This window comes from Hibiscus syriacus, unplaced genomic scaffold (genome assembly GCF_006381635.1).
Source record: "Hibiscus syriacus cultivar Baekdansim isolate YM2019G1 unplaced genomic scaffold, ASM638163v2 tig00117048_pilon, whole genome shotgun sequence".
NCBI lineage: Eukaryota > Viridiplantae > Streptophyta > Magnoliopsida > Malvales > Malvaceae > Hibiscus > Hibiscus syriacus.
The window spans coordinates 13,771,923-13,844,011 of record NW_024063538.1 but is presented as its reverse complement, the minus strand read 5'-3'; the positions used below and the strand labels follow the sequence as shown (position 1 = coordinate 13,844,011).

Genomic DNA, 72,089 nt, shown 5'->3' with positions numbered 1-72,089 from the left:
TCTGACATCTCTATGTCAATGACAACTCGTTGTCATCAATCAATAACATGTTAGTCTTAAGCGTATTATTACTGTCCATGTGCATAATAATACTTGACTAGAGATCTTTTAATAATAACAATTATTTTATTATATGGACTTTATTATCTTCCAATTTATGTTAAACACATATATATAACTGGAAAAAAAATAATGGCAATGCCTATATTCAATAAAATCGATAAATAAATGTATTATTACAATCATCATATGATTGGTCTTTGGTCGTACTCTAACAACTATGTGATTGCAATGTACTCTCCACGTTCATTTTCCATTAAGCAGAGAAGCTCCCTGTTTGGAGCGATATCCAACGTGAAAAAGGATATAGCTTTGGACAATCCCCTATATTTTGGTGCAATGAAAGGCATTGGCCTCAGAGATATCACGAAATGTTTACCTTACAATTATTCCAAGATCAATTTGGTCAATGCGTTTGAGAGTAGAACTCCACCGTATCAAATTCTAAACATTGTCAAGCTGTGGCTCTTCCAATATCCGGCTCTGAAAGATGCAGAAGAACCGCTTGCTCAGTTGAGCCACTTGACCAATAATCTTGCTTTAGATGGCTATGTAGTCCCAGATGATCATCCAATTGCTAGGCCAAAATCTCGAGTCCTCATTCAGCTTGAGTTGCTTACTTTAGGTCCATTATCTGGATGGTTTAACCCAATTTGTGAAAGGGAAATCTCAGAAAGAAACCTGTCATTACAAAAGATCTCACAAGCTGCCGGTTCTTGAATGTGTCGATGCATCTCTCATTCAAAACTGAGAAAGAATACAAGAAAACAACTTACAAAAATGTCTCAGAATTGTCCCTGGAAGGTCTATATGATCCTATTTTAGGTGAGATGCATTTGATTGCATGTATGAAGGCTTTGGTTGCGAGTATTGGCTTAGAACGAGGACAAGATTGTCTTATATCAGTTAAAATTCAGTACACGCCCAGAAACTTACAACGGTGGCAAAAACCAATTGCCAAGATCACCATCAGCAGCCAACGGAAAGAAGATGATCCCCTGTACTTTAGCTTGATTATCATTCATGCTTGTTTGAATAATTATCCAGATTATTTTGAAGCAATTGCTGGTCGAGCATTCTTGGAGGCGGTTGCAGGCATTGTACTGCTCACAGTGTCGATTGCTTTCATACGGAACCAGTTCTCATACAAGAAGGTAAATGAAGATATTGTTCCTTACATTTCTACTACCATGCTTTCTTTTCAGTTCCTTGGATATAGCCTTCCACTGATATGTGGAACCAAAGTCGTATTGAAAACGATGGAACCCGAAGCTTACAACACGGTGCCTCGCCAACATCATGCGTACGGAATGTTGAAACTTCTTAAAATTTCGAGAAGGCTCTTTTGTTAGCTGTCATACTACTTACTGCAAGACTTTTCCATATGGTAAGGGACTCTAGAAGCAAGACCATCTCTCAGAGGTCCTCTACACAAAGATGCGGCTCAAGAGAGAAAATGATTATGCTGATTACCATGGCTATATACGTTTTCGGATTTCTGATTTGGTGTGTTGCTGGGTATAATCCTGATGTACAAGTACAACAGCTAAATCCCGAAAAGGATAGACATGGACCCAGATGTGGCAAACTCAGATGGGTGTAATGACGGATTTTGTTTACTTTGTTCAAGAATACTTTCTGCTTCCTCAGATTATTAGCAATGGATTGATGGCAATGCCTGGTAAATCCTTGAAGCAAGCCTATTACCTCGGATTGACATCAGTAAGGTTGGTTATGATCTTCTTTGACCATGTAATGGATCCTATTACACGTGCCAAAGTGGACGTTTTTTATGTTGACTCGAGTTCGAACTCGACACATCTAACGCTCACCATAGTTCTTGGTCCTTTAACCATGATTATGTGTGCAATTAGAGTGTACATCCAGCAGAACTGGAAACACCAGAAGCATAGCTAGTCTCCGAATAGTTTACAAGCATTGTAATATTATGTAATGTGGTCTTGTCCTCTAAATTCATATTAGAATCAGTACCTGCAAAACACACGTGTTTTTACTTTTCGGGTTCAATTGGATAATATGATTAACCTTGTCCAAGCTTGTAATGAACTATATTCAGGAGTGGTCCCATATGCTTAGGTATGATAGGCCATTAACCTTTTCTCTTTTCTTTAGTTAAATTTAGGCACGTAAACGAACTCAACCTTCAGCGAACTGTTCGACAGAAAGTTCGTTTATGTTTGTTTACTTATTAAACGAACGAACATGAACAAGATTTTATGTTCGTTTAATTAAATAAACAAACACGGACAGAGGGCTCATTTGTTTATTTACTTTCGTGAACGTTCAATAATATGTTTGTTCGTTTATGTTCGTTTATATTTGTTCGTTTATGTTCGTTTATTTTCGTTCGTTTATGTTCATTTAAGTTTAGCTCGATCTCTCTAGACTCATTTAAAATATTAAGGCCCAATACATTTTAATATGATACCCATTAATATTTTAAAAATCAATTAATTTTAAATACAAATAAAAAAACCCAAAACAATTAAATACATATTAACTATGAAGTTGCAACTTATACTAATGAATTTTATGTGATTATTGTAGTTGTGGTTTATGTTCATTTATGTTTGTTTTGTTTATTTATGTTTGTTTACGTTCGTTTATTGTGTTCGTTAATGTTCATTTACTTCTATTTGTTTATGTTCCTTTATGTTCGTTCATTTGTGTTCGTTTATCATTTAAATGAACGAACACAAACAAGCTATATTCTTTAACGAACGAACACGAAAACAATAAATTTTTAGTTCGTTTATGTTCGTGTTCGTTCATTTGTTCGGTTAAAGTTAAACGAACGAATATAAACATAGCATCATTTGCGTTTGTTCGGTTCGTTTACATGCCTAATTAAATTTGATGTGAATTTGTAGAAATGATTATTAAGTCACTAATTTTTTCATAAAGCAATTGCAAGCATTGTACTGATTCCTTTTTAAAAATTAATTTATTGTAAAATATTATAAAATGTTGTATATTGCCAACTAATAAAATAATGTCATGATTAACTGTGAAACGAGTAGCATGTGAAAATCAAATCATGTAACATATGTAAAAGCAATTGCAATGTTATATATCATTATATGAAAATAAACCCAAGAAAACGAGATAAAAAATAATTCCTCAAAAAAAATGTAGGAGACAATCCTTGCTCCCCACCCACAAATCAAATGCACAGATAGTATTTTTCTTTGTTTATGGGCATTATGCGGTAGATCTAGGTGTTATTTTCCTTGTCTAGTCACATTTTCAATCATTCGAATCACATCTTCCATGGAGGGTCTTTGATCAAGTAGAGTCTGTAGATACTTTTTTTTTCGGGTCTAGAAAATAATATTATTATTATCATTATCATCATCATCATTATTATTATTATTATTATTATTATTATTATTATTATTATTATTATTATTATTATTATTATTATTATTATTATTACATTTTTTGCATAGCCCATTTAAAGCCCAAAATTACAAACCAACCCAAACCCAGATTACATCAGACCCGGGATCCGACCCGATCCAACAGCTTAACAGGATCCGACCCGATCCACCCTGTTGGGTTTCTTTACCCACCATGCCCTGCTCCAGTCCATGTCGTGCCAGCAGCTCCCATCCCGTGCCCATGCCTCCACACCAACCGAGCAAACCACCATACCGAGGTTACCCTGCCATCAACAGGAATCATACCATGCTTACCATACCACCAAACACGTCAATAGAAACCAGTAGAGAGATTGTTTATGTTTTTGATTCTGTAAAGGATATTTAACCCGAGAACGAAAAAATCAGCAATCAAAACAGAACTGAAAATCCTAAGGTATTCTAGTTTTTTAGTTAATTTGTTCAATTCTTGAAATGCAACAAAGAATAGAATTTTAGTTTATAATTTTGTTCTTAGTTTATGTAAATTCCACGGGTTCTAAAAAATTAAATAGAGATAAGGAGTTAGATTACCTTGATGTGATATTTGTCGGGGTAATGAGCTCGTCGGAGAGAGAGTAGCATAGTGGGTGTTGATTTAGGGTCGGAGAGCCATCGTGTATGGTGGTCGATTCGTTGTTTGGTTCTCGATCGAGGGGAGATGGAGTGAGTTGTGATTAGGGGTTGTCTTCGTGGTGTTCACATGACTTGTAGGTCACGGCCGGAGTAGAATGGCCACCCATATAGGGTGGCCGAGGCGACGCGGGCGGTTCATTGGAGATTTGGCCACCATGGGAGTAATAAGCAAAGAGAAAGGGACAAGTTGAATAGAGACTAGAGATTTGGAGAGTTTTGGGTAGAATGCATATTTGGAGAGAATGAGGTATTTTTATTTTGTGATTTTGGGTAAATCACGCTAAGGTCCCCATACCTTAAGCGTGTTTTTACATTTAGATAACCACATCGTGATATAATTACCCCTAGGTCCCCTAACTTTAAGAATATCTTTCTATTATTTTAATTATTTTATGGGTAAATTACTATGTGGTCCTTGTCTTTAATAGATGTAATATTTTGGTCGAATATTCGTGGCAAAATTTCCCTTAGGTCCCTTAGATCTTGTCATGTTTTATAGTTTAGTCCCCAAATCCTTATGTTTTATTTATTTTATGTTTAGCACTTTAGTTTTATTACTTTCAATTTAGTGACTGATATGTTATATTTCTTATTTTATTTATTCTTTTGATTTTGGCACTTGTTTTTCTGTTATTTTATTTTAGTCACTAAGCTAGTAGGTGGTATATTTATTTTTTGTGCCTATAATTTTTAATGTTTATGTTTCATTCTTATTTATTTACCTTCTATCTTGTATGATATTTTTAATCTAAATAGTTAGTTTATAATTCATGCATGTTGGTTCCTTATTTATGTGCACATTTATAGTATTACTTCCACCTTGTTTTTTTTATAAATCATCATTGTCTTTTTAATATATGAAAATGAGAAAACTTCATTGTGAGGGAAATCTACGAAGATATCTCCCAACTATAAAGGAATGTATCTTTTCGAGGATTTTTCGCATAAATGTTTTTATTCAATAGTTTTCTTTACTTTACATTTATTTATTTTTGATTATTTTTCACCTATTTTTATTTTTATTTTGTTTTATTTTAGTTTATTTTATTTTGTAAAAATGTGAAATAATGTCTTTTGTGAGGGGAATCTATGGGAAAATCTCCTAACTACAAAGGAAGTGCATTCCCGAGGATTGTTCACATAAAAGGACATTCTTTATCCGAACATTTCTATAAGTTAATATAATATTATTTTTTAAACTATAAAATTAAAGAAGCATTATTTTGTGAGGGGAATCCATGAAAAAAATCTTCTAACTATAAAGAAAATGCATTTTCAAGGATTGTTCGTACAAAATGATGTATTTTTCTTTTATAGAAATATTTATAATCTTTTTTTTTATTAAATAAATATTTTTATTCTATAAGAATGTATTTTGGGTTCTTTAATCTTTTTGACTCACTGCATTTATTGTTTTATGTGTTTTTAAAATGGACACTTTTCGAATAAATTAAAATTAATAAAAGGATCCTAATTTAAATATGTTTTCGAGTTTGAAATTCTTAATATTTAAACACCGTATAATCGTTTAGGTTCCAAAATTTGGGCGTTGTGGGGGTGCTCACCCTTCCCCACACGTAATCGACTTCTGAACTCTTAAAAATGATTTTTTGGTAAAATACAGACCATTGTTTTTGTCGTTTAAGGTTTTTGACCTACCTAACTTAAAGGTTGGTGGCGACTCTAGAGTTAAATTATCTTCAAAATTATATTTCATTGCTTTCCCTGACTCTAATATTTTAAGTCTAACGGATCCTCGAGGGAGACGTTATGACAGCTTGGCGACTCCGCTGGGGGCTTAGAGAGCCAGACCATAAACAATTATACGTTGTTTTTATTATTGGGAATTAAAAATTTAAATTGTATTTAATTTATGATCCTTTTGTTTATTTTGAGTTTCGACATATCTTGCATTAATCTACTTTTAAATAATCAATTTTTTTCATTTAAGTGGTCTTCGGAGTTAAACAGATTTTGGAATTTGTGAAAGTGTTGTCTTTGGTCATGTTTAAAGGTTTGTAATTTTCTCCTCAAACACAACACGTACATTTGCATACCATAAGCTCACTTACGAGCTTTGTCCTTTCTAAGTTGAGGTGAAAGCTTAGTCTACGTGAGATAATTTGTTTCTCTTTATGGGTTTTAGCATGTAACCTTTGGGGTTCATATACCTTTTGTCTACGTGATATAAATTGTTTCTCCGCGTGAACACAAGGGAATGTATCCTCTCGAATTGTACTTGATCTGCACAAACCTGTAATGGGCCATGATTGAGGGTTTGGCAACCTAATGAGGCACCAATATGGACAATTCGAGTACCTTTTCTTAGAACCTTGTAACATCCTCAATACCGGGATCAAATTATCAAGAAGGAGGAATTGAATGACAAAATGGTCATTGGCAAGGGAAATAATTTAATTTGTTATGGTTATATATATATTTCCACGTGGAATGAGGGGGAAAGAAAATACGCTTCCAGAGTGCTCTTCTCCTCCTTTCTTTCTTCATGTTAGTTAATTTCTTGTTGAATTTAAGGTTGGTTTATGATCATTAGATGATAATTAAGCTTAAGGAAAGCTTAATTTATCATAAAATAACAAGATGAAAGGTATAGGAATGATTAAAGAAATGAAGTAAATAAGTGAAATATTGATAGAAAGATAGTAATTAGATTTTCAGACCAAATTTGACTTGTCATCAACATAATTAAGGGATATGAAGTGTTAGAATTGAATTTAGAACAAGTAAGAAATTTGGTGGGAATCTTGAATTCCATATGGAGGATGAGAATTTAAAGATAAAGATGTATTAAGTGTCTAGGAATTTGTTTATATATGTATACTTGAGTTAAGTGAATGAAAAGGGTTCAAACATGAAGTGTTTGAGTTACAATGAAGTAATTTTCGTGCTTAAAATATGATTCTGGGCAAGAGGGTATTGGTACCCATTCAACAGGTATCGATACCTCAAGAGTAAAATTAAGAAAGAAATTCGAGGGGTACTGATACCTTGAAGAACAGTATCGATACCCAGGGGTACCGATACCTTAAGGAAGGTATCGATACCATCTTTGAACAAAAAAATTTTGAATGCAATATGGGTACCAATACATAGGTATGGTACCAATACCCCTATTAAGGGATGTATCGATACCCTATAGGGCGTATCGATACCTACCTTAGTTAAGAAATGAAATTTACCTTTATTTTAGTTTAATTAATGTAAGATTAGAGTATACCTGTTGGAATACTGATATGTACCAATGTATGATTTATGTATATATAGAACGCAACTCTGTTTCGGAATAATAAAAGAATTAGAAACGGTCGAGCGAGAGAAAGTGCTAGAATCAAGCAAGGCTAAGGTGAGTACATACCCTAGATAGAATTGTATGGAAATAAGACTTGCGATAAGTCTATCTCTTATAGTTGAATTTATGATTGTATATTCATGTACATGCATATATATATATATATATATATATATATATATATATATATATATATTATTGTTATAGTGATTTCATACATAATTCATCCATGCTTTAATATGATATCATATGAATGAATGTCATTATAAGAGAATCAATCCAAGTATGTGAAATAATGGAAGTGATCATATGTGTGCATGTGAAGCAAATTATGTGTTTATGTGAAATATGATAAAAGAGATATGAATGTGAGAAATGTATTCATATTTAAGCCCATGTTATTTAATATGAGAGCTGTAGGTATAATTGGCATGCCAAGAGTTGAGTGATTATCAGTGGTCATTCGAGACATAGTGGTCCTTCGGGACATAGCGGTCCTTCGGGACAAATATTCAGTGCCCTAGTTGGAATTTATTCGAGCTATGGTGACAACATTCATGCACAACCTCAGTGTACTCACGTACCTCCTGTTCTCAATAATGTACATGGGCCTCCAAAGATCAACTGAATGAAAATTGTTAGACAAAGTTAAAGTTCATATGTACATATCGTACTCATATATGTTATAGTTAGTAGATACATGTAAATTGCAATGTCAAGATTAATTGATATTAGTGCATGTTCATGAATTTATCGTTATATGTTCTTTTATGCCTTACTAAGTCTGTGACTTAGCGTGCAAGTGATTTACACGTAGGTACCAAGAAACAAGAAGATCAGAAATAGGAGTGGCAAGGAAAACATAACTACTAGAAGATCATATCAGATGTAATTGGCAAAGTATGTGTTTTTGGTAGTATTTAGTGTGTTGGCATGTAAACAGATTGTTAATTACGAATGCTTTGATTGATTTTATATTGTCCTGGTCAAACTTTTGTAAGTCAACAACTTTTATTGTAATGAAAGTTCAAAATTTCCTTCATTTTCTTTAAGAGTCAAAGTTTGAAAAGTCAATGTGACACATGTGGCTCGTATTCGGGTCGGGTACGAGTAGGGGTATTACATTTAATGGTATCAGAGCTACGGTTTAGTCGATTCTCGACATAAACCAGAGTCTAGAGTGTCTTATAATGTATGCATGCCAATAAAATAATGAGAACTTCTGATCTGATAGAATAGTAAGAATGTTGTTTTTCTAATAGAACGATATGGTTATATTTTTATAGATGTCCAGACATGATAGTTCTAGAAATAAAGCAGGAGACGATAGGCCCACTGAGAGCAATAATTCACCTGCCCTGGCCAGGCAAGGTGAAGAACATGCATCTTCTTGAATGTCTGTAGCTGATGAAGATGTGTTCTTTAGGACGTTGGACGCAGTATTGGCGCGTTTCCAACCTCCTACTACTTCAACTCTGAGAATGGATGTTATGAAGGAGTTGAAGGGTTTAGAAGCTCTAGAGTTCAGAGGTGAAGCCAAAGAATGTCTTGTTGCTGTAGATCTTTGGCTCAACGACATGAAAATCATGCTTGAAGGACTTTATTGTTCCGATGCTGACAAACTAGATGGAGTAGTCTCTTTGCTTCGAGGGCAAGCAAGAATTTGGTGGACTAACGTTACATTGAGAATGTCTAGTGATCAAGTAACTTGGTCTTTGTTCTTAGAGGAATTCAAGAATAAATACATAGGAGATCAGTTCATCCGACAGATGAAGCAATAGTTCATGCATCTGAAGTAATGGAATCGCACCGTATATGAATACGAGTGTGAATTCAACAAGTTGATTCACTTCTCTGCCGAGCTTATTCCTACAGAGAATGATGCTTGTGAGTGGTCCATAGAGGGATTGCATCCTCAGTTGAAGGAAATGTTATTTGTGTTAAATCTGTCTTCGTATTAAGAGGTGGTAAACTATGCCAAAGCTCTGGAAAGGGCTCGAAACGAGAGGTTTTGAGATTCAAGAGCTTAGACATCTAAAAGAATGGGTGCGTCATCGAGTTCTACACCATCGAAAAGGTGCAGAGATGCTGGTTCTCGACCTCAAGCTAGATTGGAGTCAGTGGAATCCTCCACGAGAGGATCAAATCCGATGAGGGGACGACAGACACAGTCAGTGAGATCTAGAGCTGGGAGAGCTAACCAGAGCCAAGTCAGTCAATGTCCACATTACGGAATGAATCACTCGGGGATATGTAGAATGATTTCTGGGGCCTACTTTAAATGTGGGGACACCGGGCATTTTGTTCGAGATTGTCCCATGATAGCTAGTGAGTCTGTACAGCCAGAGAAATTTGCTTCTATGACTCAGAGGGGAAGAGGTAGAAGTAGAGGTAGAGGAAGAAGTCAACCAGAGTCCTCTTCTCAATAGGAGATACGTTCTACAGCTCGAGTATATAATCTCAAAACCAATGAGGATCGAGATGATTCAAAGATAATAGTAGGTATCTTTCAATTGTATTACAATAATGTTTTTGTATTGATTAATTTGGGGTCTACTTATTCTTACATTAGCAGTAAGTCAGTGGGAGAATTGAATATTCAATTAGAAGTTACTAGAAATGAGGTGATAGTAACGAATCTGTTAGGGCACAGTGCTCAGGTAAATATGGTGTGTCGTGGGTGTCCCATACATGATCAGGAAATTGAATTCCCTGCTAATCTAATGGAATTACCCTTCAAGGAATTTAAAGTAATACTGGGAATGGATTGGTTATATCGTTATTACGCTAATGTCGATTGTAGACTGAAAAGAGTAACGTTGAGAAGTCCAGAAGGGGTAGAAGTCGTGGTATTTAGTGAAGGATGGAATCCATTGGCAAATGTAATCTCAGTGATGTCGACAAAGAAGTTACTACTACAGAGATGTCAGGGGTTCATTGCTAATGTGTTGGATGTTAGAGCCAGAGAGAAGGGGATTGAGGAAATTTCCATAGTCAGAGAGTTTCCTAATGTATTTCCTACAGAGTTACCGGGTTTTTCTCCGGATAGAGAAGTGGAATTCCAGATCAAAATAATGTCGGGAACAGCGCCCCTTGCAATGAAACCATATAGAATTGCCCCAAAAGAGTTGCAAGAATTAAGAATTTAATTAAATGAATTGTTAGATAAAGGGTTTATTAAACCAAGTGTGTCACCTTGGGGAGCTTCGATTTTGTTTGTTAAGAAGAAGGATGGTTCAATATGTCTCTGCATTGATTATAGGCAGCTCAATAAAGTGACCATCAAGAACAAGTATCCCCTCCCCCGGATCGATGATTTATTTGATCAGTTAAAGGGAGCTTCAGTGTTCTCAAAAATTGATTTACGTTCCGGTTATCATCAATTGAAGATTCAAGATAAAGATATTCCAAAGATGGCATTTAGAACGAGATATGGTCACTATGAGTTTCTCGTGATGTCATTTGGAGTTATAAATGCACTGGCTACTTTCATGGATCTCACAAACAAAATTTTCCAATCCTACTTTGGTCAATTAGTAGTGGTGTTTATTGACAATATTCTAGTGTATTCGAAGTCAGAAGAGGAACATAGTTCACACTTAAAGGCAGTTTTACAGATTTTGCGAGATAAGAAGTTATATGCTAAATTATCCAAATGTGAATTCTGATTGAACGAAGTGACATTCCTTAGACATATAATTTTTGCAGAAGGAATTCGAGTGGATCCCCAAAAGATTAAAGTTATACTAGAGTGAGAAGTTCCAAAGAATGTATCTGAAGTTAGAAGTTTTCTAGGGTTAGCTGGTTATTATCGAAGATTCGTTAAAAACTTCTCTATGATAGCTTTACCCCTAACTAAGTTATTGAGGAAAGAAGTAAAATTTGTATGGACTCTAGAGTGCCAAAAGAGTTTTAAGATGCTCAAGAAGATTTTAACAGAAGCTCTAGTATTAGTTCAACTCGAGTCTGGCAAGAACTTTGTAGTTTATAGTGATGTGTCCCATAACAGTTTGGGATGCGTATTGATGCAAGAGGGAAAAGTGGTGGCTTATGCGTCGAGATAATTGAAACCACATAAGAAAAACTATCCAACGCACGATCTGGAGATGGTTGCAGTAGTGTTTGCTCTTAAAATTTGGCATCACTACTTGTATGTTGAAAGATGCTATTTGTACACGGATTATAAGAGTTTGAAGTATTTGATGACACATAAGTAGTTGAATTTAAGGCATAGGAGATGCGTATAATTTCTAAAAGATTACGATGTAGTAATTGATTTCCATCCGGGAAAAGCAAATGTTGTAGTGGATGCCTTAAGTCGAAAGACGTTTGCAGCCTTACGAGCTCTAGATGTCAGATTATCACTAAGTGGAGATGGTGCAATATGTACAGAGTTGACTATCAAGCCATCATGGCTAGATCGAATTAAAGAATTGCAAGCAAAAGATGAAAAATGTTTGAAGAAGCTACAACAAGTAAAAAAGATGAGGTAAAAGATAATGAAATCAAGTCTGATGGAAAATTGTATTATCAATGAAGGTTAGTGATTCTAGATGATGATGAGTTAAAGAAGAATTTATAAACGGAATCCCATTGTAGTCCATTGACTATGCATCCTGGAGGAAACAAAATGTATATGGACCTCAAGAGTCGATATTGGTGGCCGGGAAAGAAGAGGAATATTACGGAATTTGTATCTAAGTGTTTGACCTGACAGCAAGTCAAAGCTGAGTATCAGGTTCCATCGGGACTGTTTCAACCAATATCTATTCCTCACTGGAAATGGGAGAACGTAACTATGGATTTTGTAACGGGGTTGCCTTTAACTCCTAACAAAAGAGATTAAATATGGGTGATTGTAGACAGATTGACTAAGTCAGCTCATTTTATTCCAATGTGAGCTAACTTTTTCATGGACAAATATGTCGAATTATATATCAGGGAGATTATACGATTGCATGGTGTACCTGTTTTCATCGTTTTTGATCGAGACCCTCGATTTACTTCGAGATTCTGGAAGATCTTGCATGGAGCGTTAGGCACTCGACTGAATTTCAGCACAACGTTCCATCCTCATACGGATGGACAGTCTAAGCGGACTATCCAAATTCTAGAGGATATGACGAGAGATTGTGTAATATAATTCAAGGGATCGTGGGAAAGGTATTTTCCACTTGCTGAATTTGCGTACAACAATAGTTATCAAGCAAGCATCAAAATGGCTCCCTATGAAGCTCTTTATAGAAGGAGATATCGTACACCCTTGAATTGGTTTGAGCTCAAAGATAGAGAAGTCCTCGGTCCTGAGTTAATTCAAGAAGTGGAAGAAAAGATTCAAGTAATTCAGAATGATCTCAAAGCAGTGGCTGATCGACAGAAGTCATACGTGGATCTAAAGAGGAATGAGATAGAATATCAAATAGGGGACAAAGTGTTTCTAAATGTATCTTCTTGGAAAAAGGTTTTGAGATTTGGACGTAAGGGAAAGTTGAGTCCCAAGTTTATTCGACCATATGAGATCGTGAAGAGAGTGGGACCAGTGGCATATCAACTAGCTTTGCCACCAGAAATGGAAAATATTCATGATGTCTTTCATGACTTAATGCTTCAGAAGTATCGATCTGATCCCTCTCATATTGTGGCACCAAAAGAGATTGAGGTTCAACCGAACTTGACTTATGAGGAAAAACTTGTTCGAATCTTAGCTCATGAGGTTAAGCAACTAAGGAACAAGACTATTCCATTAGTCAAAGTCTTGTGGAGGAATCACAAGGTAGAGAAAGCAATGTGGGAACATGAAGAAGACATGAGGAATTAGTACCCCATCTCTTTACACAATGAAAATTTGAGGACGAATTTTCTTAAGGGGAGATTTGTAACATCCTCTATACTGGGATCAAATTATCAAGAAGGATGAATTGAAGGATAAAATGGTCATTGGCAAGGGAAATAATTTAATTTGTTATGGTTATATATATTTTCATGTGGAATGAGGGGGAAGAAAATAAGCTTCTAGAGTGTTGTTCTCCTCCTTTCTTCCTTCATACATGAGAGGCTAAGCAAAGGTGAAATTTCATGTTAGTTAATTTCTTGTTGAATTTAAGGTTGGTTTATGATCATTAGATGATAATTAAGCTTAATTTATCATAAAACAACAAGATGAAAGGCATAGAAAGGATTAAAGAAAGGAAGTAAATAAGTGAAATCTTGATAAAAAGATAGTAATTAGATTCTTATACCAAATTTGACTTGTCATCAACATAATTAAGGGATATGAAGGGTTATAATTGAATTTTGAACAAGTAGAAAATTTGGTGGGAATCTTGAATTCCATATGGAAAATGAGAATTTGAAGATAAAGATGTATTAAGTGTCTAGGAATTTGCTTATATATGTATACTTGAGTTAAGTGGATGAAAGGGGTTCAAACATGAAGTGTTTGGGTTGGAATGAAGTAATTTTTGTGCTTAAAATATGATTTTGGGCAAGGGGCTATCGGAACCCATTCAACAGGTACAGATACCTCAAGAGTAAAATTAAAGAAGATATTTGGGGGGTAACGATACCTTGAAGAATATTATCGATACCCAGGGGTATTGATACATTAAGGAAGGTATCGATACCATATTTGAACGGAAATTTTCGAATGTAATATGGGTACCGATACCTAGGTATGGTACCGATACCCCTGTTAAGGGATGTATCGATACCGTATAGAGGGTACTGATACCTACCTTAGTTAAGAAATGAAATTTGCCTTTATTTTAGTTTAAGTAATGTAAGATTAGAGTATGCCTATTAGAATACTGATATATATCAATGTATGATTTATGTAGATATAGAATGTAACCCTGTTCTAGAATAATCAAAGAATTAGAAACGGTCGAGAGAGAGAAAGTGCTAGAATCAAGCAAGGCTAAGGTGCGTGCATATACTAGATAGAATTGTATGGAGATAAGACTTGTGATAAGTCTATCTCTTATAGTCGAGGGATTATCAGTGGTCCTTCGGGACATAGTGGTCTTTCGAGACAAATATTCAGTGCCCTAGTGGGAATTTATTCGAGCTGTGGTGACAGCATTCATGCACAACCTCAGCGTACACACGTACCTTCTATTCTCAATAATGTACATGGGCCTCTAAAGGTTAACTGAATAAAAATTGTTACACAAAGTTAAAGTTCATATGTGCATATCATACTCATATATGTTATATGTTATAGTTAGTAGATACATGTAAATTGCAATGTCTAGATTAATTGATATTAGTGCATGTTCATGAATTTATCGTTATATGTTTATTTATGCCTCACTAAGTCTGTGACTTAGCGTGTAAGTGATTTACACGTAGGTACCAAGAAACAAGAAGATCAGAAATAGGAGTGGCAAGGACAGAATCACTACTAGAAGATCAGATCAGAAGTAATTGGCAAAGTATGTGTTTTGGTTGTATTTAGTGTGTTGGCATGTAAATAGTTTGTTAATTACGAATATTTTGATCGATTTTGTATTGTCCTGGTGAAACTTTTGTAAGTCAGCAACATTTATTGCGATGAAAGTTCAAAATTTCCTTGATTTTCTTTAAGAGTCAAAGTTTGAAAAGTTAATGTGACACCTCGGACTCGTATTTGAGTCAGGTACGAGTAGGGGTGTTACATTTAATGGTATCAGAGCTACGGTTTAGTCGATTCTCAATATAAACTGGAGTCTAGATTGTCATATAATGTATACATGCCAACAAAATAGTGAGAACTTCTGATCTGATAGAATAGTAAGTATGTTATTTTGCTAATAGAACGATATGGTTATATTTTTATAGATGTCCGGACATGATAGTTCTAGAAGTGAAGCAAGAGACGATGGGCCTATTGAGAGTAGTAATTCACCTGCCCTGGCCAGGCAAGGTGAAGAACATGCACCTTCTTGAGTGTCTGTAGCTGATCAAGATGTATTCTTTAGGATGTTGGACGCAGTATTGACGCGTTTCCAACCTCCTACTACTTCAAATATGAGAATGGATGTTGCGAAGAAGTTAAAGGGTTTAGGAGCTCCAGAGTTCAGAGGTGAAGCTGAAGAAAGTCCTGTTGTTGTGGATCTTTTCCTTAACAACATGAAATCATGCTTGAAAGACTGAATTGTTCTGATACTGACAAACTAGATGGAGTAGTCTCCTTACTTCGAGGACAAGCGAGAATTTGGTGGACCAATGTTACATTGAGAATGTCTAGTGATCAAGTAACTTGGTCTTTGTTCTTAGAGGAATTCAAGCATAATTACATAGGAGATCAGTTCATCCGACAGATGAAGAAAGAGTTCATGCATCTGAAGCAATGGAATCGCACCGTATATGAATACGAGTGTGAATTCAACAAGTTTAGTCGCTTCACTGCCGAGCTTATTCCTACAGAAAATGATGCTTGTGAGTGGTTCGTAGAGGGATTGCGTCCTTGGTTGAATGAAATGTTCATTGTGTTAAATCTATCTTGTTTTTAAAAGGTGGTAAACCGTATCAAAGCTCTGGAAAGGGCTCAGAATGAGAGGTTTTGAGATTCAAGAGCTTAGACATCTAAAAGAATGGCTGCGTCATCGAGTTCTGTACCATCGAATGGGACAGAGATACTAGTTCTCGGCCTCAAGCTAGATTGGAGTCAGTGGTATCCTCTACAAGAGGATCAAATCCGATGAGGGGACGACAGACACAGTCAGTGCGAACTGGAGCTTAGAGAGCTAACCAAGGCCAAGTCAGACAATTTCCACATTGTGGAATGAATCACTCAGGCATATGTAGAATGATTTCTGGAGCCTTCTTTAAATGTGGGGACACCAGGAATTTTGTTTGAGATTATCCCATGATAGCTGGTGAGATTGTCCTATGATAGCTGCTGAGTCTGTACAGCCTGAGAAATATGCTTCTGTGACTTAGAGGGGAAGAGGTAGAGGTAGAGGAAGAAGTCAGCCAGAGTCCTCTGCTCAACAGGAGATACGTTCTACAGCTCGAGTATATAATCTCAAAACCAATGAGGATCGCGATAACCCAGAGATAATAGGAGGTATCTTTCAATTGTATGACAAGAATGTTTTTGTATTGACTTATTCGGGGTCTACTTATTCTTACATTAGCAGTAAGTTAGTAAGAGAATTGAATATTCAGTTAGAAGTTACTAGCAATAAGGTGATAGTAACGAATCCGTCAGGGCACAGTGCTCAGGTAAATATGGGGTGTCGTGGGTGTCCCATACATGTTCATGGAATTGAATTCCCTGCTAATCTGATGGAATTACCCTTCGACGAATTTGAAGTAATATTGGGAATGGATTGGTTATATTGTTATTACGCTAATATCGATTATAGACTGAAAAGAGTAACGTTGAGAAGTTCATAAGGGGAAGAAGTCGTGGTATTTAGTGAAGGATGTAATCCATTGGCAAATACAATCTCAGTGTTGTCGGCAAAGAAGTTACTCCTACAGGGATGTCAGGGGTTCATTGCTAATGTGCTGGATGTTAGTGCCAGAGAGAAGGGGATTGAGAAAATTCCCATAGTTAGAGAGTTTCCTGATGTATTTCCTGCAGAGTTACCGGGTTTGCCTCCGGATAGAGAAGTGGAGTTCCAGATGTAAATAATGTCGGGAACAACGCCCATTGCAGAAAATAATGCCTGATGTGATTTTGGGTAATGGGGTATCGGTAACTATTCAATAGGTACCGATACCTCAAGAGTAAAATTAAAGAAGAAATTCGGGGGGGTACCGATACCTTGCAGAACAGTATCGATACCTAGGGGTATCGATACCTTAAGGAAGGTATCGATACCATCTTTTATTGGAAAATTTTGAATGCAATATGGGTAGCGATACCTAAGTATGGTACTGATAGCCCTGTTAAGGATGTATCGATACCCTATAGGGGGTATCGATACCGACCTTAGTTAAGAAATGAAATTTGCCTTTATTTTAGTCTAAGTAATGTAAGATTAGAGTATGCCTATTGGAATATTGATATGTATCAATGTATGATTTATGTAGATATAGAACGTAACCCTATTTCAAAACAATCAAATAATTAAAAAAGGTCGAGAGAGAGAAATTACTAGAATCAAGCAAGGCTAAGGTGAGTGCATACCCTAGATAGAATTGTATGGAGATAAGACTTGCAATAAGTCTATCTATTATAGTTGAATTTATGATTGTATATTCATGTACATGCATATATATATATATATATATATATATATATATATATATTACTGTTATAGTGATTTCATGCATAATTCATCCATGATTTAATATGATATTATTTGAATGAATGACATTATAAGAGAATCAATCCAGGTATGTGAAATAATGGAAGTGATCATATGTGTGCATGTGAAGCGAATTATGTGTTTATATGAAAAGTGATAAAAGAGATATGAAAGTGAGAAATGTATTCATATTTAAGCCCATGTTATTTAATATGAGAATTGTAGGTACAATTGGCATGCCAAGAGTCGAGGGATTATCAGTGGTCCTTCGAGACATAGTAGTCCTTCGGAACATAGTGGTCCTTTGGGACTAGTGTCCTTCAGGACATAGTGGTCCTTCGGGACAAATATTCAATTCCTCTAGTGGGAATTTATTCGAGCTGTGGTGATAGCATTAATGCACAACCTCAGTGTACTCACGTACCTCCTGTTCTCAATAATGTATATGGTCCTCCAAAGATCAACTGAATGAAAATTATTACACAAACTTAAAGTTCATATGTGCATATCATACTCATATATGTTATATGTTATAGTTAGTAGATACATGTAAATTGTAATGTCAATATTAATTGATATTAGTGCATGTTCATGAATTTATCGTTATATGTTCATTTATGCCTCACTAAGTTTGTGACTTAGCGTGTAAGTGATTTACACATAGGTACCAAGAAACAAGAAGATCAGAAATAGGAGTATCAAGGAAAGCATCACTACTAGAATATCAGATCAGAAGTAATTGGCAAAGTATGTGTTTTGGTTGTATTTAGTGTGTTGGCATGTAAACAGTTTGCTAATTACGAATGCTCTGATCGATTTTTTATTATCCTAGTCAAACTTTTGTAAGTCAACAACTTTTATTGTAATTAAAGTTCAAAATTTCCTTGATTTTCTTTAAGAGTCAATGTTTGAAAACTCAATGGGACACCTCAGACTCATATTCGGGTCAGGTACGGGTAGGGGTATTACAAACCTAATACCGCATATAATGAGCCCTAGTAACCCACCCTGATAAAATTCATATCGAACCTTTGTCCGTTAGTTGGTACCTAAAATAAGTGTACACAAAGGAGAAAAGACACTAAACCTTTTTTCTTTACCCGCATTATTTTATTTTCCGAATAAAGCATATGAACTAGAAAATCATGTGGTTAGGTTTTATTTTTGAACAAAGCATGGGGGTAGATAGCATGTTTTGGGTAGGATTTAACCTAATAAGGGTAGAAAAGCATGTGGGTAGGTGTTGAAATTACCTTTCAATAATATCTGCTTGATATTTGATTTTTTTATATTGACACATTTTCTATGTTTGATTGTTTATTATTTGGCATTTGGCATGATCATCATAAATAAAAGAAATGTGTTGATTAACCAAGTAATCATCAGAGTATAAGAGAGCTCATTAAGATGGAAAAGAGTTTTCATAACAAGGAATAACTCAATTCGGCTGTTCGAGTTTGGTCTGAAAAAACATAAAGGGAGAAATGAGACAGTTTGCCTGGGGATTATGTATCACAGATGACCACAGATGTTATTGTCAATTTCAAGCTGAATGATATACAAGAGCTGATAGAGATTTGGGAGAGCTGGAGAGTAGCTACCAAAGAGAAGTTCCACAAGATATATGGTGACATGGCCCATCTCCTCTATGTAAAGATAGATGAATCGTTATTGAAATCCCGCATACAACTGCTTCACTTTCAACAGACAAGATTTAACACTAACAATAGAATAGTACTGCTCTATTTAACTTCGAAAGCCTCCAGGTTGATAGAATTCATTTTAGACTTCTAAAAGTCCAATCCTTCAAAAGAAAACTTGTGAAAATTACTGGTAGGGATGGAAATTAGATAGTAGAGCACATCCAACAAAAGGGAGAAAGAGAGTGTTTTCTGTGGCATTGTCACAAGAAGGTGATACTCGAGCACATAGATGAAGATAAGAGATTAGACACATTTTCTCTGGCTAAATATGGTTGGTTGATATTCCCAAAGACTTTGTTCCACGTGGAGGTTGTTGTTGCAGATTTCTATGACAGATTAGAGAGAGGAATAAATCATGCACCGACTGTCTTGGCAGAGACCTTCAAACCCTTAAATAATTATTGTAGTTTGGAGGGAAGTTAATTTAGAGGTTGTGCTCAACTACTCACCATCTGGATTCGAAGTCATTTCTGGAAAGAAGATAAAGTTATTGGGATCATGACTGAGATCATGGAGCTAAATGAAAGGGTCAGACCGCATTTGTAGATTGATCTCTCATGTAAAGATGAAAACTCTTTTGGATGAATGGAACTCTTTCTAAGAATGGTTACTTTTGGAAATCGACACCTTTTGCATTCACATTTTGCACTGCATTTATTTAAACATTTTCACATGCATCATTCATGAAAACATGGAATTATTTCGTAGAGGATTTGATGATAGTGATCCCGTTCATGTGACACTACATTAAGAATATATCAAGATTAGAACAAGTAAAAGAACAAGCAGAAATCAATACAGTGAGAGCATACTTAGCCAGTCGTAGGACTAAGCCTTATAACATGCTCCAAGAAAATAGTCAAATCAATCTAATTCTGGGGCATGGATGTTTGATGAATGATGGGGCATTCTGATCAGGAGTGGGTTATGGCATCCATCAGGGATTTTTATTGTGTTCATCAAAAGCATGTCCATCTTTTTTGAACTTCTTTTTCTTATTACATTTGAATGTTTGTAAGTCACTTTACGTTAGAATGTTTTAAATAAAATGTTTCCTTCTAAGGAAATTAACAATGAGCAAATTTTAAATCTTGGAATTATTTGAATATCATATTAATTAAAAGCTTTTTAATAATTGAGGTTGTAAATCTTTGACAAATGACAAGATTGAACCCTTGCAAAAACAATAACTCTTAATCCTACTCCAGACGATACATAAAAATATATACCCTTTTCTTGCAGGGATTAAGCTAGTCTTCTCCTCGTATGAAGAGTCAATAAATGTTCTTGGCATTCAGGTATGTGTTAGGAGAGGACAAAATGGGGCATCTGGCCCATGCAATTGCAAAGCTAATTGGTTCCTACTTCTATTGATGACGTTCAATGATGATCATGATCACAGATGGACTGGTCGAGTAGTTGAATCTAGTTTAGGTCAGCTGCTTGGAAATTGAACTCTAACGATGAGATTTTCTGATTTTCAACAACACCTGGATTATAACAGGTTTTTCTTGACAAGCTTAAGAAATAGAATCCGTATACCAAGAATGTATATATGTATGCAACAAATTTGAGCTATTTCACTAAAGCAATTGGTTATAGAGGAAACTCGAAAGTCATGGCTTTATGAATATATTACATTCAAACCATGACATTGATCAAATACTTAGAAATTCGGTGTTTTCTCCACTATGGTTGTCAAGTCGAAGACTTTGTAACGACATGAATCCTTCAGCTAGCCGAACAAATGCAATTATAATATATATGCACAATAAAGTTGAATTCAGCTAGCCAAGCAATGGCGAATTAAATCAAATTTACTAAAAAATGAGTTTCAGTGAATATGGACAAAGGGAGTTAAGGAACACCTGTTATAGTCAATTTTACACGAGCACTCAGAAATCTCATTTTTAGACCGATATTTCTTCACTACCTTGGCTAGAGGAGCCTACGAAGCTTGAACAAATGGAATATTTTAGAGAAATGAAATAGAAGTGTTCTAAAATGTCTAGCAATTGATTATGCTAGTTGCGTCATTTTGTCTGCCTCTGATTAAAATGCAAAACAATGAAAGAGGGGCATGTCATAATTTTCACAATGATTAAGGACGAATTAATAAAACAAACCTCAATGTGTAGGCAATTAACCTCAAAACCAACCTTTCAATCTTGATATTTGTCAAAGATTTACAGCTATGAAAGATTAAAAGAGCAGTTGATTCTTTTGGTATTCGATGAAATCTTGTTTTACAATTTGTTTCAATTGTGAAACTTAGAAGGATGCAATATTTTTTTTCAAAATTCTTTTTGATATTTTTCAAAATTTTGAAAATAAAAAGAAGAAGAAAAACATTTTCAAACAAGACAATCTCTCTAGAGTGGATACTGGTAGTTGACACATGGCTCTCAGACACAAAGCTCAGAGTCGGTGCTAAAATAAGAAATGATGAATGTTGGAGCATCTTTGGAGGCTCATATCATCCAGGAGTACAATATCATTTAATTGAGCAAATATCAATGAGTTAGAAAGATATGAAAACTGAAAATAGAAAAACAGAAACAGTGGAGCTTACTATATGACTGTTTTGTCCATTGTCACAACAAATTGTTGCTTTGTTCTGGTGATTTCCCACGCATTAATGCTGGCAAGCCAAAGTGTCCCACTTATATACCTACTGAGTTTTACTCTTTAGTTCCCTTGCAACTCTATACAAAAAGCCCTGAACACCATACAAAAAGATTCCCTGTTGAAAAAATCTAGACAGAAGCCACATGAAAGGATGAATAAGTTTCTGAATGTTTGAGGATATCCAAACTTCCTAGAGCTCCACAATTCCTCCTTTGTGTTTCATCTGATAAGAAAATTATGATCTCTATGAGTCTTGTCGAGTTTGGCATAGTTACACGGTATATGCTCCAACTAGGGTCAATGATCAGTACCTTACAAATTTGCTCCTCAGAATCAATGCAAAGCTTGAAGGACTAAATTCAATGTCAGCAATTGAGAAAACATCTTCAAATCCAGTTGTTTCTAAGGATACAATTATTATACTTGGTATAGATGTGTCCCATGGTTCTCCGGGGCAGTTCGACATTCTGTCAATTACTGTGGTGGTTAACTCTAGACAATGGTCTTTGATTTCCCACTACAGGGAAGTTGTGCATACACAATATCCAAAGCTTGAAATGATATATTCTCTTTTCAAACCATCTGGAAAAGATGATGATGGTATCATGAGGGAAACTCTACTGGATTTCTATACAAGTCTAGACAAAGGAAGAAAATTTATCAGGGGCAAAATTTGTTGGGGCAAGAAGAAATTGCCACAAGTTAAGATTTGCCAAGATGCATGCTGATGTAAACATAGAATGAAGATTTCCCATGCAATCATTCCACCATTGATCAAGAAAGCATACATCAAGACATACATATAGGTTACATGAAATTTGCTTCTTTGCATCAAACATTCATCATCATGTGCAATAAAGACTTTGATTTTCCCTCTCATGAGGATGCTTTTAAAATTTTCACTTGAAATTTTGTCTTTCTTAAAGACATTTTCCCCTCTTACGAGGACAAATTCAAAAAATTCATCAAATCAAATACATGAAACAAACTTTATCTTGACATATAGGAAAACATGCAAGATAAGCATTCATAAATGCATAATTTTTTATATTGATCTTTCAGGAAATAAAAGTTCAGTGATGACTAGATGTCCTCAACATGAAGGAACAATGTCATCCACAGATTCAACATCATGAAGTGAACGATCAGATCTTCTAAAGGCATTTCCTCAATATGCAGGAATAAGTAGATTGTCTATCACCTAGGAGATTGTTTGTCTCGAAACAAATTTTGTCTCACTAAGAGACAGTTTTTCTTAAAAGTAAATTTTATCTCACTTAAGACAACTTTCTAAAAACAAATTTTGTCTCGCTAGATACAATTTTTCTTAAAAAAAAATTATCTCACTTAAGATTGTTTCCTCTAAAAACAACTTTTGTCTCACTAGAGACAATTTCTCTCAAAACAAATTACGTCTCGCTTGAGACATTTTCCCTTTAAGACAAATTTCAAAATTGCACTTGAAACAAAATTTTGTCTTCTTTGAGACAGTTTCTCTTGAAACGCTAAACTTTGACTCTGATTCCCTTAAAACAAGTTTTGTCTCCCTTGAGCAATTTCTCTTGAAACACCAATCTTTGAGTCTATTTCCCTTGAGACAGATTCTCTTGAAATACCAATCTTTGAGTATGTCTCCCTTGAAAAAAATTTAGTCTCTCTTGAAACAAAATTAAAAATCTTTGAGATCGTTTCCCTTGAAACGAATTTTGTCTCTTTTGAGACAGTTTCTCTTGAAACACCCATCTTTGAGATCCTTTCCCTTGAAATGAATTTTGTCTCTCTTGAGACAATTTCCCTTGAAACACCAATCTTTGAGTTTGTTTCCCTTGAAACAAATTGTCTCTCTCGAGACGGTTTCCCTTGAAACCATTATCCCTAAATTTGGCCAGTCGTCCTCATCACGTAGGAACCGTGTCATCCCCCGACCATACCTCCTCATCACGTAGGAGTCGTGTCAACCTCAGATAACCAGTCATCCTCATCACTTAGGAATCGTGTTATCATCCCTAAAGATGGTTTACCATCCTCATCACATAGGAACTATGTCATCCACCAACCAGACCTCCTCATCACGTAAGAGCCGTGTCACCCCTAGATAACCAGCCATCCTCATCGCATAGGAACCGTGTTATCACCCTCCCTAAAGATGGCCAGCCATCCTCATCGCGTAGGAACCTTGTCATCCACCGACCATATCTCCTCATCACGTAGTAGCTGTGTCACTCTTAAATGACCAGAACTCTTCATAACGTATGAGCAGTGTCATCCCCAACAACAAACATATCAAATTTTAAAGGGAAAAAAAGAACCGAAAAAAAATTGGTTCTCTTTTTCATCTTTGCCCTATTCTTGTTAACACAAAAATGGGCAAAGAGGGGCAGTTGTAGACACCCCTTTTTATTCGGGTCTAAAAAATATTATTATTATTATCATTGTCATTGTCATTGTCATTGTCATTGTCATTGTCATTGTCATTGTCATTGTCATTTTCATTGTCATTGTCATTGTCATTGTCATTGTCATTGTCATTATCATTATCATCACTAATTATTATTACACTTTTGCAAGGCCCAATTGAAGCCCAAACCCAAATTACATCAGACCCGGGATCCGACCCGATCCAACAGCTCAACAGGATCCGACCCAGTCCAAACTCGGTTGGGTTTCTTTACCCACCATGCCCTGCTCCAGTTCATGCTGAGCCAGCAACTCCCATCCCATTCCTATGCCTCCACACCAACCGAGCAGACCACCATACCGAGTTTACCCTGCCATCAACAGCAACTATACCTTGCTTACCATACCACCAAACACATTAATGGAAATCACCAGAGATATTGTTTCTGTTTTCAATTTTGTAAAAGGTATATAACCCGAGAATGAAAAACAATGTAAGGACAATTTTTATCAATAATCAGAAAAAAAAATCAGCAATTAAAACAAAACCGAAAATCCTATGGTGTTCTAGTTTTCTTAATTTATTTGTTCAATTCTTGGAATGCAACAAAGAATAGAATTTTAGTTTATAATTTTCTTCTTAGTTTATGTAAATTCCACGGGTTCTAAAGAATTAAATGGAGATAGGGAGTTAGATTACCTTGTTGTGGTGTTCGTCGGGGTAATGATGTCGTCGGAGAGAGGGTGACATAATGGGTGTTTATTTGGGGTCGGAGAGCCACCGCGTATGGTGGTCGATTCGTTGTTTGGTTCTGAATCGAGGGGAGGTGGAGTGAGTTATGATTAGGGGCTATCTTCTTGGTGTTCCCATGCCTTGTAGGTCCCAGTCGGAGTAGAATGGCCACCCATATAGGGTGCCCGAGGCGACGTGGGTGGTTCATCGGATATTCGACCACCGTGGGAGTAGTAAACAAAGAGAAAGGGGTGAGTTGAATGGAGGCTATGGATTTGGAGAGTTTCGGGCAAAATGGAGATTGGGAGAGATTGAAATATTTTTATTTTGTGATTTTGGGTAAATCACGCTAAGGTCCCCAGACCTTTAGCGTGTTTTTACATTTAGGTCACCAAATCATGGTATAATCACCCCTAGGTTCCCTAACTTTAGGAATATCTTTGTATTCTTGTAATTATTTTATGGGTAAATTATTGTGTGGTCCTTGTCTTTAGTAGATGTAATATTTTGGTCGAACGTTCGTGGGGAAATCTCCCTTAGGTCGCTTAGATCTTGTCGTGTTTTACAGTTCAGTCCCTAAATCCTTATTTTTATTTATTTTATGTGTATCACTTTATTTTTATTACTTTCAATTTAGTCAATGATATGTTATATTTCTTGTTTCATTTATTCTTTTGATTTTGGCACTTGGCTTTCTGTTATTTTATTTTAGTCACTGAGGTAGTTGGTGGTATATTTATTTTTTGTGCCTATAATTTTTAATGATTATGTTTCAGTCTTATTTATTTACCCTCTAACTTGTATGATATTTTTAATCTAAATAGTTGGTTTAGAAATCTTGCATGTTGGTTCCTTATTTATGTGCACATATCATTTTCTTTTTAATATATGAAAATGAGAAAATTTCATTGTGAGGGAAATATCTCACAACTACAAAGGAATGTATCTTTTAGAGGATTTTTCGCATAAATGTTTTTTATTCAATGGTTTTCTTTACTTTACGTTTATTTATTTTTTATTATTTTTCACCTATTTTTATTTTGTTTTATTTTAGTTCATTTTATTTTGTAAAAATGTGAAATAATGTCTTTTTGTGATGGGAATCTATGGGAAAATCCCCTAACTACAAAGGAAATGTATTCCCAAAGATTGTTCACACAAAAGGACATTCTTTATCCGAACATTTCTATAAGTTAATATAATATTATTTTTTAAACTATAAAATTAAAGAAGCACTATTTTGTGAGAGGAATCCATGAAAAAATTTCCTAACTATAAAGGAATAGCATTTTCAATGATTATTCGTATAAAATGATGTATTTTTCTTTTATAGAAATATTTATAATTTCTTTTTTTGATTAAATAAATAGTTTTATTCTATAAGAATGTATTTTGGGTTCTTTAATCTTTTTGACTCACTGCATTTATTGTTTTAGGTGTTTTTTAAAATGGATATTTTTCGAATAAAGTCAAATAAATAAAAGAATTGTAATTTAAATATGTTTTCGAGTTTGAAATTCCTAATATTTAAATATCGTATAATCGTTTAGGTATCAAAATTTAGGCATTGTGGGGGTGCTCACCTTTCCCCACACGTAATCGACTCCCAAACTCTTAAAAATGAATTTTTGGTAAAACACAAACTATTTTTTTGTCGTTTAAGGTTTCTGACTTACCTAACTTAAAGGTTGGTGGCGACTCCAAAGTCAAATTATCTTCAAAATTATATTTCATCGCTTTCCCCGAATCTAATTTTTTAAGTCTAACAGATCCCCGAGTGAGACGTTATGACAGCGTCGATACACTACGCATATCAATTTGTAACAGCTGCACCATTTCCTCCTCAATGTTGGGATATCTCATCAACTCCGCGTCGAAAACCTCCGCGGTCCATTCCTCACGAACTGTGGCCTGAACCCAACGAGGAAGATTAATCCCCGCTGCCCCTAGTGATGCGTGGTGAGGTGATTTACCTGTTAATAACTCTAGTAACAACACTCCAAAGCTATAAACATCGGACTTGAACGTAACTCTGCGGAATTCAAGCACTTCAGGTGCTAGGTAGCCTCTAAGACTACTAGGGAGAGCGGGGTCGGCAAAGAGGGATGAGACCGTAGTTTGAGATAGGGTTGTAAATGAGACAAGATAAATCGCGAGCTACTCAAGATCGATTCAGTCAAGGCTTGATAAATACTTAAATCGAATGGACTCGATTCGAGTTCTTAACGAGCCGAAACGAGCTACTTGCTACTCGACTCGAAAAACTCGTGAGTAGCTCGAAAATATAATATATTAAGATTTTTTAAATAAAATAAATTTTTAATAATATTAACATTTATGTTTTGATTTAAAAAATTCAGTAAGGTTTCATGTATTTAAGGTTCAAATTCGAGTTTGAGATTGAGGCTTCAATCGAGTTAAGTTTAAGAACTTTTTTTTTTATTTCGAGTCTTTTTGAGTTTTTACAAGCTTCAATTCATGATTTTGAGTTCGAGTCGAGCTTGAAAATTTTAAACTCTCGAGTTTTAGAGTCGAGCTACATTTTAGAATTTTCAAGTCAAGTTAAATTCAGCAATACTTGGCTCGTTTACACCCTAGTTAGAGGTACAGGCTTCTTGGTCCGGTCCAAAAAGGACATTGGAGGACTTGATGTTGCCGTTGACAAAGCTGGAAACATGGCCGCTATTTTCAACCGATTGTCCCACTCCAAAGGAGTACGTCTGCTACCTGCAATACTAAAATCACAAACTAATAAGTTGTATGCGGTGCAAATTGTTGACAGAATATTGTTTCGTTTCGTTTTGTTGCTGCGCATGATATTAGAATATTTAATTCGAAAATATGCTTTGGAAGGAGCTTAGAGGATGGAACCGTTTGGCATGACAGAATTTGTAAGGGTAGGCCCACTCTTACTTTCATTTTAAACATAACGTGGAATGCTTGTACCTACTTGGTTTTGAATATAATGAATGCAAGTAAACAGAGAAACTAACCGTGAAGACGAGCAGACAAGCTACCACCGGCCATGAAATCGTAAACCAGCAATTTATTTTCCCTCGAGTAATAATACGCCCTCAACGGAACTAATCTTCATGTTTAATAACTCTACCCAAAATTTCCATCTGTATTTCAAACTCTCTTTTCATAACCACCACGTCTTTCAACATTTTAACGACCACCGTTGGCCCTCCCTCCAACATCGCCTTGTACGATGTCCCTACGCTGCCTTTCTCCAACACTTCGACTGAAGCATTCAACAACTCCTCCAATTCGAAACCATAAACTCCACTTTCCAAAAACACCAACTTATGTGAAGACGCGGTCCCCGCCTACGTTTCTGCTGCTTTTCCGGCCTACGTTTCTGTTTGCAGAGGCAAAGAATGAGGCACAGAGCCAACAATAGCCCCACCATTACAGACCCCACCACAATGGCAATAATGTGGCCGGTGGAGAGCCCCCTCGACTTTTTACGGGGAGCTTGCTTGTCTTGAACGCCTTCTGGTTTACTCCACAACAAAGTATCGGAACTGAAACTAAAGTAACAGACACATAATTCAGCACCATTTTCTGGATTTACAGTTGAAAAACATAACACGACTATTTTTGCTGAAATTTGTCGGCGGCACGATTAGGACAGAACCGAAAACGAATGCGGGTGAGAATCCTTAAAGTAAAGGGGAAACTGAAAGTGTCTCGAGGCTAGAGAAACTTGGTTGAAAAAGACGAGGCCGGGAATCGTTTTTTCCTTCTTCCTTTTTCTTTTATGTTGGTAAAATGCGTAGGTATTAAAGCAAGGGGTTGATTACACTTTTAGCCCCTCTTCTATGTAACCAAAGTTTAGTATTTAATCTGTCTACCTTAATCCTTCAACTATGCTAAAATTTAGAAATTATAACATAACTTTGTTACATTCATGATGGCGAAATTTATTTCAATGTTATTCGGTATCCAGATACCTAATCATGGAGATTTAAGAAACAAATCAATTACGTTTTTCCAATAATAAATTTGTAGACTGAATGAATACTAAAGCTTATTTAAAATGAATCTCACAGCACCGTTTTAACATCAATTAACGATGTTTTCAATCTCAACCTACTAATTAGGGAAGAGTAATTCTTTGATATAACATGAAAACAACGAAATCAAACAAACCAATTTAATCATCTCGATATCGAATGTCAGTTTAGTCTGGAGACTCAATTAACCGACTTAACTAATCATCTTTTAAAACATCATGATTTAATCAATTTAAACTATTTAATTTAAGAGAAATTCTTTTATAACCAATTTAAACTATTTAATTTAAGAGAAATTACTTTCTCAACCCTTTTCATCGTCACGTTATTTATAATCCCATCAAGTAATTATTATTCTTATTTGGTTAGTTCAGGCCTTATAAGTTTTTGCCCAAGAAATTAATATTCAGAGATTGACGTTCATAGCCGACGGAGCTCTGGTTGATTTGGTAGCGTTGATGTTTGAGAATCGAGATGAAAAGTGAGATATTCATTAAACAATGAAATTCCTAAATTATGCAGATGGCTACAAATTATACCATAGTATTAGTAGCCAATACAAGAGTTACTCCATTCTTCCACATGGCTGTCAGTTCTTTGAACCTCGAACACCATGTACACGGGAGCAAGCCGGCCGATCAGTCGACAGTTGGCCGACAACGCATGAAAGAGTGGGAGATCAAGGATTAAGGCAAAAACTAATTACAGTGAAGATAACAACCCTCCTTTTATTATTATTTCTCAGGACGAATCAAAGGAATATATATATATATATATATATATATAGATATATATATAGAGAGAGAGAGATCCATAGAACACAAGATTAGATTCTACATTAATCATTGTAACACACAGCAATAGGATTAATGCCCCTCCTCCAGCCGCAGATTGAGAACTTTGTGATTTTTCTATGCGTTTTCTGCTGGAATTTGACCCACACCGCGAAAACTTTTGGCATACTTGGGCCTCCACTGAGTCCTCCCTCTCACAATCTCCGACCCTTCCTCGAGCCGGAGCAAGTGCTGGCACTCTATTTCACCCACTTTCACCAAGTCCCCCGCACTGGAGTCCGACACAGTTGTTAGTGACTGTAGCACGCTGTCCCTCCCGCACTCCCTCCTATACTCCAGTGTCATGGAAGAAAGCTCGTGACTCTCCAACACCGTCAATGGAGCACTCTGCAACCGGTAATATTACATTGCGGTTGAAACCCATGGTATCGAAAAGCAAAAATCGGTGTAATGTTCACTAGATTGAGTCTACCTCGAAGATCCAGCCAATGTACTTCACGTTATTGACGTGCTGGTTGACATCCAAGTCACTCCATCTAGGCTGCAAATCAAAAATAAACTGTGTAAGAATGCAACGAGTGATGAGACATTTATGAGTGCCAACAGAAGGGTATCAAGGACTTACAGTTAAACCTTTGCGCACATATTCAGTCTTGCTCTCATCAAGTTTCACTAATTTCCGGCTATCTTCAGCCACAACAGGATCAGAGTTCATAAAAAAGGGTTCTATTTCTCCTCTGACCTCTTCTGGAATTTTAGATAGCCTTCGAGTCACCTTATTCATCATCACCCACACACTGCATACCACCAAAACCCATAATCAAATCAAAGGGAACCCCAGGTAAGTCTTTCCTGAATGACAAATCGATAATGTGATATGAACAAGTGGCACAGACTATATCACGGAAGAATACAACGGAATGCTCTACCTCGTGGCTCTTGTTAAAATTTCACCAGTTTTACTATCACTGACAAGCCAATCCCTTCGCATGCCATTCTTTCCCGATGCACTGACCCAAGTGTCTACTTGAACAACATCACCCCTTCAAAACAGACACAAGTCCAAGTGAAAAATAAAGCATCATGATGACACCTGTATAAAACCATAACCACATGAGAACAATATAAGTGGTCATATCATGAATTGTTGCTATAAGTGCAAACCATAGGCAAGGAAATATGTCTTACCAAGTAGGATAACGTTTGAACACAACCTGCATCCGAGTGACCACCCATATTAAGTTCTTCTTACACATCTTAGGGGTTGCACCAAAACCTTCTCCAAGCAGCCCAGCAGTTTTACAATGATTAATTGCAGTTTCCTGCAGGTATATTAATTTTTAAAAAAAATCTTATACAACATAACCACAGGAAAAGCAAGTAATTACAAATTCTAGTTCCTAAAATAACTTATTCAAACACTGTATCGAATTAACTGTTGGTGAACCTGCAAATGATTCATTAGAGTCTCTATGGATGCTGTACGATCAGCGCCTATCTCATAAGACCTAATTGCAAAGTTTTGTCGGAAAACAAGGCCATCCTGAACAATCCTCCCAATACCAAAAGGATCAATGAGCATGTCAGGCCGCTTTGGTTTCCAATCAAGCATCATCCACTGTTTCTCAGCAGCCAGGAACATGGTTGTGATAGCAGCAAGAAGCATGCTCCAATCAGGTAACTGATTGATAAATGTACGGGCTGGAGGGGAGCTTGTACCGTCTTCATTCTTGAAACTTTCAACCAGAGAAGTCACCACCGAGGTACCATTTATCTTAGGAGTGGCTTGAGCATTTGCCTTGACTTGCAAACTTCCAGAAGAAGCATATTGATTCGACATGATACCACCAAGGTTAGTAGATCCACTTCCAAGCTTCTTGTTTTTCGAGTCAGAGGAGTCCGGGGAAGAAGTTATGGGAAAAAACGAGGATGTAGCAGCAGTAGCAACCATGATTTTGAAAATCAAAATTAACTATTATCAATTATATTTCCCTCTTTTGGAATCGAGCTTTTTAGAAAGGCAGCTGATGCATGCTCCAACTGTTTCAATAAATGATAATGAATCAGAATATTTCCAACAAACGAGTTAACAAACTCAGATAATCACAAAATCCTCAAATTTTGGCTATGAACGTTACATATCTAATATTTCAACAACAAAAATAGCATGCAGCATACAATTTAGATTTCTCCATAGTTGAACCGAAAACAGAGAAAAAAATTAAAAAGAATCAAAAGAATTCTTCATTTCCGGAAAGCTGTTAGAAAGGAAGGATTTAACAGAGGCTCGAAAGAAACTATGATGTCTCAATCTTCTTTTAGAAAAACACGGTAATTTAACATAGAAAGTCACTATAAATATGACACAACTCCTAATTAGCGACGAAGATATGACGTCAAAAGGAAGCGGAACGAGGGGGAAAACGAAGCAGATCTAAGCTATTAAAGTTTCAAAAATAGAAAAGAATGAGATAGAAAAATAGCAAACAAATAACGAACACGTTTCAGCTTTCCTATGTACAGCTGAACATTCTATCGAAGATCTTTTACATTTCCCAACTCCGTTTCGTGAGAAAATTAAATTTAACAACACATAACACAGAAATGGAAACCAGAAAATCTTAGATCTCTCACGACCGCTGCCATTCCTCAACACCTATACATAAAAACAAGATAGACATCCAAAAAGAGCAGCAACATTTCCACTAAAAAAAGTAGATCAAATACAAAATGAGAAGAAAATGTTAAGAGAGAAAAAAAACCAAAGCTTCCACGTCCGTACCTTCGAGCGAAAAACAAAATGGCGAATCAATGAAGGAAAATTTTCTCGAGAAAACTATTGCGTTATTTAGGATCTGCAAATACTTCTCGGTACTTCTACGGATTGCGCTCTACTACGAATTTTCCCTCCCTCTCTATCCCTCTCTATCCCTCTCCTTGCTTTTTGAAATTTCGTTTGGAATTTCCAAAAATCAAGAGAAATGAAGGGATAATATAAAGAAAAATACTTTCTAATTTTTTTTATTATTTTTAAGTTTCAGGAGAGAAGATAGTATTAAGGGGCTGCCAGCGTTTAGTCACTTTAGTGCGTTTGTAGAAAGTAGCGTCCAGCGAGTCCGTTTATAGTGTACATCTGTCTGTTCCTCCCGCCTCTCTCTCTTTTTCGTTTTCCCGATTTTATAAGCAGTAGTTTACTTATTTACTCTTCTGCCCTTTATAAATTTTATTTTTTCCTTTATTAATTAAATTTATTGCTGACAAAAATGGTTGAGAAATTGAAATATAAGTTGGGTCAAATGTTCATTTACATATTTCTTTTATAAAGTAATAATTTTCATTTGAAATCCTAAGATAAAAATATTTTCAAGATTTCTATATTATGGTTTTGATAATTTCATTATAATATTTAATAATAAAAAATACTAATTACAACACATCTTATAAATATAATTGTTTGATCCTAATATCTCAAATAAAAATAATATTCCCTTTTCAATATTAAACCCCATATTTATACTAAAATAATATATTTTTATGACACTCGTTAAAGATGGATATAATTTGCTAATATGCTTCTGAATTTATGACTCTTTGTATGAAAGTAAATATACGAGTCTTTTTCTGTATATCTGTTTCTATAAAGTAATTTATATAAATAGATTAGTTACCAAAAACAATTGAATAATCCCAATAACCTTTTCATAATTAAATAAATTATCAGCAACAAATTTGATGTGATACTAATTTAATAACCGTGAATCATTATTAATTTAAATTAACCACCCATTAAAATATAAACTATATTTTATTATAAAATTAACTAATTTCACGTTGGATACAAGAATATTAGAAAACCCGATGCACCAAATTATACATAATTCAAAATAAACAAGCTAGTGGAGCATGGAAATCTTTTTCCGCATCTCCATTTGATCATAATCTTTATATATATATCTAAAATTTTGGAGTATTATTTTTTATAAATATTATAAAAATTTATTTTGAGAATAATTGATTATTTTTTTAATTTGTTCATAATATATTATTTAAATTTGACCTTATTTAAAATTTTAATATTTCATTAAATTAATTTAAAACTTTAATCTAAATCTAAATCTAAATCGAAAACATTTATATGTCACCTCAAACGTGAAACGGCTATGAAGCAAGGTTATATATATATAATATAGGGTAAACTACATAAATAACCACATAACTATGGGTCAGGTCGCGAAATAGCCATCATTTTCAAAATTGTGATAAATATACCATTGAACTATTTAAATGGGTTCAAAATGGCCACACAACGTTAGCATTTAACGGATGTGTCTATGTGGCAATTAAAAAATTGGAATAATTAGAGCGCAAATCCTTGTAAAGTTACGTATTTGTGACGCTGGCACCCTATTTTGTTTTTTTATTTTTGAAAGAGGGTACTTTGTATTAAAATTGTCATAAAGTACACCACTCCAATGACCTCATTAAAAAACCTCCCTAAACCTATGTGGAGGAAAAAGAGTATACCTAGAAATGAAAAATAGTAAAAGACTATAGTCCCAATTACATCAGAACAACTACGAACCTAATCCACAAGAACAACACATAACTTACTAACATAATAGCTATAGACTAGCCCTGAAGTGATTACATAAAGAACAACGCACAACCAAACAAAAGAACAAACCATGCTCCAACCATAGAGAAATTTAACCATAGAGCATAATCCTATTTATGAGTACTAGATACAACAGCGCAAGGACAATATACTCACCAATAATCATGCAAAAAATAAGGGAATCTAGGCAGCGCACGAAATCTTGAACATGTGGAACCAATGATGGCCATAAGATATTCGCCCAAACCCCGATCTACAATAAAACCATATTATAAATTTGGTCCACTGTGAATGATAAATCGTTGAATCTGATCTTATTTCTGCACAACCAAATCTGCCAAATTAAACCAAAAAAACCAAGTTGCCATAACTTCCTTGTTTTTCTTCTTACATACTGTGAAGACCATATATCTAATAGATGTTTAACATTCATAGGGAAAATAATCCTAACTTTCCATAAGTTACACCATCATTGCCATACTAGCCAAGCAACTTTACAATGGCATAACACGTGAATAACATCTTCCAAATGCTCTTTACAAAACCAGTATAAAATTTGGACATTGCCGTTAACCCCTCTCCTCACCAATTCGGATGCAACAGGCAGCCTATTATAAACCGCTTTCCATACGAACGCATCCACTTTTGGAGGTACGAATTTGTTCCAGACCTTTTTCCAAATCGGATCCTCTGTCTTGCCATTCAAAGCCAACTTGATGCAGAAATCTCTAGAGTTATATTTGCAATCTGAAGCACCTAACCATCTCAATCTATCTAACCCTAGACATGCACCAACTCCTGTATTCAGAACTAGATTAAAATGATTCCAAATCGCCAACTCCCATTCAAACAAACCACACCTCAATCCAATTTGTCATACCCAAACATCGTTAACCCAACTCCCAAACTCACTTATCATGCCTTGTTTTTTTATAGCAATCCCATAGATTCTAGGGAAAACTAATTTTAAAGAATGCACTTTGGTCCAATGGTTGGACCAGGAATCAATTTTGGAGCCATTTCCCATAACACACCTTACGTCAGAAAAAAAATACATCGTCGCTCAATACATCGGCATCCTATTTTATTTTTTTCCATTTTGGTCACTACTTCTATATGATTTGTTTCCTTGGATTTTCATTTAATCCAATTTGATCCTGATTTTTTTTAATTTGTCTAATGCCTTAATTTGAGCATTAACTTTAAAATCTTTTATTCTAGTCATGTATTAAATTTGCATATTAAATTCCCTAGATTTTAGAATTAATAAATTTGATCACCAAGATTAACTTTAATTCTTAATTTTTAATTAGGTCCTAATTTCAATTTAATATAACAAAATGTTGTTCAACTGTGTACCCACATACCCGGTATCCGATTTATTATATATATATATATATATATATAAATATATAATTTTTATTTTATATTAAATTTTTATTATAATTCTCATATTATTTTACTCTAACATTCTAAATGTCTAATTTCTTAAATTTTACCACCATAACATTATAAATTATTAATTTCTTAAATTATTTCACATTAACAATCTAAATTATATTTTAAAATACGCAACATTTGAAATTTAATTATAATTTTTGTTTTAATTTTTAATAATTTTTTCAATTATGGAATTTGATTCTTTTAAACTTTATTATAGAATTATATATTATAAACCTTTAAATTTTAAATTTTAGATTTTTTCTAAATATTTTTAAAAAATAATATAATTCTAAAAAAATAAAAATTATAAATCGGGTACTCGTGTTTTACGGGTACCCAGATGTAATGGGTCGAGACATGGAACGAAATTTTGATACTCAAAAATTTGTACCTGGTATTTCGGATACTCGAAAACATGGGTACCCGATTTTGAACACCCCTAGTAGGACTTTTAAGGAGTAAAGAGAGTGACTAAAATGTAAAATGTACAAAAGATAAGGAACTAAATGTGAAAAAATTATGTCATTTGTCAAGCGAATAAAGTATGAAGTCAAACATACTTTCACAATCATCTTCTTCCTCATCTATGTGTACTTTGATATACATGAGTTCGCGACTTATGCTGAGGAGTGTTTGTGGTGAAGTAAAATAATTTTTATTAATTATGAAATTATTGTGATGTTAGGGAGATATAATTGACATAATATAGTTAATAAATAATATGATATAATTATTGTTTCATATTATTAAGTTAATTGAGAATATGATAACATTTAAATCATTAAAATAAATCTAATTGTTTATTTATAATTGATTTAAGATTTTAATATTTTTAAACTAAATTTACTGTTTTTCATTTTTTAATGATTATATATATGAAATCATTAAAAAAATTAATATTCAAATTATAATAAATATTATATTATAATTAAAGATAAAAATATATATTATATATTGTAGTTGATATTCAAATTATAATCATAAGATTGTGACATGTATCACAATTTGAATGGAGAAATAAATTTATTAAATTAAAGGGTATACTACGCCAATGGTCACTGATGTTTGGGTAAGTTTTCATTTTCACCACTAATGTTTAAAAAGTTACAAATTGGTTACTAACGTTATCGTTTGTCACAAAATGGTCATTGGTCGTTAACAGTCGTTAAGAGCCGTCACGGAAAACAAAATTGGAACATTAGATGTTTACCTGGAATGCCATGGTGGAAGAGAGCAGTACTCTAACGTTCATTTTCTTTTCCCCCTTTAAATAAAACCCAATCCCTAACCCTAATCTATATTTTTCCTTCATATTCTTCTTTGTTGAATTTTTTCTCAAATCCTTCCCAAGATAAAAGCTAACTAAGGTGAAGATGGAAGACTCCATTGAAGTTCCTCTTTGTAAATGTGGACAACTAGCTAAGGTGGTGACGGCTTGGACGAATGAAAATTGTGGGAGGAGGTTTTTTGGTTGCTGAAACTATGAGAAAAAGATGAGTACAAAATGTCATTTTTTTGTTTGGAGGGATCCTCCCATGGTGCCTCGGGCAAGAATTGTTTGCTTAGGGTTGCTGAAGAAATTAAGAAAAGTCGAAAGGTAAAGGAGAAATGAGAGGATTTTTTTTGCTTGTTATCTTGATTTTATGTGTCTATAAGGTTTGGGTTAACAAATGAAAATGATGTTATTTGAATGGTGGATTAAAAGATTTGTAATGGAAGTTTTTGTAATGGAAGTTTGTATGTGTTTCCAGATTAATTCTTATGGTTATATTATTTTGCAATGGTTTTTCTTCCTTTGTATGTCTATAAACTTTTATTTTTTGCATTGTGCATTTAATTTTTCTTCCTTTTGCATTGAACTGCAAGAATAATTAAAAAATGAATATTACAAAGAAATGTCAAAATATGATGTATTTCATTATCAGTAAACTGATACAAGTCAAAATACAAGTAAGAACAATAATTTGTCAAACCTGCTCTAATTCAATATGACATTAAACCTAAAGCTTAATTCATGTCAAAATTTGGACAGTTCATAAGTAAACTTTACAAAAAGAATGGCTATATATCAAAGCCAATCAAGAAGAAGCAGGTATATGATAAAGTAAGTCAAGTTCCTTGATAAAGTAAGTCAAGTTCCATCAACACTACCCATTTCCTTCTTTTGATGTTGTGTGCAAATCTTGATTGTGAGGGTTAGAAACACAAGATTCTTGACTTCCAGGCATTGCATGGTCTGTTGCAGATGGTGGCATCATCCAACGGACTATTGTAGGTGGATTAAGTGGCCTCATTGTAGGTAATTTTGGCCTTAATACTTGTTGCCTTGTAGGTTGGATGGCTCGAGCTTGTCGTTGCATTGGAGTTGAGTGTTGGGATGGCTGGTCAAGTTCATGTGGTTGGCTGGATCTATATTCATGTTGGTTTAGATTCCTGTTATCGCCAACTTCTCCTCTACATGTCCTCTTATTGTGGCCAGATTTACCACACTTAGAGCAGTTTCCCATCGAACCTTTCTTGCTTAATTTAGGTCCATTCTTATTTCCTTCATCAACTTCCTTTCTCCTTTTTTTGGTTGGCCTTCCAATCGGTTTTCTCAATTCTAGAGGCAGAATAGGCTCCATTTCAATGACAGGAGTCCATTGCTTAACACCTATTAACAAAGAAGAAAGAATTTTAGAAAATTAACATGACATAAATTATTTAGGTATATGTAAATAATTGAGTAGTTCACATTTGACAGGAAAAATAAAATTAGAATATATTGCGAGCTGTGTGGATTTGTGGTAGCATATATGAACATAAGGTTCAGGTCGATCATTGTGCAGTTGCATGACTGCTACTGCATGGATACATGGGATGCCTGTCAAGTCCCATTTTCTACAAGAACAAGAGTGGGAGCCCATGTTCACCACATGTTGGTTTCCTGTACCACATTCAACCTGATATTTCAACCTTCCAGCATGTGTAGCCCAACACCTGCATATATCAATAAAAACAACATAGTTTGACAGAATATTTAAACATTCATAATGGTCTGCACATCTCAAATGGTCTCAACATATTTCAGCATATCTCAATATATTTCAAAAAAATATCTTAACATATTTCATAGCATATGTCAGCATATCTCAACGAAATATTAAATTTGAAAAGAGTTACGTAGTTGCTTGATCAATTATAATGTTCAGCTTCTTCTGAATATTTGGACATAATGGCCCATTAATCTTTTCAGCTGCTTCATATCTGCAAACAATTCTCCTCATAATTTTGGTTCTAATCAGCTCCATCATAGTAAGGATAGGCTTGTATCTAGCTTCCAAAATGATCTGCACAATATATAATTTGTTAGGAGTTTTAGAAAAATAATATATATATAAACAATATTATAATAAGATTACCTTGTTAAAACATTAACAAAGGTTATTAAGAAGCATGTCAGATTTAGTAGTGGTGGAGAAGTGTGCTTTGGACCACTGTTGAGGGTTAAGATGCTTCAGTAACTCAAATGCATCATTAGACAAAGTCTTCAATTCTGTTATGGCATCTTGGAATTCTCTACCATAGGTTGCTCTAGCAGCTCTCTATAGTGCATCTTCCTTTGTGATCTTTTTTGAAGTTGGCATAAATATGCCTTACGCAATTCCTAGCTTCAACATTAAGGAATAGCTCTGCCACAGCTTCAACAAGTCCCTACAAGGATAACTTAATAAATAATGATAATAATAGGCTTACTAATTTATAATAAATGTAAAAGTCAAGAACATAACTTTTGTCTATCAGACATAAAACACCATCCATATGAGTTGTCAATGTCCAAGTCTCTTCCAAGAATTTCTAGAAACCATAACCATGAATACTGATTCTCACTCTCCACAACAGTATACGCTATGGGATAGATTCCACCATTAGCATCGATACCAACTTCTTCTAGTAAGTAACCATCATAATAACCCTTCAAGAAGCATCCATCAAGGCTGATAATCCTTCTACAACCTGCTTTGAACTCCTCTTTGTAAGCTTGAAGACAAACATACATTCTTTGAAATAGTCTATTATCTAGTTTGCAAATAGTTGTAGTTCCAACATTTGTATTCCTTAATTCAAGTAAATATTCATAGATCTTTCCATATTGTTCTTTCAATTTACCTTGAATCATTTCTAAGGCATGCTCTCTAGCCCTTCCACATTTAGTCAAAGAACAAATTGTCCCATAATCAGTCATCACATCTTGTTTAAGGGAAGTCAAAGAATAATTCATATCATACATGAATTTCTGAATCTATTTCATCCCGATGAACCTATAACCGACATTCTTATTTTTCAACAACTTAGCACAAGTGTGTTCGGACTCGTAAGTCTTAATCTGCTAAGTGCTCGAATCAGAATCATGTGAATGCAAGGGGGAAGCCCATAATTTCCATGGACAACATCCCTACAAACTGCTTGTAATCTCTTGTTGTCATTAACCTTAAACAAGACATTTATTCTATTCACCCTCCCATATTGCCTAATTGCCTCCTTTAAAGCCTCTTCACTACAAAACAACATACCCTTTTGAAATTTAGGGTTCTCTATGTCAATATCTTTATTGAACTCAGGGAAGGTATGACGGGCATTTGAATTAGAATCTCTGTCAGTGTTTAATTCCACTAAATTAACAAGATTAGATTCAAACATTTCATCAGATCTATTGTTAAACTCATGCCTACCCATGCTCCTAAAATATTTATCACATCCTTCTCTACCATACTAGGTAAACTCTTCTCATCATCAAAAGAATTTTCACCATCAGTTTCCTGAAAATCAGAATCTGATTCATCAGATCCATTGTTTTCATCTTTTACCACAACTTCTTCAAAATCAGACTTATCTTCTGTCCCTCTAACACCTTCATTACTAGACTTGTCTTTCTCATTATCCCTTTCAACACTACCCATTTCAGCATTATCCATTTCTACACCAACACTTTCAGCATTGTCCCTTTCAACACTACCCATTTCAGCATTGTCCCTTTCTACACTACCCATTTCAGTATTATCCATTTCTACACCAGCACTTTCAGCACTATCCATTTCCACACCACCACTTTCAGCATTGTCCCTTTCAACACTACCCATTTCATCATTGTCCCTTTCTACACTACCCATTTCATCATTGTCCCTTTCTACACTACGCATTTTAGCAGTATCCATTTCTACACCACCACTTTCATAACAACCACTTTCAGTTATACCCTTAACTTATGCATAGATGTGAATATATCTATTCCTAGGTAAACTCTGTACCATTTTCATTACATCAGAATTAGTTCCTAAAGGCATGATGGAAGACTCAGTTTGGCAGTAACCAGAATAATTGTAAAGGAGTAGGGACTAAAATTTGCTCCATCATTTCACAAAAAGTAAGCAAAGAGATTGTGTCACAATCACACAAGTCAAAATAAGCAATCTTGTTACCAGTGAACTTCATTCTAGGTGAATGTACAAAGGATCCACCATACTGACACACAACATAAAATTTTTCATCTTCACGACCTGTAACAAGATTTTTGAATTGATATTCAACATAGTAGGACCCATAACACACATATACACTTTATCATATTAACATATGGTCCAATATTATTACAATATTCAACATGCAAACATGTAGGGCCCGTAACAGTACAATATTCAGAATATTTATAGTTACAAGCATATCCCGCATATACACATAAACAGTCATAAAGTCAGCATAATTTATCAAATCCTTGTGGTCCATAAGAACACAATATTAACCATTATTTTTCAAACATGCAGGGACCACAACATTACAACATTCAGAACATATTATTAAACTGCATGGTCTACAACAATATAAAACATTCAACATACAAACATGTCAAAACCACAAAGTCAGCATATCCCACATATTTCAGAAATGTCAACGTTCAACATATCCCACATGTCAAAACCTTTACAACATAAAGCATATAACAAAAAAATAGCTTGAAAAGTGGATACATGATTTCAAGTGGATATAAAGTGATCATATAAAGTGATCATATCAAGAAAATAGCATATAACATAAAGTACATATACTTTATGTTGGACATAAATCATATAACATAAAACATTGCCAGTAGAGTTGTAAAGTTGTATAACATATCATATAAACATGAAAGGTGGTCATATAAACTGAAAACATTGCAAGTCTAGTTGTAAAGTTGTTAACAGAAAATCAACATTACTTCAAGATAAACCGCTATTATTTTCTGTCAAAAGAAAATAGAAAACATTACAAGTAAAATTGTCAACAGAAAATCAACATTATTTTAACATAAACCACATATATTTTCTGCCAACACAAAATCAATACAGTTGTCAAAAATCAAGAGTAATATAAAACAAAATAATCGACATTATTTCAAAAAAAACCCATTCAATTTTCTGTCAAAATTATAGGTTAATCCCTTTTCTCTCAAACTGAAAATGAAGCTTACCGTAAAGCATGGCGTTATCCCCTTTTTGCTGTAGCCTCCATGTTAGAACCATATTTACTTTGAACCATAAAAATTTCCTTGAACCCAATCACTTCGAACCCCTCTTATATCCTAGTGTTGCTCATTATTTTCTCTTAATCGCTTTCTATGTTTCCTCTCTTTGTTTCCTCACGTTTCCCGTAATATTTCTTAAACACCCTCTGCAACTACTTCATTCATGAAGGAGGAAGTGAATAATAGAATCAAAATAGAATCGGATGGATCCCCTTTATTTTCCCCGCTTATTTTATGTTTAATTATTTTTTGGGTAAATTTTTGGTAAAACACTGGTCAACGGGAGAAGTGAGGTTCTCCACTATGGCAATCAAACCATCTAGGTAAGCATCTAACGTTCCACGTGTGTTTTCCGTGACGGCTGTTAACGGTCAGTGACCATTTTGTGACAAACGATAACGTTAGTAACCAATTTGTAACTTTTTAAACATTAGTGGTGAAAATGAAAACTTACCCAAACATCAGTGACCATTGGCGTATTTTACCCTAAATTAAATTGAAAATATGAACTAATTAAAAATTAAGAATTAAAGTTAATCTTGATAAACAAATTAATTAATTCTAAAATCTAGGGGATTTAATCTACAAATTTAATACATGACTAGAATAAAAAGATTTTAAAGTTAATGCTCAAATTAAGGCATTAGACAAATTTAAAAAAATAAGGATCAAATTGGATTAAATGAAAATCCAAGGAAACAAATCATATAAAAGTAGTGTCCAAAATGGAAGAAAACAAAATAGGGTGCCAACGACACAAATACATAACTTTAAAAGGATTTGTGTCCTAATTATACCAATTTTTTTAACTGTCACGTAAACACCTCCGTTAAATATTAACATTGTGTGGTCAATTTGAACCTATTTACATAGTTCAGTGGTATATTTGTCACAATTTTGAAAATAATGGTCATTTCCCAACCCAACCCATAGTCATGTGGTCATTTATGTAGTTTACCCTAAAATATATTACGTGAACACCTGTATCTTGATATCTTTTAACTTTTTTATTTAACCATTTAATATTTCAGTTGGTATGTTTAAAATCCGTTTAAAACCCTTAGTTGTTTATCTAGCTTAATCTTATATTTTTGGTGTGTTATTCGTTGTTTTCTTTTTATCTTTAGTGATTGGTAACCATATTAATTTTGATGTTGGTTGATTTTTTTATTAATTTTTTATTTTTATATTGCATCTTTATTTTCTCTTGTTTTTTAAATTTTTTAATAAGTTTATTTTCATGACACATTTTCATATGCTTTTATAGCATGTTTTTTTTATCTTTTGACACATTTTCGGTCGTTTGACCGTTGTCTTTCATTTATCTTTTGTAAGGGTTGATTTGATATCGTCAAGACTGATCAAGATAACACTTAGTTGTTATCATGTTGATCACGTTGATCTTCCCTACTTTGGATCATTGGATTGAATTTGGATACTTGATTTGCGTTAATGGATAGTTTTTTCATATTACTCGACTCTGGTTTGCGATTATTTCAGTGATTTTTCAATAGTTTGATCCTCTTTTGTAGTTTGTTTTCGGATGCGATTAGATCTATTTGTATTTATCATTGTTCGAGTTTTTGTTAGATTTTTTAATTTTTTCTTGTATGGTCCTTATATGGTCTTAAGTTGTTAGTTTTGTGTATATAACTTTAAGAAAATGTTCTAATTATGTGCTTAATTTACAATTATGATTATAAATTTTAATTTTTTAATGAAATAAGTGAATTCTATAAAAAAAAATACTCCATTTGATTGATACTTTCATATTTCATTTTTTATTTGATCAAATAATAATATAATTATATATAGCCGGTGGAACATAATCTATTTTTATGTAGAATAAGGAATAAATTGAAATATTTTTTTCTCAATAACTTATATGAAAATTAACCCAACTATATAATGAAGTTAGGTATACCAATCATATCCAAATTTGATTATTTATTTATTTTATTTATTTGCTTCTATAAATAAATAATGTAGCGAAGTTTGACCTGGGAAAAGAGTAGTTGAACAACATGAAACAGAAATTAAGCAATGATCAACACGTCATATTCATATTCACTATAAAAAAATGCTAAATTTATTTTATTTTATATTTTATTACCATAAACAATTTTATTTAAATATATTTTTTAATTATTATCTGATCGTATTTGATAATATTAATTTAATTATACTCAGGTTTGGTGTATACAATAGCATTAACAATATTTCCTTTCATGAATAATATGTTAAAACCTTTCATGAATAACGTGCGTGTATGATTTTCTTTTTCCTTTTTTATAATATCATATATGAATAAAATAAAAATTACAATTAAATGGATGCTATTTTGAAATTTAATTCAGAATAAATGTTATAACAGTAATAAATTAATGTATAGATGATATTTGTGTAGAAGGTTTTGGAAACTAATCTAATTGTCCTAATCCACGTTGGAGGCAACGTGGTCTTTTTAGGATAAATTACGTATTTAGTATTTAAACTATTAGTTTTAGTACGTTTTAGTACTTAAACTTTCAATTTTTTAAAAATTATATCTAACGATTAGTCTTTGTTCCATTTTAGTATCCCGTCGTTAAAAACTTAACGAACGAGTTCTTCGGCTGCCGCGTCTACAGTTGTCAGTCGTCATACATCAACTGATGAAGCCTAAATTTTTCAGCCCACACCTTTTTAACTCTTTAACGTGATTTTGGCCTCCGTTTCACCAGAAAATACCTCAATCTCCCCAAATTGATGATGGACTCTTCAACTTCTTTATCCTGCGATCTCCATCGTCAACTGTCTGATGGGCATGAAACTGGAATATATGGGTCGACTCGTCATTTTCTCAATGTTCATTGTTTGGATTGGCCATTCGTCCACCGGAGCTATGTCACCCGTCCGTTAAGTTTTTAACGAAGAGATACTAAAATGAAACAAAAATTAAATGTTAGGTATGATTTTTAAAAAAAGGAAATTTTAGGTATTAAAACTGATAGTTTAGGTACTAAATACGTAGTTTACCCATTTTTTAAAGGTAATAAAGGATAAGCATAAGATGTTGATTGTGGAGGCTTTTCATTGCGCTGTCAAATTTTTAAAATACGGCTATAAACAAGCTAAGTCGAGATTGAATATTATTGAGCTTGACTCGATTTGAAAACTTTAAAATGAAACTTGATTCAATTTCAAAGTTTATTGTCAAAATTTTCAATTTCGACTCAAACTCAAAATCATGAATTGAAGCTCGAAAAAGCTTGAAATAAAAAAAAATCATGAGTTTAACTTGGATAAAGCTCAAACTAAACTCGAACTTGAATTTAAGTACATAAAAATCTTATGCTATATTTAAAAAAATCATCTCATAAAAAAAATCTTATGCTCGCGAATTTTTCAAGTCGGATATCAAGTTGTAACACCCTAATCCTATATGACCCGAAGATTAAAGGAGTAAAACATTACACATGACTATTGAAGTGGCTAACCCAACAATTTCTTTTAAAACATTAGTAAAAACATCATTTGTAAACCATCCATCAAGTTATAAAATAAAAGCATAATATGTAAGTTTACAAAACATGGGGAGCTCCCAATACAAGTCTCCAAAATACATAAGTTCTTAATAAAGTTTACGAATTGAAAATATACAAGGGTCTATGACAGTACATGCCCTCTAAAAGACTCGGGACATACTCTGAGTTGTTGTTGATCTGGACTGTAACTACACTATAAACTCCTCGTCGATCATTCTACTAACTTGCGCATATAAACAAATTCCGAACGCTGAGCTCCCAAGCTCAGTGACACACTAATAACTATGTTATACTACATGCATTCATTAAATGAACAAGCTATCAAGTGAAACATGGACATGCAATGCACTCAAACAACATGTTGAGGTAGGTTTAGTGGTGCAATCAGAGGAATTTTCTGCATCTCAAGATGATACCCCTAGCCTATCTAGAATACTCTTAGGTATCAGTGTGAGGTCCAAAATTTGTTGCATCAGAAATGTACACCTGGTCAACTTACTCCGTCGAGTCTTAGTGCATCTGCGCCCATTTTGTAACGAAGTTCCTAGCGCACTAGCTGAACTACATCAGGATATTCTATCATAAAAGACAATCATCATGCTACTAAAGTAACTCGGGTGTGCTAGTTGTTTCCCGATTATCACACAATGGTTAGTTTTATGGCATCTTATTTCATGTCATTTCTAGTTGTATTGACGATTATTTATTATTCTCACTTGTAGTTTTATTTTAAGATATCTTGGTGGCGTTGACCCCTTTTACCATTCCTTGATCCTATTGGATTCTTTACACATTTTAACTCGTTGGTACCGATACTAAACCGTTCAGTATCGATACTGACCCTTTTGTATCAGTACTCACTCATAGTGTCGATATTAAAATTGGCTACTAGAGTCCAAAAAGGCTTGCCAATATCGATGCCCCTTCGTGTAACACCCCCAATTTTCAATTTAAAGTTTATTAATTAGATTAATTGATTTTATAGACTAAATTATAAGTTTCTGGAACTTTTTGGGATAGTTTTGAAAATATATAAAGTTCAAGGACATAGTCTTGAATTTTCCCATTTTTTTGTTCAGTGGAAAAAAATTAAAAAAATAGAATAAGTGTGGTTGAGGGGTGTTGGACCCCTGACCTACTACATCGCCGGCCATCCCCCTACCAACCGAGCTAGGCTACTGTTGTTAATAAGAAATAATAAAATTTTACTTTATATCTTATATAATGGGGTTTAACCTATTTTTCCAGATCCCCCGGTGTTCGTGAACCAACCCAAATTCCACCTATATCCTTCACCAACCCAAATTCCACCCATATCCTTCACCAACCCAAATTCCACCCATATCCTTCACCAACCCGAACCACCCATGTTGCTCTTTGTTCAGCCTCTTCCGGTCGGCGGTGAAGTACACCGCCACATCCACCGAGTTCAACAGTAACTGACGGCCCCAACTTGACCTTCAAATCACCCGATCTAGCTACCATTAGTCGCGAAAGCATGAAAACTAGCCCAACTTGCCCTTCTCGATTCGACACCATCGTCCGCTGGTAGGTGTCACCGCCTATCCCAAAAGAAACGCCTTCCCATCCCGATCAACCCCCGGCTAACCGTCATCGCAAAACACCCATCGTTCATCACAGATGAGTCCCTTACTTCGATTTTTTATCTTTTTCAGCTGACCCGGACGTTTTTCCACCACACCATTGCCAACATGAGACTCTCGAACCATTGATCTACGAATCTGGAAAATTTCACGTTGAACCGACGACTGGAGTTGCCGCACGCTCCGCTCCCTACGAGTGGACGTCGTCTGTCGGTCCAAATCTCATGGACCAAGTCGAGCCGCCTGGATTGAGCCGAGCTGAGTTAAGTCAAGCCGCCTAGACTAAGCCGAGCCTGGGTGAGCCATTGACCGTTGACACATTTGTTGGTCATTGACCAGCCGTTGAATTTTTTGGGAACACCTATCCTGGTGTTTTTCCACGTTTTGAGTCCATTTTTAGGTCTGTTTCGCCAAATTTAAACTTGATAAGATATTTTCCACTGATTAACCTTCTGTTTCAATCCATTTTTCACAATTAAGCTTCGTTTATGATGTAATTTATGTTGATATGTATCTGAGATATTATTGGACATTGGATTCAAGTTTGAGAGCGATTGAATCGAGTTTGAATGCTCGACCGGTGTAGCTCAAGAATTGAGGTAATACTTTACTACCCTATGCATGCCTTAAGGTACATGTTGGTATTTATAAGTGCATGGATGTATATGTTTGGTCTCAATTGTATAGTTAATTATTTCTAAACCTGATTTATATGCATCAAAAAGTAAGTAACTCAATCAAAACTATGATGGCTCGTATAAGAAATTAGAAGATATATAAGGAAAAATTCCAAGTTTCGGGATTAACCAGTGAAGCGTTTAACCTCATAACCTTTAAAATTTGATTAATCTCCTTAAAAATTGAAACACCAAAAATACCTAGATGAGAAATTACGAAGTTACCCTTGAGAGGTAAAAATAACTCGGATTGACCCTAGTTGAGAAAGTACCCTGAGAGTTCTTATCTAATCCAATAAATTATTGATTTAACTGTTAAGTTCTTATTTTGTTCGGAAGATTTTTGATAAATAGTTCGTAACCTCTGAGAAGGCACTAGACCCAAATTTTTTGATTTTTTAGCATACACCCGAAGACTAACTTATCGAAAGTACTCTTATTATCATAACTGTTTAAAGTGACTAAAATAAATGATAAATTTAAATTAAATGGAAAGATTGGATGGAAGAAAATGACTGAAATACCCTTAAACTATAAAATAACCAAAATACCCCTAAAGTGTGAAATAACCTAAAATACTCCCAAACCCTAGAATGATTGAATACCTTTAAACTCTGGAATGAATACCTTTAAACTCTGGAATGAATAAATATATATCAAATACTAGAATGATCTAAATACTCTCATGACTTGGATTAAGCAAATGCCTTTAGATAACTTCTGAATATACTGGTAAAGCTTTAAATGATGTAACACCCTTAAGGTTTATAGAGTACGACCTAAGTAGGTCGATAATCCCTAATATATTATAATACGAGAAGTAAATAAATTCTACTTAAATACATGTTCGTCTCCTCATGATCCACCTAAAGATGGTTTTGAAGGTGATCAATTCGATTATGAGTGCAGTCAGTTTTAAGAAATGAATATTCATGAAGTTTCTCTACCTACATAATTGATAAGTGTCGCCTTTGCTGAGAATTGTACAGTACGATCAAATTGAAAGCCTATTAAAAAGGTTGGAATCTGGAATTCTGTAAATCTATACAGACCCTTATTAAATTGATTTTTCAAATTTCAAAAGAAGCAAATGACTAATATGCCTTAATAAGTTTGATTGATTGAACCACTTTAGGAATGTCTAAATCCTAAATAATTTTGATGCAATAATTTCTGAATACCTTAATGATATATCTAAATATTATAATCTTAATAAATCACTTTCCGAATGACTGATGAATTTGTAGCTATCAAACTCCCTTTTTATAGGGACCTCGTTCTAAAATTCAACCAGTTTATAGATATTTCGTGGCTCCTTACCTGATAAGTACTAAATACCTCCAGAAAATAATTGGATCCTCTAGTGTGTTCCCTATGTGCTATATGATTATTTTATTTTTTCCTGAAATGTGATTTACCAAAGTTATTTATTTATTGAATATTTCAATTGTTCGATATTTTGATTTACTAATGTATTGATTTACTGTTTATGAAACATGACTACATGATATGTGTTCTCTAGTTACCTATTTTCATTAGAAAATATAATCGTTCATAATTTATGGATCATGGAATCTATTATTTACTGTATGAACTAGTTATTGGGATACTGTCTGGGTAGGATTATTTTCATTAGAAAATATAATCGTTCATAATTTATGGATCATGGAATCTATTATTTACTGTATGAACTAGTTATTGGGATACTGTCTGGGTAGGATTATGGAGTATGGAGGTTCAGTTGTTATCAAGCTGGTAGGCCACAAGGCATTTCCTTAGATAGGCTCTAAGGCCCCAAGGTACTTCATTAGGTATGCTCTTAGGCCCTAAGGTTCTCCCTTGGGTAGGCTCTAGATATTCCCTTAGGTTGGGCACCTACACCTAATAGGCCTAGGGTAAGTCCTTATGGATGCAGTTCTGGGGAACTTAATATCAATGTTCGGTTATAGGGTATTACTATGGTTTTAAAATATGTTTTAAACTAAAATTGTTTTCAAATTATATTCTCTGTTTTGTTGGAACACACTAGACTCCCCCATCCAATCTTTTGAATCTGTCTCTCTGAATAATTCCTTCAGACCATAAATTCATGTTTGTAACTGAAGATTTAGCTAATGGAATCTAAATTCACTGCTAGAATTTGATGATGTTTGTCCTGCTAAGGAACGTTATGTTTTACCATATACCCGATGATCTATTGCATTCATATGGTAGTTCTGTATTACTGAGTTTTCCAAATCTCACTATGTTAATTACCATTTCAAGTTAAAGAAGTTTGATCATGTGTTTTTACCGACATCAGCAAAGGAGTTCCACTGGCGTTGATTGCAGAGTATGATGCATGTAATTATGGGGCATGTAGGTTGTATTCTGTTTTTATATTCGAGTCTGAAACTTGTTTTATTATTGGATATTGTTGAATTCTATTTTTAATAAATAAATGATTTTCTGAACTTGTATTTTATCTATAAATTATTTTACAGTTTTAAATGGATTAACAAAAGTTTTAAATTTTCCAGGATTTTCAGTCTGGGTAGCTCTAGTGATCCTAATGTGACACCTTGGATCGGATCGGATCACCTGTATCGGTCTAAGGTTGTTACACTTCGAGTATCAATACTCATGTGCTAGGATATATATACCAAATTTAGGTATGATGTTTGGGAAAATGACCAAGTATAGATACTCTTGACAAAGTATAAATACTCTTACTTAGAGTATCAGTACTCTTGACATACTATCAATACTCCCATAAGTATCGATACCAGAATTATCTGCTGAAATTTGAACATTGAGAACATTATCGATACTCCACCCTTGAGTATCGATTCTTAGAGAACAATACTGATACTCTCATAAGAGTATCAATACTCACAAATAAAAACCTTGTTGTTTAAGGTTGCACGAAGAATAGTATCGGTACTGTTCATCTAGTATCGATACTCAAACCAAAAAATGTCCTATTTTGGGCACAAAAATCTAACCCAACACTTCCCATTTGTCACTTTGAGATTCATAAGCATTATTTAAATCTTATATTACTTATTAGGGATTACAAGGAGTAATTTTTTCATGATGAATAATGTTATAACTGAAATCTACCATGAAATGCACATACATGCTTCATGCACTCACTCAACCAATGATGCACACCTAATGAGCTATAAGTGGTATAGACAAGTTAGAAATATGTTATTTTGGCCCTAAGTTGCTAAAAATGCATAAGGCTCAATCAAGAACTAGTTTTTCCTTGCCTTTGGTCTTAGATATTTCTCCAACCTCTTTCACTAATCAAAGATGAGGAAAATGAGTTACTAACTCATTTAAGAATTTAGAAAGAAGTTAGGAATACTTCTTAAAGCTTGAATATATCCAAATATGAGCTGGAACACAAGGGTTTTTGAAACCCTCATTAAATCTCTTTCTATGGTTACCATAACCAAAACTTGATGTTGAAGGCTTGAAAGAAAGCTTGAGATGAGGAGGTTATGATTCTTACATTTTGATAGATATGCAACAACAGATGAATGATTGTTGCTCTTGCTGAGGAATCAAACTTAGAAAGCTCTAGACTTGATGAAGAAAGCATAAGGATTTGAATGGAAGATGATGATGATGAAGTTGTGGAAGATGGATAATATAGTAATTATGGTTATTGGAAAAATTAATAATAAATATTGAGACAGTAAAGACTAAGATAATAAAGATAAATAAAGACAAGGAAGATAAACATAAAATAAAGAATTGATAAAGATAGAATGACTTAGCCAAATTAGGGTTTATGGTCAAATCGTGGAGATGATGGCGTGGTTGATATTGATAATAAAGATGGATATGATGGAAATAGATGGATAATTATCCTATTGAACCCTTCTAGTCATAATGAAAAGAAAAACTCAATAAATGACTCTAACTAACCCTCATAATCTCAATGAAGAGGCAAACCGGAGCGTGAAGATCTCTCTCACAAAGAACTTGAAAAGAGGTTTGAAGGCACAAGTAATCAACACTTGCAAATATAAACTGTCAATATATTGTATTCAAGAAAAGATGTCCTTATAATGGTGGGAGGAGACTCCTTTATATAGGGTGAAGGAGTCCTTGTTATAGTATGACTAATACTTGAAAATAATACCAAAAATAACAATACTATCCTAATTCATAATAATAATAAACTAAAGATAATTGTTTTAACTTTATCCTAATTCCTAATAAAATAATGAATCTAATCCTAAATGTTAATGCATCATACTATTTTAAATTATATTACAAATAGTCAATAAAAATATTGAAAATTCATAATATTTATATATTCTCATATTAATCTCATATAGGAATTTCTGCATGCGATGTCTTCACTAAAATGCGCTCATCTTGAGTTCCTAATATCAAATTGATGTGATTCAAAAATCGTTGGAAAGCTAACAGATAGCAGGTCGTAACTCTAGAAGACATGTCGACTAAATATAATCAGGATACCATTCAAAAAGAAGTTGCAAGTCCGCTGCTCTGATGTTTTTTTCCAAGGCTTGGTCGTGTGGATCAATTGGAAGCGTTAGTCCATCTTCCTTTGATGTGAGCCTTGTGATGCATGTATCACATTTAGAATCTCAGACCAAGCTTGCTAGATCCCCAAGTTGCTACCTTTCTTAAGATACAATGGAAGACAAGGGAGAGTTTGACTGGGATAAGAAGACAAGGGTGAAGAAAAAGAGATATGAGGCTCTTCCTCGTTGACATCATCCCTCGTTAAAGGAATTTACCTTTTGAAAAAGTTGAAGGGTAAATTGTTTCCTTGGTCCCTCAAGTCTTATCCATGTTATAAATACCTTTTTTGTGACAACTTGGGCTCAATCCAAGCTCAAACTTACACCACTTGGGGTCAAGTTTTCTTATAAGGTTAATGGGTCATTCTAAACCCCCTTGCTTTTTAAATATGTGTCATTCAATGATTTTTTAACAGTAGACATCTAAAAGTGTAACGGAGAAAAATTAGACACTTATTTTTAATAAAAGTATTTTAGACACCAAAAATTTATTTTAAGTATAATTTAAGCACTTATTTTTGTATTAAGCCTTTTAAAAATCGTGTATGTTTGTCGACGCCGTGGTCCCGTTCCGTTGCCCGCTCAAGGGCTATTACCTGCCCCCACCCTCGTTACAATTTGAAACCTCTAATTTCATTTTTTTTCTAGGTTTATTATTTTAAAAATATTATTCTATAATATGTTTATATTAATTAATATTAATTTATAAAATAAATACTTAAAAATAAAAGTTTAATTATAAATGACAAATAATCTTATCTAATAGTTCGACATCAAAATAGGAAGTTTGGTTTAACTTAAACAATGGACCTAAGTATTGAAGTAGTAGCTACCAACTAACTAATTATGATTCAAAAAGACGAGGAAAGGAAACAAGTAAAACTCACCATCATTGCCTCTTCGAGTCTTTGCAAATGGCGCATCCCTTTTTATCAAATATCATTATGATGCCAGACGCATTAATTAATGAATTATAAAATTTAGGTTTAATTCTAATCATAACCAACCACGAAATTAAGATTAAGTCCCCATCTTAGTTCTTACAGTACAGATGAGTGACAGATTTATAAGCTCACTGTACATTGACAATGGCGAGATATTAGTCACTGCTATTGCTAACATGTTTGCCAATCCATGTGTGCACTGCACACGTACTGCGTACATACTGTAGCCAACAGCATGTGGCCTGTGGGCGCTGTCTGTTTTAGAGGAACGGCCTCGTGTAGCCAGCGGTTTTAATGGGGGGCCTGTATGCTCGGCATACAGTGCCTGAAAGGAACCCCAAAAAGACGGCAGCTTACTTGACAAAAAGAAGAATATGGTTATTTCTTATATTGTCTGTCATCAGTTATGTAAAAACCTTTGCATACGTGTTTTTAAGCAATGCATGGAATCTTTTATCCATGCAATAATCTATTTTTAATGCACGTATTGATGAACTTACGGATAATGGTTTATTGTAGGATGAAACGATGAAGTATATAACAAATTAGGTAAACATATTTACTCATATGTCTATAGTTTTATGTAACTTATAAGGTATAGAAATTAGGTTACGCGCCGCTGCATTAACTCAAAAACAGTTGGTTGTTCCGCAAATTTCGTGGTTCACAACACCTGAAAACACAACTAACTTTGCCTCCTAACATTGAATCTCGTTTCTTTTGCTTGTTGATGAAAATATATAATGTGATCATAATTAATCGAGTAGCTCAGAGTTTGTTGAACCATAACCCTTTAAGATTGGATATGAGTTTAGAATGAACGCATGATTTTATATTAGGAGTGAACTTCTAAAATTTTAAGAAGAGACGAACAAAAATAAATTCTCAATATAAAATATATAAACAAAATCTAAAATATATAATAATTTTAAATTTTTAGAGGACGACAGTTCATACGCATCCCTTTTCCATCCCTAGGTTCAGTCATGTTCATGCTTGTGCCAATGTTCACGTGTCATGTTTCGACGTTAGGCGGGGAATTGAAATTCGCTTCTGGGTTACACAAATCATTTAAAATCGTAAATCCCAAACAATTTTTAACACTGAAAAGAGAACAAAAAGGAAATGAGGTTATCCATGGCAGTGAAGCATTGCGTGCCGCTGGCAATGGTCAAATTTCTTTACCGACAAGCTAGCTTTGAGTCCTTGCAGATGCATATTCATACAGCTCATGGCATTTCAACCATATAATTTGTTTGTCCTTGTTAGAGTTTTGTTGACCCAAATAAAAATCATTCCGGGGTATATGAAATGATTAAATTAGAAAATTAAGTAGATTTTTTATTATATAGTTTTTTTTGTAAACCAATAATTAGAAAATTAATATAATATAATTATATTTTTTGGATAAATTTGGGTGAATACAATGTGTAGTAATTGTTTATAGACTCTCAATCATTTGAGAATAAACATCCACCCTCATATGTGGTGCTTGAACCTCAAATTTCAAGGGATGATCACAACAATCCCTTAACCACTAAGGTCATTTGGTTCGTACTCCACAAATATAAAAAAATTTAAGGCTTAATGAAAAAAATAAGTGTTCAAACTATACCCTAAGTTAACTTTAAGTGCTAAATTTTTTTTTTTGTTAAAAATAGGTGCATAACGTTTTCTCCGTTACATATTTAAGTGTTTGACCTTTTTTTATTACACTTTTAGGCGCCTACAAAGTAATTGATGTTAAAAACACTTGGTAAGTGACATGTCATAATTATATTTTCACTTAATGCAAAAAAAAAAATAAATGCTTAAACTATACCTTAAAATAACTTGAGGTGTCTAAAGAATCTTTTACTAAGAATATGTGCTTAATATTTCTAATGGTATATTTTTAAGTGTCTAAGCTATAATGACCATTTAATTTGACTCTTATTTAAAAATATCGTGTTAAATCCTATATAGTGATGATGTGGCATGATCTAAGACCGTTAGATTAATTACCTAATCAAAGACCTTCATCAATTGCGTTTTCTTCACCAAGTTCGCTGATATGACACCATTTGAAGGTCATTAAATCAAAGATTATCAAGGTCAGTGCTGTAGTTAGGTTGTCGGGGTTCTGTACAAATTCTTATAAAGGAGTCTCTATTTTCTAGATATATTCGATTTCGGGATCCCTATTTTTATACTTCTTAATGACAATAACTGATAGATATACTCGATTTCGGGACCTTTTCGGGCCTCCTATTTTTTGGGGCGCTGCACGGTCGCCCACCTTGCACACCCTCAACAATGTCCCTGTCAAGGGACCATAGCTAACGTGTTTGTTTCATATAGATTGCGTGGCAATCTTAAAAAATATAGGGTAAACTACACGGGTGACCACCTAATTATGGTCAAAAATCATTTTGACCATCAATGTTTTAATTTGATCAAACAGACCATCCAACTATTTAAATGATTTAATCAAGTCACATGTCGTTAACAATTAACGGAACATGTGACGTGACAGTTAAAAACATTTTGATATAATTACATAATTGGTCCATTTTACTTATATATTGTTTTAATTTGGTCTTCATTTTAATAAATTAACATAGTGTCACGTGTCATCATTCGATTAGATGACTAAATTTATTTTAATTTATTTTTAATTTAAAAATTTACTTTCCTCCATCCACACGTCTCAGATTAAAAGAAAATAAAGAAACACTTGGGTGGTGGGGGAGGTGGGATTTGAGCACATGACCCATCATGAAATGAGAAAAACCAAGCCATTAGGCCAATGCATCTATCTTGTTATCTTTGCACAATAAACAGTATATACTTTGTATCTTAGTAATTTTTTCTTTTGACAACAAATAATATAATTAATAAATTAAAATAAAAAATATTTTTTATATTAACAAAAAATACGAATATATAAAACATATTAAAATAACAATAAAATATTTTAAGTTAATATATTTTAAGTTAATATATTTTAAGATATATATATTCGTATAATAATAAAATATTTTAAGTTCATATATTTAAAACATATATATTAGTATTATATTCGTATTAAAAATATATATTTTATATAATTTGTATTTTTAAGTTAATATATTTATATATATATATATTCTTACTATATTCATATTATTTTAATGTTTTTTATATATTTGTATTTTTGTTCATGTAAAAAATATTCTTAATTTTAATTTATTAACTATATTGTTTGTTTTCTAAAGAAAAAAAATACTAAAATACAAGATATATATTGTTTGTTGTATAAAGATAACCAAATAGATGCCTCGGTCCTATGGTTTGGTTCTTCTTATTTCATCCAAGGGGTCATAGGTTTAAATCCCACCTTCTCATCTAACCCTTTGGTTGGAGGAAAGTAAATTAGTAGATTAAAATGGATTGAGTCAACCAATCAAATGATGACACATGTCATTATTTTTAATTTATTTAATGAGGATAAAATTGAAACAATATATAAATAACATGGACCAATTGTGTAGTTTCCCAAAAAGATATACCAATAATAAAAAGCAATGGTTCACACCCACTTTTAATTTCAAATATATATATTTAAAATTTTTATTTTTTTAAAAATAAAATATTATTTAAAAACATTGAAACAATATATAAGTAACATGGACCAATTGTGTAATTATACCAAAATGTTTTTAACTGCCACATCACCTGTTCCGTTAACTGTTAACGGCATGTGACTTGATTGAATCATTTAAATAGTTGGATGATCTGTTTGATCAAATTGAAACATCGGTGCTCAAAATGATTTTTGACTATAGTTGGGTGGTCACCCGTGTAGTTTACCCAAAAAGATATACCAATAATAAAAGAAACAAAAGCAATGGGTCACACCCACTTTTAATTTCAAATATATATATATATATATATATTTAAAAAAATTATTAAAAATTTCTCCCTCACTTGAGCAAAAAAATTTCCCTCTCTCCAAATGCATTTAGAACACCTCTATCGTCCCTATAAATCCCTAACATTAAATTAGGATGAGAATGATAAATTTGGGGTAAGATTAAGGTTAGGATTAGAGATTTGAATATTAGGTTTAAGAATTTGAGTTTAGATTTATGGATTTAAGGGGATTGAGACGATAACAAGAGGGATGGATAATAGTGGAGGTCTAGGGATGGGTGAGTGGTCGTTCGGTGATGACGAAGATGGCCTGCGATGACAGACAATTGGTAATAGGGTTGAAATGGGAGACTTTAGAGCTGCAAGGTTTGTTTTATAATATTATATTTTTTTTAAAAAAAATAATAAGATTATTAAGTTATATTTCTAAAAAATTAAAAATTTCAAAAAAATTATGACACTTGTTACTTAACTTTTTTTAACGGCTATGACTGCGTAGGCACAAACAAGTGTACATATTTTTAACAAAAACTTCTTTAGGCACTTAAAGTTAACTTAGAGTATAATTTGGACACTTATTTTTGTATTAAGCTAAAATATAAATATGACACGTGTTAGTTAATGGTTTTTTAATGACCGTTATAGTGTAGGCACCTAAAAGTATAATGAAGAAAATATTTGTTGACGAAAACGGGTAAAGAAAACGAAAGAACACGAGAATTTTACGAGGTTCGGCAATGTGCTTACGTCCTCGGTGCCTAGGCGGCGCTAGAATTTTATTCAATGATCTTTTTAGGTCTAGGTTACATCTCTATTTATAATAGAAAACCCTGGTACATAATTACAAAATCAACCCTGTACCGTACCGCGGGGTTGCGCCCCCGCACCCCCAACCCACATAATTTGTAACCCCACAACGAGACTTTCTTTGTAAGGACAGTTGATGTTCGCTGCGTTCGCTTCGCTCACTCCGCTCCATCTCCTGTCCTCTTTACTGGTATATTTATGAGCCATACCTAACAAATCTCCACCTTGGCGAATATCCTGCCCCTTGGAAACTTCAATGTGGGTTGGGTTACCTTGCTTCTTTAACAACTCGAAACATTCAACAAGTCCAAGCAATGCTTGAACTTGTCTGTCGTAACTGGCTTAGTGAACATATCAGCGGCATTTTCATCAGTATGTACCTTCTGAAACAAAACCTCTCCAGATGCAACCAACTCTCTGATCTTGTGGAACCTTACATCAATATGTTTAGTTCTAGCACGATACACCTGATTCTTAGCCAAGTGAATAGCACTTTGATTATCACAAAGCAACTGAACTCCACCTTGTTGAACACCCAACTCCTTCACTAAACCAGTAAGCCATAAAGCTTCTTTTGCAGCTTCAGCCGCTGCCATGTACTCAGCTTCAGTTGTAGATAGAGCCACAATAGATTGAACAATAGACTTCCAACAAATAGGCCCTCCACCAAGAGTAAAGACATACCCTGTCGTAGATCTTCTATTATCCAAGTCACCTGCATAGTCTGAATCCACATATCCTACAACCAAAGGATTATCCCGCTGACTCTCAAAAACAATTCCATGTCCCACAGTACCCTTTAAGTACCGAAAGATCCACTTGACTGCTTCCCAATGTTGCTTACCAGGTTTAGACATGTACTTACAAACTTGACTAACAACATGAGCTAAATCAGGACGAGTACATACCATCGCATACATCAAGCAGCCAACAGCATTAGAATACGGAACCTTTGCCATATCTTCAGCTTCCTTATCTGTCTTGGGGCACTGTTCTGATGAGAGCTTAAAGTGATTCGCCAATGGAGTGCTAACTGGTTTTGCTGCTTATCGCAAACCTTTCTAGCATTTTCTCAACATAACCCGTTGAGATAGCCGCAGTTTCCTTGAGTCTCTGTCCCTGCAAATTTCCATTCCAAGAATTTTCTTTGCAGCACCTAAATCTTTCATATCAAATTCCTGACTCAATAAAGTTTTCAAACCGATAACATCATCCATGTTCTTCGCAGCAATCAACATATCATCAACATACAGTAATAGAAAATAAAAGAACCATCATCAAGGCTCTTAACATAGACACAACAATCATACTCACATCGGTTGTAGTCAATCTTGATCATATAGGAGTCAAACCGTTTATACCACTGTCTCGGAGACTGTTTTAACCCGTACAAAGATTTCTTCAATCTGCAAACTAAATGCTCGTTTCCAGGTTGAGTGAAACCTTCAGGTTGCCGCATATAGATCTGCTCCTCTAAATCACCATGCAAAAAAGCAGTTTTAACATCCATCTGCTCTAAATGCAAATCCCAACTAGCCACCAATGCAAGTACTGCTCGGATTGAAGTGTGCCTGACCACAGGAGAAAAGATTTCATCATAATCAACTCCTTTCTGCTGTGAAAAACCCTTCGCTACCAAACGAGCCTTGAACTTCTCCCCCTCTTTTTCTGTTACTACTGGTTTCTTCTTATACACCCATTTGCAACCAATCGGCTTCTTACCCTCAGGAAGGGGAACTAACTCCCATGTGCGATTGTGATTCAAAGACTCCATCTCCTCAACCATGGCTGCCATCCACTTGTCGTTTTCCTGACTAGTAACGGCATCATGAAAAGTAACCGGATCATCACTGCTAACAATAAGTGCAAAAGATACCAAGTCTTCAAAACCCAATCTGTTCGGAGGCTTTATATTCGTCCGTCTCACCCTGTCTCTGGCGAGACTATAATCCTGCAAATCATCCGTAGTGGAACCACCAGAAGTCGGTTGAGAAGTTTCTGGTTTCTCAACTGGAAACTGCTCGAAATCTACCACTGTCGTGTCTTGCTTCTGCTGCAACATAGATGTTCATCAAAAACGACATCTCTACTAATCACAACTTTCTTCGCAACTGGATCCCAGAACTTGAATCCTTTGACACCTTTCTTGTAACCCAGAAAAATGCACTCCTTCGATTTTGCATCAAGTTTGGATCTCTCATCAGCAGGTACATGCACATAAGCAGGACAACCAAAATCCGTAAGTTATCAAAACTAACATCATGACCAGTCCATACCTCTTCTGCAACTTTCCCAGCCAGCGATGCCCTTGGCGATCTGTTGATAAGGTAACACGCCATGTTAACAGCCTCAGCCCAGAAGTGTTTGGGAAGCCCCGCATTCAACCGCAAACATCTGGCTCTTTCATTCAACGACCTGTTCATTCGTTCCGCAACACCATTCTGTTGTGGTGTCTTGCGCACTGTAAAATGCCTCTGAATCTCATGCTCCTTACAGAATTGTAGGAACTGTGAATCTGTGTACTCCGTACCATTGTCAGACCGCAAACACTTGATTTTTCGTCCTGTTTGGTTTTCTACCTCAGCTTTCCACAGCTTGAACTTCTCAAAAACTTCAGATTTCTGTTTCAAAAATTACACCCAAACTTTCCGTGAAAAATCATCAATAAAAGTAACATAGTACCTAGATCCACCCAAAGACGATGTCGTGGAAGGCCCCCATACATCAGAATGCACATAATCAAGAATCCCTTGAGTTGTGTGCTTCGCAGTCTTGAAACGGACTTTAGTCTGTTTACCAAGAACACAATACTTGCAAAAGTCGAGCTTACAGCTTTTGACACCATGCAACAAGTGTCTCTTGTGTAATTCTGCCATACCACGTTCACTAAGATGAGCAAGGCGCATATGCCACAATTTTGTCGTATCATCACAGGACTCAACAGAGTGAACTCCACCTGCAACGGTACTCCCTAACAATCTGTAGATATTCCCTGCAGTCATCTTGCCTTTCATCACAGTCAATGCTCCTTTAACAATCCGAATGGTTTCCCTATCCTCGTCAGCCTTAGGGATAAAACCATTCTGTGCAAAGTGCCCAAGGAAATCAAATTCTTCTTCAAGTCTGGGATATGTCGAACACCACTCAACGTCCGAACGGAGCCATCGTGCATCTTAATTCTGACATCACCAATACCAACAATATTGCAACATCGATCATCACCCAAATAAACCGAACCAGAATTAACCGGCCTGTATGTCGAAAACCATTCCCTATTTGGCGTGATGTGATAAGAACATCCAGAATCAAGAATCCAAGCATCCGTCAATTGGGTCGTTGAAATAGAAAGCATATCACCCTCACTGCAATCAGAATTATCATCCTCGACCACGTTCACAGACTTGGATGAGCCATCACGCTTCTCATCAGTCTGCTTTTTCAACTTCGGACAGTCACGCTTCATATGTCCCGCCTCCTTGCACTTGTAACAGTGAATCGTCTTCTTATCCCTGGATTTGGATCTGGAATTCCGCTTCCTGGACCCTGCCTTCTCTGGCTTCCGTCCACGATCTCGATTACCCTTGACATATAAGCTATCGGCTTGAGAGCTTTCCCCTGCATTCTGCTTCCGCTGGTTGTGAGCCAACAAGGCTGCAGTAATCTCCTCAACGTTGATAGTCTCTTTCCCATATGTAAGAGTAGTCACCATGTGTTCGTAAGAGGAAGGCAACGAACACAACAGAATCATCGCTCTGTCTTCATCCTCAATTTTCACATCAAGCCGAGCCAGATCAGAAACGATTTGATTGAAGACATTCACGTGTTGCGCCAAATCGTGATCGCCCTGCATCTTCAGCCCATACAGCCGCTGCTTCAGATACAGTTTTGTCGTTAAGGATTTGGACATAAACTGACTTTCCAACTTCCTCCAAATTTCGTCTGGAGACGATAGATGCATGACGTGATACATGACCTCGTCCGCCAAGCATAATCGTATAGTTCCTGCCGCTCGCTGCTGCAATTCTTCCCAATCTTCCTCATCCATCGACGCCGGCTTTGTAGGTCGCAAAGCCTTCAAGATCCCTTGCTGCGCCAATAGATCCTTCACCCTCGTTTGCCATAATCCGAAGTTACCCTGACCATCGAATTTTGCGACTTCGAATTTTGCTCCTGACATCTGATACCAATTGTTGACGAAAACGGGTAAAGAAAATGAAAGAACACGAGAATTTTACGAGGTTCGGCAATGTGCTTACGTCCTCGGTGCCTAGGCGGCGCTAGAATTTTATTCAATGATCTTTTTAGGTCTAGGTTACATCTCTATTTATAATAGAAAACCCTGGTACATAATTACAAAATCAACCCTGTACCGTACCGCGAGGCTGCGCCCCCGCACCCCCAACCCACATAATTTGTAACCCCACAACGAGACTTTCTTTGTAAGGACAGTTGATGTTCGCTGCGTTCGCTTCGCTCACTCCGCTCCATCTCCTGTCCTCTTTACTGGTATATTTATGAGCCATACCTAACAATATTAGACACCTAAAAGTGTAACAGAGAAAACGTTATACATATATTTTTAATAAAAAAAAATTCTTTAAACTCCTATAAGTTAATTTAGGATATAATTTGAACAATTATTTTTGCATTAAGCCAAAATTAAACTAGAAGGAAACTAAAGTTTATACATAATTAATTGTTTGTATAGTGGGAGAAGGGTTATTGCATCTTATTATTTATATTGCATGAAACTCTATGATTTCTCATTTAATAGGAAAGAAATATTAGGAATCGTGCAAAAAAGTCTAGATGTACTCAAGCCTCAAGGTATTTTTGAGCTGATTACAGGGGTCGTAAAGGATAGGTTGACGGAGTGTGCCCATCCTGAATTAACCAAAGATGGAATCAGTCACGATCCTCGTTTGTTTAGAAGTAGATCTAGTGGTGGAACTTGATGAAAGGGTTGTGAGGGTTAATTTCTTTAAAAAATTTAGAGGTTTAAATTAAAAAATTTTAAAAAAAAATTCAAGGGACTAGTTTTCATTTTTCTAAAAATTTATGATCTAACTAAATTTTTTGAAATTTTGAGAGGCTTGATGAGAAAATTTTAAAAATATGGGAATGGGTTTAATCAAGAACATTCAAAAATTTTAAAATTTAATCTGAATTTCTAAAAATTTTGATAGGATCAAATTAAGATTTTTGAAAATTTTAAGAGTCGACATTATATATATATATATTTAAATTTTGGCCCTCTTGTCTTCCATCACCGTGTAGATCAATTGATATATTTAATCTAATGTATCAGGTTAGGTACCTAATTCGAAGTTTAAATCTTCATTTCCATTTCTTTTTGCTTGTGGCTTGAAAACCACATCAACATTAATTAACCCAAACCATATCAACATTAATTAATCCAAAGAATTAGATATAATTATTTTTTTATTATGAATAAAAGATGAGAAGTAATGTTTTGAAGGCTTGAGATGAGTGATTAAAAAAGGCTGCCTTGCCTACCTTCAATTATAGCCGTCTTGTTGTGGGCAAACCTTTTTATCTGCTAATTCCGCAAACGTAAATGCTTTGGGGATGGTAGTTAACTAAAGTCCTTGTATTTTAGACGACTTTTAACTTCCTTTATTTTTTTTATCAATCTATGGTAATTACAATTTACAAGTGATAGAATATGTTCTAAAGACTTTCAATCATTTGATAATAAATGCTCAAATATGATGTAATTTAATCTCTTCACTTTTGTGATGTTCTCATGCAATAAACTAATTAAACATAATCGATTAGGCTTTTAATTTGATCGAATAATAATAAAACAAAATCAAATAACTCTATTATCAGTCTGAACATACTAATATTATTATAAAACAATACATTCATGAGTATTCATCATCATAAAGATGGAGTATTTTCATTGTAAGACTCTTCATATGGTGTCTATGAATACAATAAATAGGCACTTCCCTTTCATTATAAAACAAACCTTGATATTTAGAAATCTCTTTGAGAAGTTTGCTCTCGTTGTAGTTCTTTTGAGAACTCTACTGGTTTCAAGTTCATTTTTGTGGCTTTCCTCTATTCCATTTGTTTATAACGTTGGTTCTTAGCTTCCTTATAGCTAGTGGGTCTCGTTCCATCCCTTATCATTTCTACCATTCCATAATTATATTGTTGGTTTCTAGTTCCATAATACTAATGGGTCACAATCTATATATTCTTCATAATACACTTTCCACACCAAAGTCACCACTAACTTCATCATCCTTCCATTTCACTTAAACCACATCCTCCATCACTATTTCGTATACAACACACATACAAAAACATCCTTTTTTTTTCATTATCACTATTTTTATATCTTTCATATCTTTCCCTAGGGTGAGCAAAAATCGACTTAACTCGAAAAATCAATTTTTTTCAATTTTGAGTTATTCGAGTCAACTTGAATTATCAATTCAATTTTCGAGTTCGAGTCGAGTTCAAAATTTGAAATTTTGAGTTACTCAAAAAACCAAAAATTTGATTACATATTTTGACAGTTTTACGATTTAGTCCCTGATTATATTATTCCTTCAATTCCTCCTTCATTTTAAGTTTATTTTTTTACCAAATTTGAACTACATGCTCCTAAATCATCGTAAAATACATATATACTTTCAATTCCTCCTTTTGATAACAATTTATTTATTTTTCAATTTAGTCTCTTAATTTTTCATAATTTTCTTATTTCTTTAATTCATTCTTTATTTTAAACCCATTTTTTTACTAAATTTGAACCACATGCCCATATATCACAATAGAATACCTATGTAACTTCAATTCTTACTTTTTTTTTTACTTAAAATGTACTCTCTCCTTTTTATCTAGTCCCTTAACTTTGCATTTTATTCAATTTGGTCTTTTGACTACAATTTTTTTTATAAATTCTTTCTTCTTATCAATTCATTGAGTCCTTTATACTCTCATCAATATTTTACCCTCAAAATACTTTCTTTAAAATATAATATTATGAATATATTTTATAATTTTATTTGATATATTAAATAACATTATAATGTGAAAAGAGTAATATATATATATTATGTTTAGAGAAAGTCAAAAAATTGAAGAAAAAAAATCCTTCCCATAATACTATAAGGGTAAACTACACGGATGACAACCCAACTATGGTAAAAAATTATTTTGATCAACGATGTTTCAATTTGATCAAATAGACCATCCAACAATTTAAATGATTCAATCAAGCCACCTGTCGTTGACAGTTAACGGAATAGATGATGTGCTAATTAAAAAAATTTTAGTATAATTACACAATTGGTCCATGTTTCATATATATTGTTTCAATTTGGTCCTTAAAATAATGACACATGTCACACTCAGGTTGAAAGAAATTAAATCAGCACATATTTGGGGGAAGGTGGGATTTGAACCCATGACACTTTGGATGAAATGAAAAAAAACAAACCATTAGACCTAGGAATCCATTTGGTTATTTCTATACAACCAATAGTATATATCTTGTATCTTAGTAATTTTTTTCTTTAGAAAACAAATAATATAATTAATAAATAAAAATTAAGAATATAATTTACATTAACAAAAAATACGAATATATAAAAATAATATGAATATATATATATTTTAAAATATATTAACTTAAAGATATTTTACTATTATACGAATATAATTTGAATATATATATTTTAAAATATATTAACTTAAAAATACAAATTATGTAAAATATTTTTTAATATGAATATAATAGGAATATATATATATTTTAAAATATATTAACTTAAAATGTTTTATTATTATTTTAATATGTTTTATATATTCATATTTTTTGTTAATATAAAAAATATTCTTTATTTTTATTTATTAATTATGCTATTTGTTGTCTAAAGAAAAAATTACTAAGATACAAGATATATATTGTTTGTTGTATAAAGATAACAAAATGGATGTCTTGGCCCAATGGTTTGGTTTCTTCCCATTTCACCCATGGGGTCATGTGCTCAAATACCACCTTTCCCCAAGTGTTGATTTATTTTCTTTTAACCTGAGGGTGACATGTGTCATCATCTGGTTGGAGGAAAATAAATCTTTAAATTAACAATAAATTAAAATAAATTTAGTCATCCAATCGAATGATGACACGTGTTATTATTTTTAATTTATTAAAATGAGGACCAAATTGAAACAATATTTTAGCACCCAAAATTTTTGTTAGTGAACAAAATGTAAATTTTGAAAGTTTAGTGGCAAAAGTATAAAGTTTAGAAAACTTTAAGGATTAAAAGGGTAATTTTTTAAACTTTAGGGACCAAAATTATAATTTTCAAATGTTATGATCCCGTAGATGAATAGTTCACCCACAAGAATGACGTTTTGGTGGGAAGCAAAATGTTGATCTGAAATTTATGTTAAAAGCTATAAAGTGTTAAAGTTCGGTAAAATTCGGTAAATCAGATAGAATAGAAATTTTAGAAAATTTGAAGAATACTAAATTTTAATTAGAAATATTATTTCCACATTTTAAAATAATGGAAAATAATATGGATCATTGGATTTGAGAATTAATTTCCATGTTCAATTTAGACTGTTGGATGAAAAGTAGTAAGATTGAAATTTTTGGAAAGTTGCATGGATAAAGTTGTCAAGGGAATAATATTTTGTTCATATTTGAATTTGGGAGATGATAACCAACATGTGGCTTGGTATGGATGTAATTATCAAGTTTCATTAATGGTAAAATTGTCATTTCCCATTAAATGAATTTTAAAATCATTTAAGCTTAAATAAATGACAAATTAGCATGAAATTAACTAAAAATTTCATGTCATCTCTGTATGTTTCTTCTCCTTGGGCGTGAGATCCATAGAAGGTAAGAGAAAATTTTATTTTTAATTTTCAAGCAATTTCCTTTGGATTTTGGATTAAGATGTGAAATACAAAATTGTTCTATTCGAAAAATGCTATCATTTGGTACCATTATTGCATGCTAATCTTGCTTGAGTTCAAAGATCCCAAATTCTAGGGTTTATGTTCATAGTAGGGTTTCATGAATTGATGTTGTATTTTGAGGTTATTGAGGTTGTAGAATAATTTCCAAACTTGTTTGATGATCAAATCATGATCAAACCTCCTAGAACTACCTACATGAATTTTTGGCGTAACCATAAAATTAGTAGAGGTTTGTGATTTGATGAAATTTAATTAGGGGATTAATTGTAGAGGTTTTGAAATGTTGAATAGAGGCTGATTTTATGCTTGGATCAATTGAAATCAAGTGAAAATCATGGGACCTTAGCACTAAAGTATTCGACCATGGCTTGAATAAGTGAGAAAAATTATGGAAAAATTATTTAAGGGTTGGAATGATGTAGGAATGATTCTACAAGCCTTAGAAAAATATAAGGACCCTTTGGTAATATTATAAAAGTTGGGAGACCTATTTGGTAATTATGAAAAATTATGTGATAAATGTGTAATTGTTCAATAGTTGATGTACTATGCTGGAAATTAATGTTAGAATGTTGAAATTGATGTTAGGACGCGAAATTGGGCCATTTTGGAAAGTAGGAAAAAGTTGAGGATAAAATCACAAATATGGAAAAGTTGGGAACTTAACTGAAAATGTTATGTGAAGTTCAACCTAGATTTTGCTGACATGAAATTAGTATCGAATAAGCATTGGAAGATTTTTAAGAATTTTTTTCTAACGTGTTCCTATGTTAGTAAGATTCTAACATGTGGTTTGAATTTATATATGTTTTGTAATGATGTTCATTTATATTGTGTGCTTGAAATCAAGATCGAACATTATTAAAGCTAAACAGAAGTTGAAGGATGAAATATGAATCTCTAAGGAAGTTTTACAAGCTAAGGACACCATGTGAGTGCATATTTAATTTGTATTTATGTTATCGAGCAAATATTGACTTGCGATGAGCCAGTGACTGAGTTGCTATGGTAAAAAGTGACTCCTAATGTTGTGTGACTTTGTGATTTTTTCATATATGTGCATTTGGTGAGCTAATACAATTAGTGAATAAGTTGAAAATGAAAATTGGTGAAATCTACCTAGATTTATGATATAAACAGTAAGTTTAGAAAATCACCATAAATTCTAAAGAAATGATTAGAGAATGATTTTTATACTTTTGGATTCTTATACCAGTCTAGTTTTGTGTAAAACAAAATGGTTACTGATTTAAAGGAGAGTATAAAAAGATATGAATTTTTAATCAAGGATTGGTCAGAAACCATGGCAAGAAATTCTGCTCAAAACAACTTTTGTAAGTCAACTTTGAAAATTCACTATAAATTGTACAAATTGAGCTAGAAGAAGTGTCTTATATGGTTGGATTCATATTCGAGTCTAGTTTCCATCAGTACAAACTGCCAGAATATGAATTTGTGATAAATTTTAGGATAGAAACAAATTGAAACCAAAGGATAAGGTTAAAGCTTACTGAGGCTTATATTTTGACTTGTATACAAAGATTCAAAGTGAGTGCAATGCATGCATGATATTATACTTGGATGTTTAATACATTATTAGGAAAACTTGCGATGAGTCTACTTTGTTTATATTGACATGATATTTATGTCATTTACCATATGATTTACATGTTCATAATATGTCAAAGGTTGGAATTATAATGCATTCATCACTAATGTATATGGTGTTAAGTCATGAATGTTATATTGGTATACATTACCATGGATGAATTGATTAAAGACTATATCGCCAAGTATGTTATTGAGGGTCAATGGTATTGATGGCATACCATAGAGTCTAGCAGTTGCTTAACGAATTAGCACTAAAGGATACCTAATGCATATGGAGGACGTAACCTTATGCGTAAGCACTTTGGTGCAAATTGTAACACCCCAACCCGTATCCGAGTCCAAGGTGTCACATTGACCCTTTAAAGCATTTACTTTTATAAAAAACATAGAAAATTTAAAACTTCTATTCTATAAAGTAAATCTTTTACATAAACATGTTTAAAACCTTAACAGACTTCATCAGAGTGTACATATATAATGTCTTAGTTACATGCCAACATACTAAATTATATGATAAGACATACTTTACAAAATATTTTTGATCTGAACTTTATGCGGAGATATGCTGCTTTACGGATCCGAAGCTTGATTTTCTTACGTATAAGACACTTACACGCTAAGTCATAGACTTAGTGAGACATGTAAATACATAGAGTAAACTAACAAATGCATGAACATCTTATGTAATACACATTATACTTATATACCTATTGAACTCATCCCTAACATGTTTATCTTTACTTATTTCCTTGTCATTAATTCACTTCCATCATATGAGCATATATTGAACATAAACGTATAATGTAATCTCAACCACAACAATACATGAATAATTGCTATGATTATATCCTACATAACCATATAACATCTCATATCACCATTACACATATTCACTTGTTACTATTTTTATAATATGATTCTAACTTATCACTTATACATATCACATATCACATATACCATTTCACGAAAAACACACATATAATAATATCAAATTATGTTTTCTTTTCAAAGCCCATGCACACTATTGAGAACTTAAGGTATGTGAGTACATAGAGGTTGTACACAATACTATCACCACAGCTTGTATAAATCCCACGAGGGGCGCGTAGAATTTGTCCCGTAGGACCACTATGTTCCGAAGGACCACTGTGTCCAGAAGGACCACTATGTCCCAAATGACCACTATGTCCCGAAGGACCACTATGTCCCGAAGGACCACGTAGAACCTCGACTCTTGGCATGCCAACTATACCTATAGCTCTCGTATTATATAACATGGGCATTACTATTTATCTTTTTACATATTCATGTAGGCACATAGTTCACTTTCACATAGCATATTTCCATGTAATTCACATTTATTTATCACATAGCTTGTCACTTTTACTTGTATTCCTTTTCACATAGTTCATATCCATGATTCTTATCTCACAACACATGTTCGCATACAATCTCTTCATTCAATTATAACATCTAATTTATCTTATTATACTAACATGTATTCATATCATTCATTTCACATACATAACATATCATATAACATTCTAATAGAAATACATATGAGTCATATTATTTTCACATATATTTTATCATATATCTTATGATCACATGACCTATTATCATAAATACATGCATTTACATAGTTCACACATAAAGATGCATTTAACAATTAGACATATGCATTTACTTATATACCATACATTTAACACCATATCACTACATGTTTATGCTTTAGTACTTGTATCATATAATATCGGAATTAGACTCATCGCAAGTCTTAATTCCTTAACATAACGTACACTTACTATCATGTACTCACCTGGTCTCAATTAACACTCTTAAGCTCTTGTTTTCTTTGCTTATCTTACTCTGCCGACCTATCCAAACTTTGCTTTCGATCGATGTCTACACAATCATATATTTATACTATCAGTATCCCATTGATATACTATAATCTATAATTTCTTAGACTGAAAGAAAGATTTATTTCATTTCCCATTGAAGTGCATTGGTACATTCTACCATGTATCGATGAATCCCTTAACATGTGCATCGATGCACTACCCATGCATCGGTACACAAATCACCTTCGATGTTTTCATTTTAAGGGGGTGCATCGATGCACCACTTATGCATCGATGCACTAATGGCATTCGATGTTCATTTATTTGAGAGTGCATCGATACACATTGAATGTGCATCGATGCACACAACCCAGAACTTACATCTTGAGCACGAAAATGTCTTGTTTTGACCCCAAATTCTACTTATTAATCCCTCATTATACCTTAAAACTTATATATACCTATGTAAACCTTCTTATAACACTATAACACTTTACCATCTCTCATAATTCACCATAATTCTTGAATTAAAGAATTTCATCAAATTTTCCATGTATTCTAAATTCAATTGTATCACCTTTAACTTCTCAATTAACCCATTGACAAGTCAAATCCATCCTTAGAACTTCAAAAACCTTTCTATAACAAAAGTTCATTTCTAAACTCTTAATAGAAATTCATTTCTAATTCTTTCATCTTGGTGTTTTAAGCTTATATAAGCTTTCTTTAAGCTTATATAACACCTAATTATTCCAACCCAACCTATAAATTCCAGAAATTAACCAATTAAATCAACTTACCTTTGGGAGTTGAAGCCACGAAAGGAAGAAGAAGAAAGAAGATAAGCTTATGAAACTTTTTCCTCTTTCACACATGTTATCTCCCTAAATGAGGGAGATAAAATATCTTCCAAACTACATTACCATAATACCCTTATAATCATATCATATTTACCCTTTTTTTTCCAATAATAAAATATTCTTATTTAAATCCTTGAACTTTAAATTTTCCTAAATTGATCCCCAAATTTCTAAAATTCTTATTTTAGTCACTGACCCGAATTTTGGGATGTTACATAAATGGTGGATGCAACCTTATGCG

At 33.9% G+C, this 72,089-nt stretch overlaps 1 protein-coding gene across 2 annotated transcripts; it reads right to left on the bottom strand.

Annotated features, from left to right (window-relative positions):
- Positions 1–29,895: 29,895 nt before the first annotated feature.
- On the bottom strand, positions 29,896–58,145 carry LOC120197279 (palmitoyl-acyl carrier protein thioesterase, chloroplastic-like). 2 transcript variants are annotated; one of them, XM_039198871.1, is made up of 8 exons: positions 58,136–58,145; positions 56,960–56,967; positions 31,409–31,913; positions 31,150–31,283; positions 30,891–31,004; positions 30,587–30,758; positions 30,434–30,502; positions 29,896–30,348 (listed from the first exon to the last, which is right to left on the bottom strand). In XM_039198871.1, exons 3-8 carry the CDS (start codon positions 31,910–31,912, stop codon positions 30,079–30,081), a joined length of 1,263 nt encoding a protein of 420 aa, XP_039054802.1. In that variant the 5' UTR covers position 31,913; positions 56,960–56,967; positions 58,136–58,145; the 3' UTR covers positions 29,896–30,078. The 2 variants fall into 2 exon arrangements, with proteins under 2 accessions (XP_039054802.1, XP_039054801.1); XM_039198870.1 differs by lacking the exons at positions 56,960–56,967; positions 58,136–58,145 and adding an exon at positions 32,744–32,906 and having other exon boundaries at positions 31,409–32,001.
- Between the last annotated feature and the right edge of the window lie 13,944 nt (positions 58,146–72,089).

Coding starts and splice junctions, on each gene's coding strand:
- LOC120197279 (XM_039198871.1), bottom strand. CDS start 31,912: ATGGTTGCTACTGCTGCTACATCCTCGTTTTTTCCCATAACTTCTTCC. Junction 31,284..31,408: donor CTCTAATGAATCATTTGCAG/GTTCACCAACAG, acceptor ATATACCTGCAG/GAAACTGCAATTAATCATTG. Junction 30,503..30,586: donor ATGTGCGCAAAGGTTTAACT/GTAAGTCCTTGA, acceptor TTTGATTTGCAG/CCTAGATGGAGTGACTTGGA.